Source organism: Cervus canadensis, chromosome 13 (genome assembly GCF_019320065.1).
Source record: "Cervus canadensis isolate Bull #8, Minnesota chromosome 13, ASM1932006v1, whole genome shotgun sequence".
Taxonomy (NCBI): domain Eukaryota; kingdom Metazoa; phylum Chordata; class Mammalia; order Artiodactyla; family Cervidae; genus Cervus; species Cervus canadensis.
In genome coordinates this window covers 1,712,438-1,773,385 of record NC_057398.1, presented here as the reverse complement: position 1 = coordinate 1,773,385, position 60,948 = coordinate 1,712,438, and the positions used below count along the sequence as shown (strand labels likewise).

General features: G+C 50.2%; 1 long non-coding RNA gene and 1 other non-coding gene across 2 annotated transcripts; one reads left to right on the top strand and one right to left on the bottom strand.

Moving 5' to 3' along the window:
* Window positions 1–650: 650 nt before the first annotated feature.
* LOC122452348 lies at window positions 651–42,934 on the bottom strand. Its single transcript, XR_006272659.1, has 3 exons — window positions 42,288–42,934; window positions 8,809–10,078; window positions 651–2,169 (listed from the first exon to the last, which is right to left on the bottom strand). It is a non-coding gene; the product is annotated as an uncharacterized LOC122452348 (long non-coding RNA).
* Window positions 11,034–11,106, top strand: TRNAG-CCC. Its single transcript has one exon. It is a non-coding gene; the product is annotated as a tRNA-Gly (tRNA).
* Window positions 42,935–60,948: the final 18,014 nt, after the last annotated feature.

Below are 60,948 nucleotides of genomic sequence, written 5' to 3'. Positions count from 1 at the left end.
CTATACAGTAGGTCCTTGTTGGTTATCTGTTTCAGCCCATAATATTTAAAACAGTGCTAACTCCAGCTTGATTACCACCGAAAAGATCATCTCCAAAACTCAGTGACATCAAGGGTCTAGTCTGGACTTCTTAAACCAGCAACCAGAGTTAACCCGAATTGGAATAAGAAATTTTGGTTTGCAGAAGGTGAAAAAAAAACAACTTCTAGAACATGTTTCTTCACAAGAGGGGGGTAGGCCTCATCAGGCTCATGAAACCTAAAGGGAAGAAGAGGTTGACATCCTGATTTCAGAGCCCGCAAGAGAGAGGGGAGGCCGTGTGTTCCCAGGGCAGTGGCCAGGGGCCAGCCCCAAGCTGGGCTCTCGGAGGGCACTTACCTCACCCGCTCACGCAGGAGACAGGCGCCGCAGCCTCAGCCCGGCTCCACAGATGAGAGACTCGGGCCCAGGAGACTCTGGTCTGACGCTGAAGGCGCCACAGCGGCCAGCGGAAGGATCAGTACGCTCCCCGGGTGGACGGCACGCGCGCGCGCGCGCTGTTTGTGAAGCAGGACGGGCTTTGTGAAAGCTGTCCCCCCCCACCTGTGGGGAGCCCCTCACCCCGGGAGGGCGCCCACACCCCTCCCCTGCAGCCCCGTTCATACCCGCGCTTTCCTTCTCCCCTGTCTTCTGGAAGGCTGAGGCCGACCTCCCCTGGGTTTGCGTGTCCCAGCCGAGTTCTCTTGGTGACCTCCGCCCGCCGAGGACACGGTGTGACCAGCTGGGACCTGAGCGCACTCGCAGACCCTTCCCGGGGTGCTCAGGGCTCCTCTCGGATTTTGACATTTGACAGAAAACCATGAATAAAACACGCGTGTAAACTTGATCTCCGTCATCAGTGACCATACAGTTATTACTGAAAACCCTCTGCACTCAGGACTCAACGTGATGACAAACGACACCAACGTAATGACCACAGTAATTCACCGTCCTGTTTAAACGTATTATTTAGCAGAGCCAAGGTTAGTGCCATGTCGTCCAATGAATTAAAGGGGTCCGCAAGACTTGGCACCCACCTCAACTCAGCCACATAGCTGTGTCTCATACTCATCTCAAATTAAAAAACACTTTTCTTTGTTGTAACAGCCTCAAAATACCTCAGGAGAGATTGTCAGAGCCCGCTTGAAAACTTTTTTCAGAACTGTTGGCCAATATCATCTTTTTAAAATAATTTTTAAAGTAATTTATGTATCTGCGGCAGCACTGGGTCTTCCGCTGCCCGTAGGCTTTCTCTGGTTGCAGCGAGGGGGCCTACTCTCTCGCTGCAGGGCGCAGGGTTCCCATTGCAACAGCCTCTCTGGTTGCAGACTCTAGGGCGCGGGATCAGTCGCTGTGTGCACAGCTTTAGCTGCCCCGCAACACGTGGGATCCTCCCAGACCAGGGATCAAACTGTGTCCCCTACATTGGCAGGCGGACTCCTATCCACTATACCACCAGGGAAGTGCTAGCCAAAATAGTCTTTTACTTTTTAAACTTACTTTCAAAACTCCGGACTATAGAATATATTGACGATTAGGACAACAGGATTGCTTTTTTCATAACTAACAGCAGAGTCCCAGGAGAGTCTGGCTAGCGTTATTAGCCTGATGCCACCATGTGTGGATAACTCACGTTCATTAGGGGGAAGAGTCACCTTGGATTTTTTTTTTTTTTTTTTTCAAAGAAGCCCTGGTTAGATGGCTTGCAGACACAAGCCTCGCCCTGAAGGAGGGCCTCTGAGCAGAAGAGAAGGCACACGTGTGCCGAGACTCCACATCCTGGTTCATCCCGCGGAGGCGGCGGCGCGGCTTACGCTGCCCCCTCGGCTGTAACCGCCCGCTTGTGGAACGAAGGGCGAGCGGGCACCGCGTGTTTAAGGGCTCCACCGGCTGACTTGGGGTGACACCAGCTGTTTGCAGACCCTGCAGGGGAGGGTCAGTGTCCTCAGCCCACACCCCCTGCTGACCGACCCCTCCACGGACCAGCAGCGATTTCACCTCATTAATGTATAACCACGGGGGTGAAAGGAACCATTTCACAATCTGCAAGTCGCCCCGATTTTCAGATTCCTCCAGGTAGAAAGCAATCACCAGCCAGGCTTTCTCCCCACCCAGACATATTTATTCTTCCTCTTCAGATTCAAACCGTTCCTGAAGGCAAACAAAAATTACAGCAAACCCGGCCCGCTTGTCTACAGTATTTACATGCATTACATACCCTAAAAATATGTAGCTTATTAATGACTGATTTTCCAACCTCTTCAATAAGCCTTTTTATTAGCGTGACACTCCTTCACTTCCAAGTGTCAGACCATCTCTCCCCGTGTGAGCTCCCTTTCTGGTATTTAATGTAAAGACAGAACAGTATTTATATCCCTCACAATAAAAGAACGGATTGTTTTCAGGTTATACAGCCGCGGTGTGATAAAGAAAGAAGGAACCTTACAAAATGATAAATATTTTCATTAAAAAACTTTAAAACTAAAAGTTCAAAGATATGTTCTCCTCTCTTATTTCTTGTCAAAACATGACTTAAGACCCAAAACTAATCTACTTTCAATTTTATTCCATATTTCAGCGCTGTCATAGTACTCAGCAGAGAGTATTGGAATACGATCATTTTTTATTTTGTTGATGTTACCGACAGCTTTATTTCACAAAGCAATCTTATACTATGTCTACCAGTGGCAGGGCACAGAGGTCAAATAGTCTATCCTTACAGGTAGAGAGCTTATTAAATGGCACGTCTATTAAACCCGATGGACAACATAAAGAAACATTCCTGCAAAATACTTTAAGCATAGTTCAATGAAGATATGGCTCCAAAGGGTAGTAAATAATTTAAACGGAGACCAATAAGGAATTTGTTATATTTTTTACTAGCATCTTCAAAATTATATTTCAAACAAAGTGGTTAGAATAGAGAGAAACACAAAAGCTGCAGTTAACAGCCCGGGTTCAATGGCAAATATTCCAGAACGTGGCTACTTCAAGGCAAATCCCAATATTAATGAATCGACAGTACTACTGCCAAGTTCATTTTAAGAAATCCAGGCATAAATATTACATAATCATGAGCTGAGATAACTGCTTTTAAAAAATCATCTTACTGTCATTTTTATTCTCGTTTTGGAAAATGGTTAATTTTTAAATTCAGTGTAGGATAACATTTACTCGTGACAAAACTTCGCTTCTAAGAGAAACAACTGCATCAGAAGAGTAGCGTCAAAATAATGTGAAAAATATTTGCTTAATTGTTACATATTAAAATATTACATAATATTTTACATACACATAAAGTAGTGTATAATGCCTGGTAGGAAAATCTAAGTGTGATTACCAAGAATTAGAAAAAAATTTTTGGTACTGCAGGATTTTTTTTCCCTGGTATCTCTGGTAACTCTTTGAAGATCAAAAAATTGAATCATCCTTTTAATCACAGTGCCTCCCCATGTATTTTATTAACCACATTTACAAAAAAGGAAAAAGGGGACCCATGAAAGAGAACTCAATTTCAAGCTGTGGGTTTTCTGCCAAAATGACAAACTGAATCAGTACCTTTTAATAAGTTTATCGTAAGTAAGAGTATTTATAACATAAATAAGAGACAGAGTCTCTTGCTCTTGATGTTGGCTACCGGTCTCTGACCAGGCAGCTGGGTCCATGGCCTCTTACCAAGAATATAGACACCTTGATCAAGGATCATTAATAGATTGGCCTGGTGGGGTAATTAATTGGATTCAGAAACATGAAGCCTGAGTTGTTAGAGTGGACAGTTACCTTCTCTGCCAGCATTACTCCAAAGACACTGTCCTTACTTCGGCACCCAGTAAATCATCTACCTAAACGTATTTGCACCCAATCATTTTTTAAAGTCACAATCTTTGTAGTGTCAACTTGTCAAGGGTCAAAGGGAAGAGCAGGCAAGATTCCCAAATCAATCTGCTTGTAGAAACTGTCTCATTTCATTTCAAATTACCTGCTGTGGTTGAAGCAGGCGATGGACAAACCGCCTTCCGCCATAAACCATGACAGCCCGGGTCGAACGTGGCCCATCACTCACCAGGGTTTAGTCAGGCCGCTTCTGTCATTAACTACTTTTAAACGGCTGTGTGGGGTTAAGTGATCTTGCGGGGCAGTCGCAGATATAAATACTGTTTGGACAGTTTAATGTCAAGAGACAATTCCTCTGAGATGAAAACTGTGTAACCCAACAGAACAGTTGTCGATACAAGGATTAAGGTGCCTGTGCTGTTCCTCGGAGCCCTGCCTTGACGTGGGTTTTGTGTAAGTCGCCCCAGAGGAGACTGAATGTGGGTCAGCCACCTGACTCAGCTCCTAGACGGTGTTCTGAGAACACCAAAAGCCTTCAGGCATCCAGAGGACCACCCTGCGGTAGGCGGTCTTAGAGTGTTTACGGGTGTCCTTGAGAGGCTGAGCGGAAGATGAGGGCGCCCGGCTGGTGTGGGCAGACCCCCGCCAGCAGCTCCAGAGCCCCAAGGTCAATTGAAATCTCAAAGGTCTACAGCCGATTGTAAAACCAGGGCGGGCGGTACAACACCTTGGGCACGGAACAGTCAGTCACGATGGAAGAAATCAGGCTGAAATGATGACCCCATCGCCCTTACAGAGCTCTCTCCTGAAGCCAAACACTGTAATGTCTAAAGGTGACAACAATTAATATTCACCCAGTACTTAGCATATATGGGGCATGCACTGAGCACTTTGCATGCATGACCTCATTTAAGTCTCACAACCCGATGAGAAATCTATTTTTAGTTCCACTTTACAGGTGAGAACGCTATGGACCAGAACTGGTAATAATTTGACCCGGTCGCACAGCTGGATGATGGAGAAGCGAATAAACATTGTGTCTGGTTCAAGAACTAGTTACAATCCACTACATGCTAGACCACTTCCGCAATACTGATGCCCCTGGTGAGACATTCCACTTGCTGGATTTATAAAGTATAAAACACATTGGCTTACTGCCCTGTAGCATGCTTTAGCATTGTGAAAAAACAGTCTGAGTCATTGAAAGAAGAGAGCTGTTAGGTTACTCAGCTCCTTAAATCCAACCAGTATATAAACAACATGAAGACTCTCCAGGAGGTGCGTGCGTGTGAAAAGCCATTTCAAAATCTTCAGTGTCTGTATGTTTTCTTCCCAAAATTGGTCTAACTGAGTAAACATCATGCCCATTCTGTTTTTTTACCCTATTCTCCACTGTGGTTCTCCAGCCTTACTTCAAGAGGCACCCCCTCCACCCCCAGAGTCTTACCTGGCCCCCAAGGTGAGAATCTCTGTATCAACGAAGACTATCGAGCAGGTCCCTGAAGATCCTCCCTGATTCACCCCATGAAGAGACGCACTTCACCCAAGAGGTTTCTGTGTTTAAAACTCATCTATCGAATGTTGTAATATATTTATGTCATTTGATCGCTTTCTAATGCTACCTCAATACAGAAGGAAAATGTTAACCTTTAGAACCTTATAGTGTAGGAGTTAAAAACAAATTCAGTTTATGTGCAGAGTTTTGTAGCAGAGAATTACATGACCCCTAGTAAGGCTTTGGAAAGTAAAGATCTTTCATCGGGATAAAAATCTGTGGGGATTAAGAATGGAAATACAGTTTCAGGGACAAAAAGAAACAATGTTATAGCCAATTGTGATGTGTTTTTTGAATGGATGCTACTGAGCATAAACTCACCATGATATTCGTATTTCTTGGGGTGCATTCAAATCAGCTTCTCAAACCTCAGCACTGTCGGGATTCTGCCCTGATAACTTTTTCTTACATGTTGCATTGTAGCGTGCTGAGCAGCTTGCCTGGTGTACACACACACACACACACACACACATGCTCTTTCAAACTTGTGTGACATCACAGATGCCTCCAGAAGTTGCCCAGATGCCTCCTGGGGGGCAAAACTCTCTCTGGTTGAGGATCTTTTTTTAGATGACCATTTCTCGTTCTATGTTTTGGTCCCTTGGTCCCAAGGCAAGCCGGATCCTAGCTCCCCGACCAGGGATCCAACTCACACCCCCTGCACTGGAGGGCGACGTCGTCATCACTGAACCACCAGGGAAGTCCTGAGAATCCTTAAACAAGTAACATAACATTTCTTATAGATTTTTTCAACATTCAATATTTAAATTTATAATGAAAATGTTAGATGTCCACTAGACATTATGCAAGAGAGAACACAATTTTTTTTAAGAGGCACATATGGGCAAACACATTTCAAGAACACTGAGTTCTATAAATACGTTGGTGGCCAGTGCGAGGTGAGCAGAAGGAATGTCGGCCGAGCTTGGGACCCCAGGGGACCTCAGGTGGGGCTTGTCCCTCTCAACCTTAACTGCTAGCTGACCCAGACCCAGAGAATTTAAACAGTAGCTGGACCATCAAAGGCAGGAGCGATGTCATATTGGAACATGGCAACTTTGAATACTCAGCAGCTTAAAGAAGCATAAATAATAATGAACACGCACAATTCCTCGACAATTTTAAAGTGATAGTTTTTGAAGAAAATAAACTGAGAAGGTCAAGTTCAGGAGAATATGAAGAATTCCCCAGAAATGTTAGGACCAAAAGGGCATAGATGACATGGGATTTCTTTAGACCCTGTTGTAGTCCGAGTGTCAAATTTAGCCATGCTTACTCTGAACTTGCTGATGCTGGGAAAGACTGAGGGCAGGAGGAGGGGACGACAGATGGTTAGATGTCATCGCTGACTCAACGGACATGAACTTGAACAAGCTCGGGGAAGTGATGAAGGACAGGGAGGCCTGGCGTGCGGCAGTCCATGGGATTGCAAAAAGTCGGACACAACTGAGCAACTGAACAACAACAACAACCAAGAACTTGCAAAATTGTGTCCCTGTGATTATCTACATTCAGACTTGGGGGTCTGGATGGGCAGAGCCCAGAGGTCCTTCAGTCTGAGCCACACACTAGAAGCCAGGCTGGAGAAGGAACCAGACCATCCGTCAGACGTGGCAGGAAAACCACAGCTACTTAAAAAAAAAAAAATTCAATGAAGACCATTCTATTTTTTTATATAATTTTATTTATTTATCCACCCTGTTATTTTATATTAGTTAGGTGGTCACTTAGCTACATCTATTGTACAATACTGGATATTTATAGCAATGATCCTCGAGTATCAACTAAATATCAGAGTGTAAGTACAACCCTCTTCTTGGATATCTTTAAAGATGTTTCTTTAAAAAAAATGACTCAACTAAGTTTAAAAAAAAAAAAAGTGCATAGCAGCACAGCTAGGAAATGCAGATAGGCAAAACAGAGGAGATAAAATGACCCTGTTCTCCTCACTCAGAGATAACAAAAGCAGAATCTCGGGCGTATTCTTTTGAAACTCTGTGTTGAAACTGACAACTTGGGCTCTTTTCCCATCCCTGTTTCTCGCTAAAAAACTCTCCAGATGGCCCCTTTGATTTCCATGGTCCTCTGCGGCTATAATGCCCTTTAGACGGGCCGTCTCTACTGACCTTGGGAAGCGCGTAAGTGAGGAAGCGGAGGCTCAGGGGCTCCAGCCCACACCCAGGACTGTCTTCCGAGCCCCCAGCCTCCAGCACCAAGAGTGGCAGCAGATCTGGAAGCGGCCACACGTCCACTTCTGGGTGAGCTGCCAACATGAGAAGTTTCATGCATGCGATCCTAGGTAAGCAGGATCAGAGCAGAAAGAGATTCACAGACACAGGGAGCAGCCTTGTGGTTGCCAAGGGAGAGGGAAACGGGAGTGTGGGGCCGGCAGACGCAGAGTGCGAATTCCACACAGAAGGGATGGGCAGCGAGGTCCGCCTGCCCATCAGCGCGGGGACCTACGTTCAGTGCCTGGGATAAACCGTGACGGAAAGAACACAGAAAAGAATGCTACATGTGTGAGCCTGAGTCGCTTTGTGTATAGCAGAAATTCACTTCATATTGAAATCAAGTATATTTCAATTTAAGAAAAAAACATCACATGAATCAGCCAGTCAAGGGTGCCTTTGGTACCTGAATCTTTAACACCAAAGAAAGTCAGGACACCCCATCCTTGCATGTTCAGAACAATCTTTCTGGAAAGTGCTGCCTGGGCTCTCTCAGGCTGAAGCTCTGTGGCTGCACCCGTGGACACAAGGCCATCCTGGCCATCAGGCCAGGCACAAACAAAGGCTGAGAGATAAGAGACCAGGTACTGGTGAGAGGGTGTGGCACCGCGGAAGCCAGACCCTGCAGCGCCCAGAAAGCGGAACAAAAGAAGCAGCAGGGGGCTTCCCAGGTGGCCCTGGTGGTGAAGAATCCGCCTGCAGTACAGACAAGAGACACGAGTTTGATCCCTGGGTCGGGAAGATCCCCTGGAGGAGGGAATGGCCACTCGCTCCAGCATTCTCGCCCGGAGAATCCCATGGACAGAGGAGCCCGGTGGGCTACTGTCCACGAGGCCACAAAGAGTTGGACACGACTGAGGCTACTCAGCACGCCTGCAGGATGAGGCAGACACAGGCGTTCATGCCCTCGGCCTGTGTGTCCAGCAGCGTCCTGGGCTCCCGAGACACGACGATGCAATAGCCCAGGCAACCGGCTGCCCTGGGACCAGCCAGGCGCCTGCGAGTGCAAACCCTCCCGCCCCTCCGGCGCCAACAAGGCAGACTCGTCCTCTCTGACCCTCGCTTCCTCAAGGACGAAAGGAAAGGAATGTGAGCCCGTTGTTCGGAATCGGGTAAGATAGCTGCGCTGCCGGGCGCACGGGAGAAGCACACTTGTCCTTCGCAGAAACTCACCTGGACCGAGAGCGACACGCTTCAGGACACTTAACCTTGTAAGCCGGGTTCGTCCTGCAGGGAGGACTTGGAGGCCTGTAAGTGGCCCAGGCACGTCAGTCACCGAGGGTCAGGTCAGAATTCAAGTCCAGGAGGCCTCTCTCCAGAGCTGGGGCTTCAGTTCAGTTCAGTTCAGTCGTTCAGTCGTGTCCGACTCTTTGCGACCCCATGAATCGCAGCACGCTAGGCCTCCCTGTCCATCACCAACTCCTGGGGCTTATGGACCCTCAAAGGACATCCGTTGTGGTGGTTGTCAGTATATTAAATGAACAGCAAATCTCTAGGAATAATGCAATGCAAAGAGCTGGAGGTACCCACGACTCTTCAAATGTGAATGTCATCACTGCAATCTGTGAGACCGATTTGGGACGTCCCTGGTGGTCCAGTGGTTAGAACTCTGCGTTTTCACTGCCAAGGGCATGGACTCAGCCCCTGGTGGGGGATCTAAGATCCCAGGAGCCACAGCACCCCCCCACACACACACCAAAAAAGGAATGAAACCAATTCTATGAAACTTCTACAGAAGCAGGATTTTTTACATAGGGTTAGTACAGGATGTTTTATATAACGGATCAACAAGATAGTAATAATGCTGATTTTATTATTACTATGAGTTCAGTGTCTGCTGGCTAGGGTTAGTACCGGTTAGCACCAGGTTAGCATGTTAGCACGATCTGCAGGGTGCACACGACCTGGGTAAGGCTGGAAGGCCGCACTCTGGCCTCTCGCCCAAGGACCCGGCAGAAGCAGCTTTCAGACGGAGGCTGGAAAGTCAACGCTGGAAACCCAGAGGAGCCCCACCCCTTGCCCCCCGGATTCCTTGCCCGAGCAGCTGAGCCTTCCCAGTTCCCACTTGGCAGCCCTATCGGAGAGGACGCCCCCTTCGCTGCCCCCTCCCCGGATGTGACCTCTGCCCTCGAGGGCCTCCCCTGCTGCAGGCTGCGTCTCCGTCCTCCTCTCCCGCCCCCCTCAGTGGGCCGCCCCGCCCGCCCACACCACCCGCTCCAGTCCCCGCCCCTGCCTCCAACATCTTCAACACACGGTCTCTGAAAAGAGGCGGGAGCCGGAACTCTCCACTCTCCAGGCTCTGCCTTCATCTCCCCGCCTTCCCCCAGGTCCTCGCCCTCTGCGGAGAGGGCATCGCTGCCCTGTGAGGACACACGGAAGACACGCTCCAGCCTTGCAGAAAGTGATAGATCCTCCCAGCCTGGCAGGAGAGCCCCGCTGCTTGCTGAAATATTAAAATACTTGCTTGTCAGTGGGTCCATAGTCACAACCCCAACACTCCCTCCCAGAGCCGCGGCCTCTGCATCCCAACCCAGGACCCTGAGACCAGCCGGCATTCCAGCCACTGCCGCGTGGAGTCTGAGCCCTGGGGGGGCTTCCAGAACCCGCTGCCCCTTCCCCAGCCCACAGCCTAATGCCAACTGGTTGGTGCCTCCGCCTTATTGACTGTTGAGTGCTTTGGATCTTCGCCCTGGGTGACAGCGTACGCCTTTTAGAGAAGCACCTTTGAACTACATCCCCAAACCCAGGGAGGAGCTGGGGGTGGGAGCAGCCCCTGCAGGGACGGGCTGGCCCCTCCAGTGAGCTCGCGCTGTCCAAGGCAAGCGAACGCTCAGGTCTTTGCTCTGTCCACTGGAAGCTGGGACCAGGAACTCCCCAGCCAGTGTGCTGGGGGGTCATCGGTCCCCAGCCATCAGTATTATCTGTAATCATGTCATTTCTCTCCTACCTGCCCTGGGGAACCAGGACATTTAAGCAGAAGCAAACATAAAATGGAAGATGAGCACTAAAACTCGGATCCGCCCTGGGATTACTCTGCATCCAGCCAAATCAGAGACTAGAGAGCTGCCATCTGATGCAGAAAGTAGAAAGCCAAAGTGGACAGTGACCGTGTAATCCATTTATAACCGTCCTCTTAAGAGACGCTGGATTTTGTAAAAGGCTGAATGTTGTAGGAAAAAGCCAACTCTGGCAGGAAGTAAATAAATGTAAGTGGTGCATGTTTGCTTGTTTATTTAACAAACTATTCTGAGTGCTTTTGGGCTCCAAAGAAACTTCTTAGATGTTTAACATTCAGTCTAGAAATATAACCATTCTTTAACACATCCCGTAATTTATTTTAGAATATCAATTGTGTGGTAACTTTTTAAGAGGGGCATTTTAAAGGCAAGAGAGGAACTTCCCTGGTGGTCCAGTGGCTAAGACTCTGCACTCCCAATGCAGGGGGCCTGGGTTCTATCCCTGGCCAGGGAAGTAGATTCCACATGCTGCAACTAAGATCTGGTACAGCCAAATAAGTAAAATGACTACTTCCTTTGAAAGGCAAGAGAAAAGACAGCTTGCTGTATTCTCAATAAGTTAGACACAGGACTACGGTTGTTTTGTTGTTGTTGAGTCGCTCAGTCGTGTCTGACTCTTTGCGACCCCATGGACTGTAGCCTGCCATGCCCCGCTGGCCGTAGGATTTTCCAGGCAAGAACACTGGAGTGCGTTGCCATTTCCTTCTCCAGGGGATCTTCCTGACCCAGGGGTCAGACCCGCATCTCCTGCATTGCAGGCAGATTCTTTGCCAGTAAGCCACCTGGGAAGCTGACACAGAACTACCATATAACCCAGCTATTCCACGTTTAGGTATACACTGGAAAGAATGAAAAACAGGTTTTCAAATAATAACTTGCACACAGATGTTCACAGCAGCATTATTTACAACAGACAAAAGGTGGGAACAACCCCGATGTCCACAGACAGATGAATGCATGAATGAATCGCAGGCCACCCACACAATGGAACTCAGCCATAAAAAGGCATGAAATCCTGACACACTCCACAGCAGAGGTGAGCACCCGAAACACATTCTCCGCGAGGAAAAGCCCCATCAAAAGGCCACACACTGTGGGCTTCTGCTGTGTGAACTGTCCAGGAGAGGGGAGTCCCCACTCAGAAGGCAGGGACCGCGGCGGGGAGAGAAGCGGATGGACTTCTCCATGGGGGCGGGTCTCCTGCTTGGGGCGGGCGATGCTCAGGAATTGGACCATGGTGATGGTCTTGACATTGGGAACGTGCTAAATGCCACTGAACTGGACACATTGGCATGGTTAAAATGGTGAATTTTGTCATATACACTGTATCACAGTTTTTTAAAAGGCGGGGGTTAAGAGAAGACCACGGGAGTGTGGGGTCCTGGATACCTGGTCTGCCGCTCACAGCTCTCGAGAGCCTCCACGTCAGCCTCCCTTCCCCCGCCGTCCCCCAAAGCAGCAGCTTCTTGCTCCCACAAAGAGCAGAGCTTCCTCCCGGCTGGCCTTGTTTGTTTTGCTTTTTTCTTTGAAGAACTCTGGTTGGGTTTTGAATCTTCAATATTTAACTTCTCTAATCACACTGCGAAGACTTTTGTAAAGTATTTATTTTCCTGATGCTTTATGTAAAGAAACTCAGGACAGACTATTTCTTCCTTTGACAAATAAGGCGTGGCTTGGGCACACCAGAAACAGCCGGCTCTGTGTGTGAGTGTGAGCCTGGTCAGGAGGGCCACGCCAGAGAAGCTCCGGGTTGGAAAACCACTTGTCGGCCGCAGATGATAACCTTAAGGCTGGCGGGCTGACCAGCTCTCAGGACGAGGGCTCAAGGAGTAAGAAGGATGGTCTCTGTACCTGGAACCCGTCACCGAAACCAACCCCGAGTTCTCCTTTTAATGTCAGGACGTCTGCACATGTGCGCACAGACAATAAAACATCGTCACATTGTTCACTACTAGGAATAGAAGCAGCTCACTTTTTGTCTGTGGAAAATATGGAAAATTCTTCCACATACACTCAAGTCCACACATTAAAAGAGGGGGGGGAGATACAATTTTAGATTTCCTATATATTTCTGAGTCAAAAACAACATCTAAGGTTGCTATTTTAAAACCAAATTAGAGAAATTTTTATGACAGGAAACCTTCCTAACAATGACACCTTATTTCCTGAAAACGACAAGTAAATTCCACATATTCCCAGGTGGAGCTAGCCAGGGTCCAAGGGCCACAGTTCCATATCAGAATCGCACAAATGTGTGTTTACGTCTATCATTTGAGATGGAACATGGTTGGCATTCCGGGGTCCTGATGTTTGGAACACTTTGTAAAGGATTAGACAGACTAAAATGCAGAAAACACATTAACACTTGAGAAAGGTTTACATGATCGAGTTATTTATTTATTTTTGGCTGGGCTGGGTCTTCCTTGAGGCTCACAGGCTCAGTAGTTGGGACTCCAGGGCTCAGCTACCCCTCTGAATGTGGGATCCTAGTTCCCTGAACAGGGACTGAACCCATGTCCCCTGCGTGGGAGGGCGGATTCTTAACCACTGGACCACCAGGGAAGTCCCTAGTTTACTTTTGCTATAACTAAAAACCCTCAGGAAACTCCAAGCTAATTTTGTGCTATTAATATCATGTCTAATGATTAATTTCTACGAAACTTTCCTAGCAAAGTGTTCACAGATCCAGGAAACCCAGAGTTACCCTCGCCCCCTTCCAGCCTAGACACAGCAATGAATTGACATGAGACGCAGACCTCCCTGTAGTCACTCAGCAGCTTGGGGCTTCTTTTTTGCTTTTCCCTTTTGAAGACTGTAATTTTACTGAAGCTTAAAGAACAAAGTATTTTTTTTTTTAATGTGTAAATGTGTGTAACTGACTCACTTGGCTGTGCCGAGCAATTAACATCGTAAATCAACTCTACTTCAATAAAAAAATAAATTTTAAAAACTCATTTTGCTTTAATAATTCCCCCGACACACACGGCAGCACCAGGGAATGTCCATTCTTCTGAAACTCCCTGGAGCGCGTGCCTGTCACTCTTTGCTTGCTTTTTAGTTGAAGTGGAGTTGATTTGCAATGTTTCAAGTATCAGTCAGTTCAGTCGCTCAGTCGTGGGATCGCTTTGCAGCACGCCAGGCCTCCCTGTCCATCACCAACTCCCGGAGTTTACTTAAACTCATGCCCATTGAGTCTGTGATGCCATCCAGCCATCTCATCCTCTGTCGTCCCCTTCTCCTCCTGCCCCCAATCCCTCCCAGCATCAGGGTCTTTTCCAGTGAGTCAGCTCTTCACATCAGGTGGCCAAAGTATTGGCGTTTCAGCTTTAGCATCAGTCCTTCCAATGAACACCCAGGACTGATCTCCTTTAGGATGGACTGGTTGGATCTCCTTGCAGCCCTAGGGACTCTCAAGAGTCTTCTCCAACACCACAGTTCAAAAGCATCAATTTTTCGGCACTCAGCTTTCTTCACAGTCCAACTCTCGAATCCACACATGACCACTGGAAAAACCATAGCCTTGACTAGATGGACCTTTGTTGGCAAAGTAATGTCTCTGCTTTTTAACATGCTGTCTAGTTGGTCATAACTTTCTTCCAAGGAGTAAGCGTCTTTTAATTTCATGGCTGCTGTCATGATCTGCAGTGATTCTGGAGCCCAAAAAAACAAAGTCTCTCATTGTTTCCACTATTTCCCCGTCTATTTGCCATGAAGTGATGGGACCAGATGCCATGATCTTAGTTTTCTGAATGTTGAATTTTAAGCCAACTTTTTCATTCTTCTGTTCCACTTTCATCAAAAGGCTCTTTAGTTCTTCACTTTCTGCCATAAGGGTGATGTTATCTGCATATCTGAGGTTATTGATATTTTTCCCGGCAATCTTGATTCCAGCTTGTGCTTCACCCAGCCCAGCATTTCTCATGATGTACTCTGCATATAAGTTAAATAAGCAGGGTGACAATATACTTCAGGTATAGTGCAAAGCAATTCAGTTATACATATATAACATGTATATTGGCTTCCCTGGTGGCTCAGTGGTAAAGAATCCGCCTGCCAATGCAGGAGACACAGGTTCCATCCCTGGGTCGGGAAGATTCCCTGGAAGAGGAAATGGCAACCCACTCCAGTTCTCTTGCCTGGAAAACCCCATGAACAGAGGAGCCTGGTGGACTACAGTCATGGGGTCGAAAAGGGGCAGAGACAACTGAGTGACTAAACAACAACAACAATATATGTACACATATATATTCTTTTCAGATTCTTTTAATAAGTTATTTAATAAGATATTACAAGATAGTGAATATAACGTGTGTGTGCTCAGTCAGCCGTGTCCAACTCTTTCGACCCCATGGACTGTAATCCGCCAGGCTCCTCTGTCCATGGGAGTTCCATGGACAAGGATTCTTTCCAGGCAAGAATACTAGAGTGGATTGCCATTTCTTAGCTCCTTGAGCTAAACAGTGGGTCCTTGTTTATCTATTTTTTTATTTAGTGGTGTGGATCTATTAATCCCAAGTTCCCGAGGTGGCCCTCCTCCGTGTCTGGGACTTGAAATGGAGCAATCGTGGGCCCAGGCAGCCTCGCCAAGGGGCACCTGTCCTGTCCTGCAGCGGGCGGGGACGCACTGAGTCAGATCACCAGCGTGCACAGCCTCCCGCTCCAGGCCGAGGGCCCGGGAGGCTCCGTCAAGAATCCTGCCCGGCTTCCCGGCTGCCACATTCCCAGTCCTTATCTGACCGCTCCACCTTTTCTGGGAACCTGATTGACATTCCATGGACGCCTCGGGCACTGCCGAGTGGCCGGTCCTGCTGAAGTCCCGGCCGCTGGTATTCTGAACAACCGGGGTCCAGGGGAGAAGCACCCTGGGCTGGGGGGATGCTTTAACCTTGCCAAGGCATGGCAACCCCAGATGACGAAAGCACATCTCTCCATCCTTCCATCCTTCCGCCAGCGTCTGGCCTGTTAGGACTTTCAAGTCCCTTTGCTGGAAATGGTCAGCCCGAGAGCCCAATTTTCTCCTCAGTATGTATCTGGGGGTGATCCTGATGCTGGGAAAGATTGAGAGCAGGAGGTGAAGGGGGCAGCAGAGGATGAGACGGTTGGATGGCATCACCGACTCGATGGACGTGAGTTTGAGCAAACACTGGGAGTTGGTGAAGGACAGGGAGGCCTGGCGTGCTGCCATTCATGGGGTCGCAAAGAGTTGGACACGACTGAGCGGCTGGCTGAACAACGGCAACAAGGCACCCGAGGACGTGAGCAAAGACGTCTTTACAGAAAAGGGAGCGCGGCTCCGACCGGCATATCCTTCCGGTCACAGAGCGTGCCCGAGTGCTGGGCCTGTCCCCACAGAGGCCTGGCTCGGGGTCAAACTGCCTGTCTTCAGGTTCCAGGCTCCGGGCTCCACAGCCCTGGTCCTCGGGCCAATTCCTTCACCTCCCTGAGCCTCAGTCTTTTCTTCTGCAAAATAGGAGAATAATTAAGCTACCTCCCATTTAATGGGCTTCCCTGGTGGCTTAGATGGCAAAGCATCTGCCCACAATGCAGACCTGGGTTAGATCCCAGGATTGGAAAGATCCCCTGAGAAGGAAATGGCAACCCACCCTCGCCTGGAAAATCCCGTGGACGGAGGAGCCTGGTAGGCTACAGGCCATGGGGTCGCAGAGAGTTGGACATGACTAAGCAACTTAACTTTCTCTTCTTCCCATTTAAAGAAAAGACTTTAACAAAAAGATTGAAGCCGGCCGTGCCTGCAGAGCGCTGAGGGTGCTTGCGCGCGGCTGACAGCTCTCCTTGCTCTGAGCTCCTCCTCCGCTAGTGCAGTTTGAACAGCTGGGACAGGGGCAGGAAGTGGAAACCGTGGCGGAAGAGGAAAGGGGGCCTCTGGGGTGTCTCAGACACGTCTACAGCCCCAGGTGGAGGAGGCAGAGGCAAGGCGGAGATCAGAGCTTCTGAGCCCCCAGGTGCCAGGGGAGCCCAAGCTGGAAAGGAGTGGAAGCCCCTCCTGGAGGGAGCCGACTCGGCCCATGGCGAGGAGTCAACCCCGCGGGTGCACGCGGCTTCTTCCACTGATTTCTTTAGCTTCGTTCATTCATTCCACTTTGGCGACGCTGGGTCCCCGTTGCAGCACACGGCCTCTCTCCAGTCGCTGCTCGGGGGGCTTATCTGACCCGCGGCATGAGGCCTCTCAGTTCCCCACCCAGGGAGGGAACCCCAGTCCCCTGTATTGGAAGGCGGATTCTTACCCACCGGACAACCAGGGAAGTCCTGCACGCGGCTTCTTCCTGTCGACAGCCGCCGCACACCCCTTGCCGGAGAGGAATTAACACAGGTTCAGCCCCTTGCCCCCAGTGCTCCGGACACCCCTCCACCGGCTTGGGGAGACACTCGGGGCTGAGCCCCTCGACCTGTTTGGTGGGAGAAGTAGATGCTCACTAAATATCTCCTGAACACATCAATATTGGGGCAAAGTGGAGTCAAACACACACGTGAAAAACTGAGGATCAGGACGCAGAGACCAGTCTGTATTCAAGCAACTACCCCTCATCCTTGAGGTCGGGGAGGACAAGTGTTTGCTCTAAGAGCCGAAGAGTGAATAGTCAGGACTGGGCCGTCCAGGTGGGCTCTCCCACAACGAGCCAAGGCTGCAGCACCACAGGAAAGCTGCTGCGACAATGTGTACATGTGTGTGTGCCTGTCCTTTGCGTGTGCACATGTGCGCCTGTCCTTCATGTGTACACATGTGTATACCTGTTCTTTGTGTGTACACGTGTGTGGCTGTCCTTCACATGTGCACATGTGTGCCTGTCCTTCATATGTACACATGTGTGCCTTCCCTTTGTGTGTACACATTTGTGTACACCTGTTCTTCACAGGTACACGTGTATGCCTTCCTTCATAAGTACACTTGTGTGCCTTCCTTCACAGGTACACGTGTGTGCCTTCCTTCATATACACTTGTGTGTGCCTGTTCCTCACATTGTACACGTGTGTGGCTGTCCTTCATGTGTACAAGTGTGTGTGCCTGTCCTTCAGTAAAATTGTGTCTGGACACAGACATGGGAAGTCTGTATCATTTGCACATGTCATCAACTCTTCTTTTCATTTTTTCCAACCAATTTTAAAAATATAAACACCACCCCGAGTTCGAAAGCTCCATAAAAGCAGGGGGTGTGGTGGGTCAGCCCTGCTTCAGGAAGCACCTACTCCTGAGTAGGTGGGGGACTAGGGAGGCCATGATGGCCACACTGTCTCCTCCTGTGTGTTCTCCCCTTGCCAAGGACATCTGTCAAGGATTCAGGGCCCACCTGAATAATCTCATCTCAAGATCCTTAATTCTATCAGCAAAGCCTCCTTTTTCCGAATAAAAGATAACAGTCACAGGTGAAGATAACTCCTGAACTATCTTTGCCTGGATGCAGTCACTGGCTGCCAACAAACAAACGTAGATATACTGGAAAACCACCGCTGGAGCAACTGACTTGGGCAAAGATCAGCCTGGACGCTAAAGCTAAGGGGTGAAAGTTTCCTGGAAGAAAGGACCTTCACACAGACTCTACGAATCACCCAACAGACTACTTATTAGTTAAAAAGGAGACGGATGACTTGGCAGGGAAGAAGTCTGGTGAGCGCCTCTGAGCCGGGTGATCAGATCTTATTTATTGTTATTGTTGTTCGGTCGCTAAAGTCCTGTCCAACTCTTTGCAACCCCATGGCGTCCAGCACACCAGGCTCCTCTGTCCTCCACTATCTCCTAGAGATAGTGCTCAGATTCATGTCCATTGAGTCAGTGATGCCATCTTACCATCTCATCCCCTGCCACCCTCTTCTCCTTTTGCCTTCAGTCTTCCCAGCATCAGGGTCTTTTCCTATGAGTCAGCTCTTTGCATCAGGTGGCCAAAGCATTGGAGCTTCAGCTTCAGCATCAGTCCTTCCAATGAATATCAGGACTGATTTCCTTTAGGATGGACTGGTTGGCTCTCCCTGTAGTCCAAGGGACTCTCAAGAGTCTTCTTCAGCACCACAGTTCAGAAGCATCAGCCTTTAGTACTCAGTCTTCTTTATGGTCCAACTCTCACATCCATACGTGACTACTGAAAAAAACACAGCTTCGACTAGTCGGACCTTTGTTGGCAAAGTAATGTCTCTGCTTTTTAATATGCTGTCTAGGTTTGTCACAGTTTTTCTTCCAAGGAGCAAGCATCTTTTAATTTCATGGCTGCAGTAACCATCTGCAGTGATTTCAGAGCCCAAGAAAATAAAACCCGTCACTGCTGCCACTTTTCCCCTTCTATTTGCCATGAAGTGATGGGACTGGATGCCATGGTCTTGGTTTTTTTAATGTTGAGTCTCAAGTCACCTTTTTCACTGTCCTCTTTCACCCTCACCGGGAGGCTCTCTAGCTCCTCTTACCCTGGCATTCATCTGATGGGATGCTCTGAGGGGACCTGCCTCACCTGAGTAAGACACCAGCTATCCCTCCGACTCTGCCCAGGAGGACACGGCCACAGCCAGATCAAGGCATATTCTGCAGAATAACTGATCTGGACTTTTCGAAAATGTCAATAATGCCAAAAATGTTAACAACTGGTCAGTCCAGATAAAAAGAATACAGGCGTTCATTGTATTATTCAGTCAACTTTTCTCTAGGTTTGAAATTCTTCAAAACAACAAGTGAGGTACAACCTGAATGAATACAACGTTATATGTTAATTATAGCTCAACAAAACTGGGTGGAGGATAATGAAGGCTACATTAAAAATGATCCCAGGGCTATGTTTAAAAATCAGAAATGAACTAAAAAGATAATCTTTGAAAACCATTTGAATGATGGAAGCCTTGCTTGCCAAAACTTCACATAATAAAAACTAAAGAAAGGGACTTCCCTGCAGGTCCAGCGGTAAGACTCTGTGATCCCAGTGCAAGAAGCGTGGGTTCAATCCCTGGTCAGGGAACCAGATCCTGCATGCTGCTACTAAGACCCAGCACAACCAAATAAATAATATTAAAAGAGAGAAAGAACACACCTAGGTTCAAATGAAAGAAGGAAGGAAGGAGGGAAGGGATTTTTAAAAACCCGAGGCTCAGCTGCATACCTGCACGGTTTCCTGAGCAGGGGTTTCTGGGAAGGTCGCCTGTCCCTCCGACCCAGCTCTGACTGAGCCCGGGTTTGGGGTGGGGGGAGCTGGGCCCAATCCGTCCATGTGTCACAGCAGCTGCTGTGTCAAACGGAGGGGGGTCCCTGGACCCTGGCGTGCAAGAGCAATAAACACCGTCCACCTGACTCCTTATTTCCACCACTGTTTTGTAACCCAAGTCCAGCTTCCTTATCTGTAAGATCATCATGTTAGGCAGCTTGAACTGTGACCCAACCACTGAAACGTAAACAACTTTAGAAAAATGAAGTTATTCTAATCAGTAGATGTTTTCCTTGGAAATGACAATGAAGCACAGAGATACGGAGAGGCTTCGTGCCTGAGATATTCTTAAAATGCAAACCAAACCTCTGTAGCTTTTTATCCACCCCAGGCACTAGCCCCAAAATATTAGGCTTCGGTTATCATTAATCAATTCAATTCTACACTGAATTCGGTATTCTTCAGTAACTCCCCTTTCCAAAACTGCATCTGAGGTAGTGATGCATTTTACTAAGAGCTCTGCAATAGTTGAGCTCTACATAACACAAATATCAAAGATCCAAAAATAAGATGACCTGGAAAGAGAAGGTCAGTTTTTCCTACAAAAGCTTCAACGCTATCTGCAAAATAAATATAATGCGAGTACACGTGTTTGTGTGGCCAAAAATTTATCCAAAAATCCAGGTTTTTGTTAAGTGCCTATTAGCTCTCAGACACTGTGGAACTCCAATTCCCATGAGGTAGTTTGTAAAAGTGACCAAAATGTCTTTTTCCTGCATCCATTTTCTTACAGTCACAGAGAGGTCCTTCCAGTCAAAAGTGAGCTTCCCCATGCCTTGCATATCCGTCCTGGGGCTTGTGACACAAATGTGATGCAACTCGTGACTTAAACCCCGCCCCCCATGTCTAGGGGTGCTCTCTCACTGCACCTGGGGGCCCAGCACCCCCGAGTGAATGAGCCCGAGTCAGGCAGGTGGAGCAGAGACTCCGGCCACCCGCCAGGCACCGCAGCAGGGCCCTCCTGGGAATGTGGCCACCATCTAGCCCACCGCTGACTCTAGACCCGCCGCCCGCCCAGGAGAAATCCCCGGAGCTGCCACACCTGAACCCTCTGACCACAGAATCGCAAGCTAGAGATTTGGTTGTTTGAAGTCACTAAACCTGGCAAGAGCTGGAGGGACTGTGTTCCTGGCAAGAAGCCATCTGACTCAAACGTTTACACAATTCAGACGTTTCACAATTCAGAACGCCACATCGGGCTTCCCTGTGGCTCAGACGGTAAAGAATCCGCCTGCTGTGCTGGAGACCCAGGTTCGATCCGTGGGTGGGGAAGATCCCCTGGAGAAGGGAATGGCAGCCCACTCCAGTATTCTTGCCTGGAGAATCCCATGGACAGAGGAGCCTGGCGGGCTACAGTCCTTGGGGTCGCAGAGAGTCAGACGGGACTGAGCGACTGACACGTTGAGACACTGTAATTCACGCACTTGACGCGGTTCATTCTTCTAACATCAGAGACGCAGGGTCATGTCCACCTGCTCTGGGTGGCGGCGTGGCGGACAGAATGGCGGTCCTGCTAAGCCCACCAAGGCTCGGGGACAACACTGCGGTGTAGTCGGCGAGCGTTCCCGCAGCATCTGTTGAGTCCACAGGAACCTGGAGATGATCAAAGGAGCCTGGTTCCACCCTCAAATCCTTACTAGGAAATGGGAAAGCACAGTAGGAATCAGACGGGAATAGACTCTGAGCTCCGACGGGGTGGGACGCAGGGGAGGGGAGGAGATGGGACTAAGACCTCCAGGCCCTGCTGCCTGGGAGTCAGCCCGGAAAGTGGGGAGGGGGTTTACAGGGCAGAGAAGCGAAGGAGAGGCCTAGCTGGGACCCTGTTCTCTACAACTTCAAGTCCTTCCTGGGACTGAAACCCAGGACGCGAGTAGAGAAAGCAGCAGGGTGAGCGGAGCTGAGAGGTGGAGGGGAGGCAAGGGTCATCACGGCGCACAGACGTGTCACCCTAAGACCCTGCACTGGGACTTCCCTGGTAGCTCAGCAGCGGAGTGGGCCTGCCAATGCAGGGGACACAGGTTCGATCCCTAGTCCAGGAAGTTCCGCATGCCGAGGGGCGGTTAAGCCCGTGCTCCACCACAGGGGAAGTCACTGCATCCAGCCCACACGCCACAGTGGAGAGTAGCCCCCACAACTAGACAAAGCCTCTGCTCAGCAATGAGGTCCCAGCACAGTCGCAAATAATTTTTCTTTAAAAAATGCTGCATTGCATTCTCAAGGTAAAGGGGAGCCACTGACGGTCGCTGAGGCGGGGGAAGACAGGACAAGTTCCAGGGGGGAGAGCGCTGAGTGGATGCTCAGCGGGAGGCAGGGGACCGACCGCGTGAAGCTGCGGCTGCTCGGACAGACCAGCGCGGAGGCCTTCACCGAGGCGGCCTCCTTGAGGCTGGAGGACGGAAACCAACCTGAAACCCGGGCACGCCGTGGGCGGGGGGAGTCGGGAGGGGAAAGGCGCCGGCAGGGTGGCCCGTGGGCTCAGCGATGTCAGGGGCCAGGCTGGGGGTCGCCGCTGATAGGTGAGGCTGGGATTCGGCCTGAGCTGGGTTCCTCGGAAACCCCGAGAGGAGAGTGATGCGCGGCCGCCCTGGAGCAGGGCGGAGGGAAACCGCAGACCGGGGACACGCGCCCAGGGATGTGCCCTCGGGAGAGCAGCTTCCACCCTGCGCGCCACGTCTGTGCAGCGGAGAGATGAACCCTTATGCAGCGGGGTGTGGTGAAAACTAAGTGTGATTTGTTCAACACGGTGCTGGGTGCACGACAGGCGCTAGACGCCGGCTGCCTTATCATCAGGGGAGATCAGGAAGAGAATAGATCAGTGTGAAAGCCGGGGAGGGGCGGGGATCGGGGGCTCCAGGGTTTGAGACACAGGCTAAGGAGCAGACCCAGGACACCAAGAGGAACCAGCAAGAAAGTCAAATCAGCAGAAGAAAGTCCGACAGCAGGCCGCCAGCGCGCTCTGTTCGATCCCTGGTGGGGGAACTAAGATTCCAGATGCAGTGCATCTTGGCCAGAAGAAAAAAAAATAGAACTGTCAGCTATTAATAGAGATCAAGTTATATTATATAAGAATTGTTTATTTTTGTCACCATCTTTAATTTCCGACAATAAATATGCATTATTCACCTGTATATGTCCCCCAAACCCCACATTAAAAAAATAATAAAATAAAAGCAGTTGCAGAATATTTCACCGGGTGATGGTGGGGAGGAGCGCTCACCTAGGTTTCAGCATCACTCACAATCTGACCCCCTCACGATTCTTCTATGGGGCTTCCCAGGTGGCGCCAACGGTAAAGAAGCCGCCTGCAATGCAGGAGACCCAGGTTGTATCCCTGGGTGGGGAAGATCCCTTGGAGAAGGGAATGGCAACCCACTCCAGTAGTCTAGCCTGGAGAATCCCATGGACAGAGGAGCCTGGCGGGCTGCAGTTCATGAGGTTGAAAGAGTCGGACATCACTGAGTGACCAACACTTCCACTTTCACTTTCCTATGGTCGTTTCTAGCGATTCTGTCGTCTTTCTCCAGCCAAACTGGGTTCCGCTCTCCCTTCTCAGGCTCTTCCCTCTGCCTGGAGCACCGCCTCCCGGAGACTAACACCCACCCTGACCGGGGTACTGGCTGGGGTGGGGTGTTAGTCCTCTTTGATAGATAGGCCTGTCTATCAAGATACCGCCGACCACACCACCCCCAGCCAGCCTCTATCTCTGATCTTTCTCAGCAGTGACTCTGAAGGCACGACTACTTCATTTAGTGCCCGAAACACTCAGCCTGAGGTCATTCTTACGGACCAGCTGCGGGGCAGGGGTGGGGGTGGGGGGTGTCTCTGAACTCTGAAATCATTGCAGAACAGTGTGTGCACATCCGTGCGCTTTCTGGGAAAGAGGACCCACGATTTCACCAGGTGTCAGAACACCACTGAATTCTCATTAGGACCATCTGCCCCACACACTCCAGGGTCACTGCCAGGACTGAGCCAGCCCAGCAACCTGGTGTCTGTGCTCCACATGGCACCGAGCCCGCGTCCCCCCAGTGTCCACACGGCGCTGGGCTGTGAACCCTTGACACAAGCTGGCCCAGACCCAGTGGGAAAGAGGACAGTGTTGAGAAGAAAACCTTAGCTCCTCCAGTTTAAAGATCCTATCACACCCCAGGTAAGAACAAAAGTGAAAATGAAATCTTTGCATTTTCTCCTAAATGGGAGCCAGGCGGGGATGCGGCCGCGGGCAGCCACATCTGTCCCCGACACTTCTGTCTTGAGTAACCATGCTCACAGCTCGCTGCACGCCGTTCCCTCTCTGTGCAAGGCGGGACGCGGTGCTTGTCTGAAGGAGGAGGCCGGGATGACCCAGAGGACGGCGGCGGTGCTCCGTCAGGCAGCGTCCTCCCTAGTCCTCCCTCCAGAGAGCCTGTGGGCGCAGGCGCAGGTGCTTGTATTCGAGCCCTGGGGGGCCGCCGTCCTGCAGGTCTAAAACATTCTAAACGTGTTCACATTTGACAGTGCTGGTAAGAGAAGCCGGGGCTGGAATGCACTCTGACCACACGTCTTAACCCACATTCCCATTTGATAAGCATTAGGAACTTCACTCTCTTTACAAATTGTGTTATGAAAATAAAGGTTTAGGCTTTTCCCCTTTTTAAAGTGCCGACTCGGGACTTCCCTGGTGGTCCAGTGGTTAAGACTCCTCGCTTCCGCTGCAGAGGGCTCAGGTTCCACTCCTGGTTGGGGAACTAAGAATCAAGGTCCCACACGCCTAGTGGCCCAGCCAGTGTAAGTAAGTACGTGATTCTATAGTAAATACAACTCACGGTAAGAAGGGAGGAACTGGTGACTCTAAGAGCCCAGCTGAATCTCAGACGTGCTACCCGGGAAGAAGCCAGACCAGGAGAGGACGTGGCCTGGGGGTCTCCCCGAGGGCCAGGGATGGAGGCTGGAGGGGGTGCAGGACCCTCGGGGGGTGAGATGGAGACACTCCTTACATTGACTGTGATGCTTTCACGGGGGGTGTGTGTGCGTGTGTGCACTCACTCAGTCATGTCCAGCTCTTTGCGACCCCATGGACTGTAGCCCGCCAGGCCCCTCTGTCCATGGGATTCTCCAGGCACAAATACTGGAGTGGGGTGCCACGCCCTCCTCCAGGGGATCTTCCCAACCCAGGGATCGAGCTCCAGTCTCCCACACTGCGGGCAGATTCTTTTCCAGCTGAGCCAGCAGGGTGGCTACAAATGTCAAAACTTGGCACATATGTGCATTGACCGTATGTGAATCACACATCAATGATGCCGCTTTGAAAAATTCTATTATGCCACTGAATTCTTTCAAGAAAAGTGAGCATCGTCCACCCGGTCCGCCTCTAAAGGGGAGCTCACTGGACACCTGGCTGTCTGTGAGTCAGTCTGGAGCCCCAGGGATGCAGCACTTGGCCTCAGCGCTCCCCCCTCCCCAGGGCCCCGCACTGACGCCTCCCCCCGCCCCCCCGCCCCGGGGCCCCCTGCCTTTCTCCTTCTCCTCAGTCCTGCAGATGCAGCTCAGCGGTCTCCAGAGGGGGCCCTCTCCAGGTCCCCAAGGCCCCAGGGTATCTTCCTCACCTCCTCTCACCACTTCTTACTGACTATCTGTTCAGGCTTCTGGTTCAGCTCCCATCCCCCCCACCCCGCCCCAGACTGTACACCTAAAGGGGTTCTGAACCTGTCTGATGCCTCGGTTTCCTTTGGCAGCTGTGTGAAACCTCCCCAGAATCAGGCAAAATACACAGACATATGCAGAAAGCTAATTATGGAATTAGAAATTATGAATTAGAAAGCTAATTAGAGTTGTGGTGCTGGAGAAGACCCTTCAGAATCTCTTGGAGATCCAACCCGTCCATCCTAAAGGAAGTCAGTCCTGCATGCTCATTGGAAGGACTGATGCTGAAGCTGAAGCTTCAACACTTTGGCCACCTGATGCGAAGACCTGACTCATTTGAAGAGACCCTGATGCTGGGAAAGATTGAAGGCGGGAGGAGAAGGGGACAACAGAGGATGGGACAGTTGGATGGCGTCACCAACTCAATGGACGTGAGTTTGAGCAAACTCTGGGAGTTGGTGATGGACAGGGAGGCCTGGCGTACTACAGTCGCAAAGAGTCCGGCATGACTTAGCAACTAAACAACAATTATGAAATAGCTAAATATTAAAATATACATTTGATGTACACAGTAACATGGGTGTCTTTTTATTCAATGACCAGGTTTAGTGGTAGGTCGGGCAACTACCATAATTTCAAAGTAGTGCTACAAATGCACTATATTTCAAGAGCGCTGCCAACAGCTGTGATGCGCCCGAGGGTCACAGGGACAGCTCTACCCCTGGGCTTCCGTCGCCACTCATCTCTGAAGGAAGCGCTGCATTGCAGTTGGAGGTTACTGAAAATGTACCCTTTTTTCCTTCCACATTCACAAAGCCCCTGAATTCCACCCAAGGACAAGGATCCGTGGCCGCCTGGGTAAGAACTGCTATTCACGCTGTGTACAATTTATCTTTGTGTTCTCAACACTCTTAGCACACAAGGGGCACGTACATCCAGATACCAAACGCTGTAAAAACAACAACGACAACACTAAGTATGAATTCAAAAACAAAGATAAATAATTTCTCCTGCTGATAACTGTTATCATCACTACTAGGGTGCTCGCAGCCAAGGGTAGCCTGGGAAACTGTTCACCAACGGCCGAGGGGCTTCAGACACATCTACTTGGGAGCACATTATTCCCTGGCGTCCTTGTAAGAGTCTCCAGTTCTCTCAGCGGTAACATAAAACCATGGGAACAGAACTGAGAAGGTTCAGGGGACATGGGGGTTGGGCGGGGGGAGTCAGTTCCCTTGCCATGACCTTGCCACGTGCAATGTGACCTTCAAGTGACTATGCAGGTCCAGATGCACAACCACAAGAAATTCCCTTTGCTCAGTCTTTTTTTCCACCTGTTGCCATGGAGACTAAAGCAAGATGCTTCCTCCCACCCGCACCTCTCTCTTCCTATGTCTAAACACCTCTTTTCCTCTCTCTTGCTGGTGCCGTTTTTGTTGAGAGCATTTTCTATGAGCATAAGGATGCTGAAATGGGGTCACGTGAACTGGAGGGGCCACAGAGCACCAAGGGGGCAGCCCGGTCCACGGTGAGAGTTCACAGGATCCCTGGTCTCCGGCTGCACACTGGGCTGAGGCTCCTGGCCCCAGAGGGTCAGGGTGACGTAGGGGTGTGGCCAGCCTCGGAGGAGGCGGCTCTACCCTCCGACCCACCCGTTTCCTCTAGCCCTGGAGGTGGACCAGTGTCTAACGTCCAGCATCTTTCAGGTGAACTGACCTAAGTAAACCTGAGCACCCCTTTTCTCCCCCACCCAAGATACTGGGAGTCAGTCTTACCCTCAACCGAGTTCAAGCCTGCTGCCAGGCGAGGCGCCCCACCCCCTCCCCCAACGCCGTCACAGCCTAGACACCCTCGACGTCATCGGTGGGCTGGGGAGAGACGGGAGGACTCCTTAGGGCCACGGCGTCCTGGCTGCTGGAGGTCCTGGGGTCACGGGGGGCTCCTCTCACCCCGGGGCTCATCTGAGGATGTCAGGCACCCTGCAGGGATGGGCATCTGTCCTCCCCTCTTCAGTCTCGCTCACCAGCCTCACCTTCATCCACAAACACGCTCATGTTGATTGCGTCCTCAGAGTATCAGCAACTACCTTTACACCACTTCTGCCCAAAGTTACCACAGTTCCGCTGAGCTATCTGCTCCAGCTTCCGAGGCCAGTGTCTTCACTTCCTCCTCCTTCTCACCCCCTCCTCTGGCTTCCCGGAGCTCTGCTTCCAGCCACCAACTCTGCACTGGGCTGCAACGAGGCTATTAAAATGGATGGGATCAAGTCGAGGACGTCATCAGTGCCAACTGATCCCCAAAGACAGCTCTACGTCCCCGGAGGGCAAAGTTGCAGGTGACGCCAGCTACTCCTGCACCTGGAAGCTGTCCCCCACACCCTCCCTGCCTCGCTCTGAGTCTCTGCTGCTTGCGGGCCTTTGAGATCTTAGTGCCCGACCAGGGACAGAACCCGGGCTCTGGCAGTGAATGCGATGAGTCCGAGCCTCTGAGTCCCAGGCTGCTTCTAAATCTCCTTCCTCAGTCTCTGGTCTCCCTCAACCTAAGACGGCCTTCAGGAGGTCTCGGTCACTGGGCTTCTAACTCTTTTCCTCATGAATATCCTAAAATGAGAACTGCACGCCCCTAGGCAGTGTTCAATTTGACATCCATGTTTTTTAACCCAAGTTTAAATGGCTGCAAAGCAACTCATTAATAGTGTTGTGAGTGCACAAATCTTCTTTAATAAAGCCAGAAATAGCACATCATTCTGTTTTTCTTTCTTTTTCCATTCCACTAACCCCACAGATTTAATTGCTTTATTGACATGTAAGTCACACATCACGCAGTTCATCCATTTGAAGAGTACAAATTTCACGGTTTTTAGGATAGTCACAGATTTGTGCAACTATCAACACAATCAGTTTTCTTTTGTTGCTTATTTTTTGGCCACGCCACACAGCTAGCAAGTAGGATCTTAGCTCCCCAACCAGGGACAGACCCAGGGGGCTGAGTCCTAACCACTGGACCATCAGGGAATCCCCCCCTTTTTTTTTTCTCTTTTCTTTTTCTCCCCCCACAATAAGTTTTCAAACACTTTCATCTCCTTAAAAGAAACCAATCGCTGCTGGCAATCACTCCCCATACCCCACTCTCACACCACAGCCCGGAGCCACTGCCAACCTCTCTATAGGTTCACTTTCTCGGGACATTTCAAACACACACCGTCACGCAGCATGTGGTCTTTTGTGAGGGGCTTCCTGCAGGTAGCATCATTTTTCGATGATCCAGGCTCTCTCCTATCTGTTGGCCGAAGCCGTTCCGCTGGACGGACGGACCACACTTCGTTCAGTCACTCCTCGGCTGGTGGACTGCAGGCTTGCTTCTGCTGTGGGCCGTCTTGAATGATGCTGCTATAGACATTCATAGAGAAGCTCTTACGTTGCCCACCAATTCTAAGCCAAATTTACCTTTATTCTTCAGAGCCTTTTATTGACTACTTTTCCATGTAACTCATCCACAAGCTAGGTACATAATTAAAAATTTTAAAGTTCCTGTGACCATAATTCAAGCACACACAAAAAAACTTCTGGATTGAGAAGCAGGAAATCCCGATTATTAACAGTGCAGAGTTAGTCGGAGCATCAGAAGCATATCATAAACTTTGACGATGATTCAACATAAAAGATAAAATCTTAATGGAAATACATCCCTTAACAAGTTGAACTGGGTTTATATCCCAATGGTTAGCGCATGGGTCTGTGGATGCCTCATTATTACAATGAAACATTTTGGCATAACTTGGCATCACTGCTTTTTTTATTTTTTGGTCATGCTACGATGAGGCATGTGGGATCTGAGTCCAGGGATCAAATCTGTGCCCCCTGCAGTGGAAAGGCTGAGTGCTAATCACCAGACCATCAGGGAAGTCTCTGCTTTTCTTTTTATAGACGCAGTCCCTGAGGAACTCTTCTCACATAAGTAAATGAAGAAATACAAGCTTTCTACTCAGAGCAGCATTACTCAAATCTTTGAAATCTGTGCAAATCACAGTCCCAGGATCCCTTTGGCATCTCTCATCAAAAACCACGTTTCATTCCCCCAACGAGGGGGACGTGAACATCTTGAAACGCCTGACGGTGTGGGGGCGCATCCCTGGGTCCTCGAGCACCACCCCGGCCCCCTGAACCTCTGTCTGTCTGGAGCCCAGGGGTGGGGACACGCTCCCCAGAACACAGCAGAGCAGAGACGCACCTTTCTCCTGCCATGTGGGAGGGGGACGCTCGTTCTCAGAAAGGGGTGTCATCACCCAGACCACAGGCTCCATCTTCTCCCCAGCCTGGCTCCCTGCTCTATGCCTTTCTCTGGCTGCCACACGGCTGGGTCAGCCCGCAGGCCCCCCAAGAGCCCCATGCCCAGCTGAGCTCCCCCAGATCGCCCTCCATCCTCAGCAGCCAAGCACCCTCAACCTCCTGCCCCGCACTGCAGCCAGACCGGTCCATTCGGAAGCACATCCTTCCCTCTGCCTGCAGAGCACCTTCTCTGGGAGACAGAGGGGAGACCGGAGTCTCCAGGGGACGGACTCGAGCCCTCGGCCTCTGACCTCTGACCTCTGACTGCGGCTGAGAAGGACCTGACCAAGGGGAAGGCAGGCTGGTGGTTAAGAGGACCTTGGGACAGGGGCACCTGGGTCGCCGGCTGTTGCAGGAAGATAACCTGGGGTGGCCTCTGACCTCTCTGAGCCAGTGTCCTCACCCGCAGATAAGGACACACCCTTTCCTACAGGGCAGGGATCAGGATGAAGGGATCGAAGGTGTGTCACGTGCTGGGGCCTCCCGGTGGTCCAGCGGTTAAGGCTCCGGGCTCCCAGGGCACGAGGACCCGGGTCGGGGAACTAAGATTCCACAGGCCACAACCAAGACCCAGCACAGCCCAAGAAACAAACAAGCAGAGGGGGCCTGTCACTCTCTCAGCACAGCGCCCGGCACACGGCACACGGGGCGAGGCCTCGGACCCCCAGCCGCCACCGCCATGAAGCAGACCACCCGGTCCCAGCCTCGAGTCTGGGCCCTTTCCCCCTTCCCTAGGTGCTCCCCACCCCCACCCCGGCCTGGGGGACCCCACCTTCAAACCCATCTCCCCGGGGCCCCGTCTCAAGTGTCCTCTGCTGACCGCCTCTTCTTCCAGGACTCTCAGGGCTGACGTGCCCCAGAGCGCAGCCCTTTGACCCCTTCTCTTCTCCATCCACTGCCCCTTTATGGTCTCTTTAAGTCTCCAGGCTTTAAACAGGTATATGCTGATAATTTTTGCCAACAAAGGTCCGCCTAGTCAAGGCTATGGTTTTTCCAGTGGTCATGTATGGATGTGAGAGGTGGACTATAAGGAAAGCTGAGCGCTGAAGAATTGATGCTTTTGAACTGTGGTGTTGGAGAAGACTCTTGAGACTCCCTTGGACTGCAAGGAGATCCAACCAGTCCATCCTAAAGGAGATCAGTCCTGGGTGTTCATTGGAAGGACTGAACCTGAAGCTCCAATCCTTTGGCCACCTGATGCGAAGAACTGACTCATTGGAAAAGACCCTGATGCTGGGAAAGATTGAGGGCAGGAGGAGAAGGGGACGACAGAGGATGAGATGGCTGGATGGCATCACCGACTCGATGGACATGAGTTTGTGTAAACTCCGGGAGTTGGTGATGGACAGGGAGGCCTGGCGAGCTGCAGTCCATGGGGTCGCAAAGAGTTGGACACGACTGAGCAACTGAACTGAGTGATGCCTGAAACACAGCTCCAAGGCCTCCCGGGAGGCTGTGCTGCGGACCAGTCACGCCTGGGCCTCTGAGGACGTGAGCGGAGAAGCTCCCCCTCGCTGCGTGTCTCCGGCCCATGCTGGGACCTGTGAGGAGACCTTCGAACTTCACGGCGATCAAACCAACTGTCCCCGCTCACCAGGCTCGTGACAGCTGAGACAGAGCCGTGCCCACCCGCCGCCCGCCGGCACTGGTCTTCAGGCCCAGCCGACCGCTGGAGCCCCGCGCCCTCGTCCGGCAAACATGTGCCCCGTTCCCACTTCCGGCTCCGCAGAGTTTGTTCTTTTAATGCCAAGTCACTATATTATGGCCATCAACCCAGACTGGGAAAACACACAACTGATGCTGAATACAGTTCACATTTTCACCTGCGGGTCACACAACAGCTCCAAGTACAAAGTGCACCAAGTCAGACTCTTTCTCGGAGCCCGCCTGGCCTCCCAACTTTTCTGCCCTTTCCCCTGAAGCCGCTCCCTGAGGGAAACACATGCTCCAAGCTGCTGACGACGTTCCTGCCATAGTTAACATTTCTGGCCCGTGAGTTGTCACGTTCACGACCTTCCCAGCTCTCTGCAGGGACACCAAGGCGAAGGGTCCTGCCTGAGGCCGACTCAGTCAGCCAGGGCGAGGAGGGCGGTGGGGACGATATAGCCTCAGATTTTTCACACACTCGGCCTGAAGGTATTCAAAATACAAGTCGCAGGACTTCCCTGGTGGTCCAGTGGTTAGGACTCTGCCTGCCGTTGCAGGGGACACAGGTTCCATCCCTGGCCTGGGAACTAGGATCGCACGTGCCTCGGGACGACTAACCCGTGGGCCACAACCGCTGAGCCCGAGCTTCCGAGCCCACGTGCTGGGACGACTGAAGCCCGCGCTCCTAGAGCCTGAGCTGGGCGACAAGAGACGCCACGGCCACGGGCAGCCCGCGCTCCACAACCGGGAGCAGCCCCCGCTCGCCGTGACTGCAGAAAACCTACGCACAGCAGCAAAGCCCAGCCTGGCCACCAGTCAGTCATTAAAACACACAGCTGGTTTCTCTGTAGACGGCCGGCCTGGAGGAGGCGGTGGAGGCTCCTGGCACCGTGGCGGGCGTGGGCAGCACACACGCAGGGCAGCGGCCAGCGCTCTGCCCCACATGGGTCCAGGGATGCTGTGCCCAAGGCTCGGCCACAGAGGGCCCCGAAGCGGCTCCCCACTCGGGACGCGAACCTGCTGGAGGCCAGGGGGACGGTAACTGGCCCCGTGGTAAATTCCCACCTTGTGAAATGACCCCGGATGTTTGTTAACACTGGTAAACAGACATTTCTGACTTCCTGGAGTGTTTGCCTTCTCTCTAGCCCCAGATGCTGACTTTAGAGGAACCACTTTTATAGGATAAAAATAAAGCAGCAGTTCTCAGTACACATTACCCTGACTTTCATCTTCATCTATAGCCCGCATTCCCATCAAGAGTTCTATAAACTTTCTGACTCTAAGGAAACTGTAGCTTCCTGCCACTTCCTCTATTAACAGTCACAGCCATACCTCCTCAGGGTCTATTCAACTCCACAATCAAAATAGGAAAACAGATTTCCAGAAAGTTCAACCGAAGGTGGACATCACCTCTCGAGATCTGATTCATTACTGTATGTGGTTTGTTTGCCAGTTATTAGCTCTTTCCAAGAAAACTAATTCAAGAAACTTAATTATGCAAAACCTCAGAATAATGGTCAAGATTAAGTTTCTCTTTTTTCTAAACCTTGCAAGACAAGGGCTTTTCCATTTATATTCATTTTCACTTTCTAAGAATGGGAAGAAACATTTACAAAATTTCACCAACATATGACCAATCAGAAAAGGGACTTATCAGACTATAAGAAATCTCCAGAGACTTCCTTAGTGGTCCAGTGGCTAAGACTCCAAACTACCAGTGCAAGGGGCCTGGGTTGGATCCCCGGTCAGGGAACTAGACCCCGCATCCTGCCATGAAAGATCCTCCGTGCCACAGCTGAGATCAAAGATCCCGAGTGCAGCAAAGACCCAGCGCAGCCAAACAAATAAATGAAAATAAATCTCCAGAAATAAGTTCTAAAATTAATACTAAGTTACTCTGCATCAACACATGAGCGTCTTCCAGTCTTATTTGTATTTAAATTAACGGCACACCAGCGCACAGCTTGATTTTTCTGCTGCACTTTTCCCGGCGCAGAATGGGTTGGCCCAGCAAAGACCAGGTGACTCAGCACACTGAAACTGCAGACCTCAGGTTTGCGGGGTGGGTGCCTTCCTCTCCTCTAGAAAATACTGCTGAGACGGTATCAGGACGCGTTTTTTTTTTTTTTTTTTTAATTCAAGGTTTAAAAGGTCAACGAATCTAAACATATGCCTCTCTAGCAAAAATAACAACCAAAAGACAAATATAGAACAGAGAAAAGAGGAATAAGATTCTCTTAAAAACAATTCTAATCTGATTGTTAAAAAGACTGCTGGACTTCAGTGCATTAACATTTAAATTGCCCCAGTAGGATGCGGGGGAAATACCCCACTGCTGCTAAAAAGACGGGGAAGCCGGTGAGGTTTGCACCTTTCCTTCTCCTATTGTTTAAGCAGAGCCAGTTTTTTTCCACTGGCAGATAAACAGACCACAGTGAAGATAAAAACGGGCCTGGAGAAAGCGAATCCTTGACAAAACGGCAAATAAACTAGTTTCTTCTTTTATTTACAGAGACTATAAAGCTGAGAATTTTGAGCAGTAGGCTTTTCTGCTGGTGTACGTGCTAGAGGTTCCCAAACCCAGCAGATTACCAAAACCACAAGGGAGGTTTTCATAAATGCAGATTGTGGGTCCCCTTCCTGCCCCTATTCTGGTTCAGCAGGCGTGAGACCTCGGAATCTGAAACACTCCCCCAGTGATCCCCACAGCCACCGGGCCCAGGGTCAGACAGCACTGGTAAAACACACAAGTGGAGGAAATCACGCTGTGCGTACCACGCGCCCCCAGGCCCAATGTGACCTGTATGGGAAAACTCAAAGAGAACTTTAAAATTTAGCTGGATGCATCTTCTTAGGTGAAAGCTGCTACAAACATTAGTGACATCCTTAACTGTCCTAACTTCTAAAACTCCCAGTGAAATTCAAAGTTTATGCAGTTATTTTAGGACGTGACCTTGCCTCCCAGTTCCTGTTTAGAATGATTAGCTACACATATCTTTGTATGCAACAGAGACTTCCCAGCCAGGCCCTGGGCTGGCTAATTTCCTTCCATTCCCTCCTATAATCTCAGCCACCCCTGGAGGTGGTTATAAGCATCCCCATTTCACAGATGAGGAAATGGAGGCTCAGAGAAGCAAATTGTTCTGATGAAAGAGCCAAGATTTCCACTGACAGCTTTTACTGGTCTGCAGGTGGGGAGGTTGGCTGTTTGGAGGAATCTACCCCTGAGGTCCTGGACTCTCCAACGTGGCGTCATTTTCACACGTTCTGGAAACACTGGCTGTGCTGCGGCATCGGGTCAGCCTCTGGGAGGATCCAGAGAAGGCCAAATGCTCCCTGCACGGGAAGGGCCCTCACGGAGGAGAGAGGGACTAAAGGGAAGGGTCTCAGGAGGTCCTCAGCGTCTTGGTCCAATCCTCCATCTCCGGGAGCACAGTCGGGGCTGTGGGAGCTGCCCTTCTGAAATTCAGAAACGGAGGGTGCCTGGGCGGGAGGGGCCACGGGGGCCTCTCTGAAAGGCTTCGCAGAGGATGTGGCTTGTGAGCTGAAGGATGAAAAAGTGTCACTCGGCGAAGAGGAGGAAGGGTGTTCTGGGCCCCGAGCGGCACGTGCCAAGCCCGCCTCGTGCCCTGGTCTAGCCGCCGGCAGGAGGGGGGACAGGGCAGGAGAGAGGGACTTGATGCCCCGTGGGGCGTGGTTGGCACTGAAAGAGCCCACAGTGGTTCCCAGGAGCAGAGTCACACTTCAGCAAGATGCCGATGCTGTCTGCAGGGTGGGTGGGGGCTGCATGGCAGGCGCAGGGTCTGGGGGCAGGCTGCTGCACTCACTGGGGCCGGCCCGGCCCGCTCTGCAGTCATGACCCTGAGGCTGGGGCAGGGTCTGCGGGCAGGGTGGAGCCGGGCGCCCCTGCTGGCTGACGGGCTGAGGCGGGTGGGGAGGGGGCCGAGCCCAGGTCTTCTCCCAGGCCTCTCCACTGGGGGGAGGCCCACGTGGTCGGCCGGAGTGGGGGGCGGGGGGCGCAGAGCAAGGGGCCAGCCTGAACGAGAAGGGGGGGGCCTTCGTTTTGAACAGGGCGAGCTCGGGCTTGGGGTGAGCCGGGGTTTGTTCTATTTGTGGTCAGTTGGGAACACAGACGGAGCAGGGGAGGGCAGGAGAGCAGGTTCACAAGTCACTCGGGGTCGTCGCTGGCGTTTCAGGGATAGGGGGCCCGAGGGCACACAGAAGCAGCAGGAGAGGAAGGCAGAGCCTCTTGCAGGACGCCCCTGGCGGCCCAGTGCCTAGGGCTCTGTCTTCCAGTGCGGGTGGCCCAGGTTTGACTCCTGGTCGGGACGCTAAGACCCCACATGCTTTGAGGCCAAAAACCCAAAACAAAATAGACACAATGTTGTAACCAACTCAATAAAGACTTTTTAAAAAATAGTCAACATCAAAACAAAAAAATCTTAAAAAAGAGAGAGAGAGAGAAAGCCACTCAGCAAACACGCACGAGGGGCCAGCTACAGGAGACAGTCTGCCCCGGAGCGCCGGGAGCGAGGGCAGAGACAAGTCCCAGGTGCGGCCCGGGGTGAGGAACACTCCAAGAAGAGTCTGGTGCCCGGGGGCGGCTCCTGCCCCAGGTGGGGTCTGGCCGGGCCAGCTGAGACCTGAGGTACAGAAACATCACCTGAGCGCTCCCCAAATGCAGGCTCCTTCCAAGCCTTCTAAGGAAGGAATGTATCATCCCATTCAATCCTTAGAACCACCCAAGAAACATCGAAACCATAGTATCCCTGCCTCAAAAACAAGGAAACCGAACTCCGTCTCCAGACGTGGTGAGGAGCCTGCCCACACAGGCAGTGGGCTGGTCCGGGAGGAACACGCTGACCCCGGCAGGGCGCCCCAGCCCGAGTCCCTGCTCAGCGCCACTCACCGCATGACAAAGCTCGGTGGAGAGGGGCCTTAGAGAAGGAAGAGTGACCAAGACTGTAGCTCAGTGCTTACGAGCGCAGAGGCTGTGTCTAGAAATAGCAGTGGTTGGTGTTTGCTCTATTATTATTTAAAGCAGGCGGCTTCACAGAGGTGTGGTCAGCAGCCCCAAATGTAAACGCTCTAGCTCATCCACTTGACTTCTGCAACCTGGGGACAAAGAAGGACCTCTATGAAACTCAGGTTCTTCATCTGTAAAAGAACACACAACTCAAAGATGATCCTGAAGCTAGTGACCTGTGACCTGACTCACAGCAAAATACGTTTCACTTTCCCTACGCGGTGCTACCGTCACAGCCGACAATGCCAGAGGAAGTTCCCCACTGCAGATAACACAGCATCCCTTCAGGAGAACAAGCCGAAGCTCACAGTGGGTGCAGCGTTAACAAGATGGTTTACAACTATTATGAATTAATAACTGATTGCTATTCTGAGAAAAAAAAAAAGTTGAGTGGGGTGAAAAACGTCCCGTTGAGATCTACAACTGTTATTAACAAGCACTAAGGAAAATGAGATTTCTTTTATTTGGAAGTTAGCTTGGACACACTAAAGGCAAGTTGGTTTCACAGAGATGTGGCTTATTCCAAAGCGACGCGGTGAGAAAGGCCAGGTTCCCTCTGCCCTGGGCCTTTTCTCCCACTCCTCTCCTCTTTCCAGAAGCAGAAGATGGTCTCTTAGGAGGAAAAAAATGGAACAGCAAAAGGAAAGCAAATTAGTTCTTGGGACGAATGGACACCAAGATCCCAAAGCGCTTGGCAACGTGCCATGAGGGGGGCCACCCTGGGCTGACCCTCTGAGCAATTAGGCTTGGGGACAGCTGTGCAGAGAAGGCGCGATCTCAGCTCTAAGGGGCACTGCCTCCCTCACATCTGCCAGCCTCCTGGCCCTCGGGCCACGGAGCCCTGAGAGCAGCCTGGGGCTTGGGGGCACCCGGGCGGGCTTGGCAGCACCCGGGCCTATGAGTGAGCCTCATGCACCTCTGAGGAGGAACAGTCTCCCTGGGCAGCTGGATGGACATGCCCAAGGCCCCGGACATGCCCCATGCAGAGCGTGTGCACACGCACACACACACACACACACACATACAGAGTCACACTGACTTTCTTCCATTGTACTTGCTTCACGGCACTGACATCTGTGAAAGGTCATCTTGTTCATGTTTTCACTCGTTTCTTTTCTGCCCCCTCCTCCTCCACCCTCTACACCATCAGAGCCTAGATATTGTCTTTCGTGTTCGCCCTTATACCCCCCGGCACCTGGCAGGAAACAAGGAACTCAATAAATATTTATTGAATCAGTAAAGCAAGGCAGACGAGCAGGGTCAAGTTGCAGAGGCAGGAAGGAAAGGCTGGGATTGGAAGGCGGTGACTCGCCTGGCGTGGCTGCCCACGGACCTGCAGGACAGCAGATGGGCGTGAAGCTGGAAACCCAAGCGGAGACGGCGTCCCCCGCGGCCGGCAACGAGGGAGAAACCCGCTAAGGAGGTAACGTGACAACACGGTCCTCTGTTTGCAGGGCTTCCCGGGCAACTCGGCGGTAAGGGCTCCGCCTGCAATGCAGGAGACGTGGGTTCATCCCTGGGTCAGGAAGATGCCCTGGAGAAGGAAATGGTACCCACTCCAGTTTGCTTGCCTGGGAAATCCCATGGACAGAGAGGCCTCGCGGCCCGTGGGGTCGCAAAGAGTCGGACGCGAGTGAGCAACTAAACAGCAACAAGAGAGCAGAGATTGAAAGCTCTCATCACACAGAAGAAAAAAGCTTTTTTTGTTAATAAACAGAAGTTGACCAGGGTTGGAGGATATTCAGGGAAACAGTTGAAAATCCATTTGGTAGTATCTCTTAAAAGTGAAACTGGGCATGTTCACCATGTAGCCATTCTGCTTCTAGACATCTGCCTTAGAAACCATCCCCTATGTCCGACTTAGGGAAAAGTAATCCAAGCATTATCTCTGTTAGTGAAAATTTTTTATTCATCTGCATAGCCACTAGTGGACTAATTAATAAAATATGGTATTATTCATACCATGACATGATGGGATGAATGGCAATATTAATAAAAATAGGTGTGTATGTGTATTTATATATCATATATACCTTGTGGCCTGCAATGCAGGAGACCTGGGTTCAATCCCTGGGTTGGGAAGATCCCCTGGAGGAGGGAACGGCTACTCACTCCAGTATCCTGGTCCGGAGAATCCCATGGACAGAGGAGCCTGACAGGCTACAGTCCACGGGGTCGCAAAGAGTCAGACATGACCGAGCGACTTTCACTTCATTTTATATTATATAGGGATGGATTTCAAAACCCCTGTTCAGTGAACATAAGCAAATCACAGAACAAGGGGCATGTATGGATCCACATATGCATATACATATGTACACTCATAAAACAATACATACATACATAAAACAATACTGCATACTAATTACGAGCACATGTAAATGTACGTAAAATGTTTTAAAGGCACATATCAAACTGAACATGGACTCTGCAAGATAGATGAAGGTAGAAGGAAGGAATGGAATTCATATTCAAAGGGAACTTGACCTTGTCTCCAATAGCTCGTTCATTTCAAGAACTGAAACAGATGTGATGAAAATGACAGTGCTAGTGTTGGGAGTTCAGCCGTGTCTGACTCTGACCCCATGGACCGTAGGCTCTTTGGTCCATGGGCTTCTCCGGGCAAGAGTGCTGGAGCGGGCTGCCATTTCCTTCTCCAGGGGATCTTCCCGACCCAGGGACTGAACCCCGGTCTCCTGCGTCTCCTGCAGGGGCAGGTGGGTCCTTTACCACTGAGCCGCCAGGGAAGCCGCACAGAAAGTTACAACATTCATATAGTGGTTATACCGATATCAGCTCTTAGTTACGGATGATGGGAACTGTGACAGTACTTTCTCCTGGGAGTCAGAAGAGAGCCGCTGGACACAGATGGACCTACTAAGAGGGTTTCAGGACAGGCCGGGCTGGGAGAAAGCAGGCTGCGAGGACGGGAGCCAACAGTCACACTCCTCGCCGAGCCCCGAGCTGAGCTCCCTGGGCTGCACGGCTTCCCACGAGCCGTCTGTTTTACCCGTGGTCATACACACACGCCAATGCTCCCTTCTCGACGGATCCCAGCTTATCCTCCCCCCGACGTGTCCACAGGTTCGTGCTCTACATCTCTGTCCCTACTCCTGGTGCTCTGTGATGGCCTAGAGGGGTGGCGTTGGCTGGGGGGGCGGGGGAAGGCTCAAGAGAGAGGGGATATGTGGTACTTAGAGCTGATTCATGTTAAACAGCAGAAACTAACACAACATTGTAAAGCAATTATCCTCTAATTTAAAAATAAATTAAAAAATAAAAAAATTTAATTATACCTTTTTTTTAATTAACGAGAGGCTGGCTGCACCATTAAAAGAACTAAAAAACATTCAGTTCCATATTAGAAAGGCCTGCCATATAAATGAGACATCCAGGTGACGTCCAACAAGAAGTCAGAATTCAAAAATCCAACCTTCACTGAACAGGGGTCCTGGGAAAGTGAGGGATAAAATGGGTGCCTCAGTTTCCTTAACACACACACACACACACATACATACACACACACACACACACACACACACACACACACTTTTGTAAGGTCCCTAGAGCAACCTAAGGACAGTGCCCAGTAGACCACCAGTGTTAGTCTCCCTCTTGTAAAGTCAGGTTCCTACATCTTAATGTACTTTTCTAAGACGCCCGAGGGTCTGATCTCTGATAACCAATTAACCACTCTTAGGAAGGCAACTTGGTCACAGTTCCCTTTCGGTAAACAACACAATTAATAGAACAGTGACCCAAGTTCCCACTGTCCAAATAAAAAATTTCAAGCATAAAAACTATTTTGAAACCAAACTCCCTATTCTTCCGTGAAGATAAACTCCCAACTATGCAAAGAACGCGTTTATCTTGATTCAGGAGCGCCCTCCCAGCCTCTGCTGTTTACGTGTTTGCACAGTGACTTTCCACCCTTCAGCTGTGTGTTTTGCAACCCCTGCAAAAGTCAACAGTCTCAGCTCCTCTGTAAAGAGGGAAATGCACAAGACAGCGGTGACTGGTCAGGGTGACTCACGGGCAGGGTCAACCGGGGAACACACCAGCCAGGGGCCCGGCCTTCCCAGTTCCTTGAGCCGCTGGCTTCTGGTAAGCCCAAACAATCCACTCCTTCACGGCACCAGGCTTCCTGGAGGCCTCGGGGACGGGAATGTGAGTTTCCAAAGCCTTCTCCTTGAAAAGGAGGCAGCAGTCAGAAATAAGAGCTGGCCTGCAGGTGGGGTCCCCGCTCATTTAAGAACATCTCAGTGGAAGGGATTCCACTCTTGAACCTCTGCTTCTTACTAAGGTGTAACTGAACTCCACAAGGGCTTCCCTGGTGGTTCAGTGGTAAGACTCCGCCTGCCCCTGCAGGAGACACGGGTCCCATCCCTGGATCAGGAAGATCCCCTGGAGAAGGAAATGGCACCCTGCTCCAGGATTCTGGCCTGGAGAAATCTCATGGACAGGAGCCTAGAGGGCTACGGTCCACAGGGTCACAAAAGAGTCGGGCACCATTGAGCGACTGTGGTATGTTAGTCGCTCAGTTGTGTCCGACTCTTTGCGACCCCGTGGACTGCAGCCCACCAGGCTCTTCTGTCCATGAGACTTTCCAGGCAAGGATACTGGAGTGGGTTGCCATTAATGTAACAGTCCCCATAACTCATATAACCTTGCCAGTGAGTTTCTTTTTTTGAGTCATCTGTTCAGACTGGGTTACTTTGGAATCCCTGAGAACCATTTAAACTCTTCTGTGCTCTGTGTGTGTGTGTGTTGGAGTTGCTGCTACCTTGGACTTGAGCTCCTGACAGCCACGGGGTCAGTCTGCTAGGACAGACCTTATAAAGCCCAACACTTAGGGGCTGTGTATATAAAGACTTAAGGGGTTATTTTACCAGAATAAAGTTGCTCTGTAGCCATCCTGTGTAAATGGCATTTCTTTCTGCTAACAAATTGAAGAGTTCATAAAGCACCTGAAATTAAATGACAGCTTAAAAAAATAAACTAATTGATACTCAAATTGAGGTTTACTGACAAGATCAGATATTTTCAGTTTAAAAAAACCAACCCAGCAGTGGTTTCTGATTGTGCTTTTCTCAGGGGAACTTAAAACATTTTTACAAATTTTTTTTCCCTATCATGTTTCTCATTCCAATTTTATTTAAAAAAAAAAAAAAAGCTAAATAACTTACCCAAAGTTACCCACAGCTAGATGACAGCAGAAATCAAATAAGAGCCCAATTAATTTAGCCATTAAGAATCTGATGTATTCTTTTTTGCTAGGCTGTATTGCTTCCTTATTTTATTTCCTTTAAAAAATAATTGTCACATATCAGTGAGTAGCAACATTAAAATAGAAAAGGGAGCCACCATTAATTATCAGCAGGTCCTTTCTTGAGGCAACAAAAACAATAAAAAAAAAATCAGCTATAAAAATAACACTTTGTCATAATTTTACCTACAAGTTCAAGCCCTCATCATCGTCATTAATTAAAATGCCATAAACCTTCCTTTCCTTTTGCTAAGATATTCTCAAACCGGCGTACAAAGCACCAAAACGCACGTCAGCCACAACACACACAAATCCATCACTCAGCCTCAGTCCATTAGTCTTGCCAAGGTCAGTATCCAGTATTCCTGAAATTTTCACTTGTAGAATGAATAGATGTTTTGTAAGGATTATCTATTCAGGCAGGGAAAAAAGGGGGGGAGGGGGAGGGAATGAAAACAAGAAACAATTAGCCATTCAGCTGGCACTGCGCAGATTTCAAGTATGAACTCCTTTGTTTGTTTTTATTTTGTTTTTGTTTTTCTTACCTACCTTGGGGCTCCAGTGCGTGAAAAGAAATATATCTTGTGAGATTTTTCTGGAGCCCTTCTCCAGACCTCTGTGGGGACAGTGCAGTCAGCTTTGACTCTATTTTGCAGCCTTGCCGCCGGGACTGGAACCAGAGCAGTCTATTTGCATTTCAACACCCTGCTTTTGTTTTCTGTCCCTCCAGAGGCGCGCCCCCTTTAAAAGCAGGTGAGGCAGTTAGATCATTCCAATGACCCTAGAAAACTCCAAGGGAGAAACTTGTGCAAACAGTGCGGTTATTTTAGCGAAAAGCCACCTCTTACTTCAGTCCAGCCTACAAAGCCCAAGATAGACCATCTTGTTAAAGATTTACCTTGGATTGTTCTCAATTCTCTCTCTGCCCCAGAGCAGGAAGAGCGATGGAGGGGTGGGGGTGGGGGGAACCTCCTGGAATCGCTCCTCAATAAATATCAATGAAACGCTATCAATGCAAGGCTCAGACGTTCACAGGGATTCACGGGTCACCGTATCGCATCTGCTTCTGAGAGGGACAGCCTCTACCATTACTGCTGCAGGAGCTCCCCTATAGAGCTCTAACAAGAGTGAAAGAAAAAAAGGTGAGGGAGTTATATATAGAGAAAATCTGGGAAAGGGGCCCACCATCTAGGACCCGAAGGACACTAAGTCCAGATGCTGGTGGCCGAGAGTTCCCCCACACCCTCTCACATGGCCACACGGTCACAAGATCCGAAGGCAGCTTTCCAAAAGTTCACTGATCCAGGAGGTGGTGGCGGCAGATAAATATTTCCCAAATTGCACACTTTAACAGGCAAATGCCTCAGAGTCCACGTGGAAGGTCAGTGTTTGGGGAAAGACTGTAATTATAATGAGGTCACAGAGTCCCAGCTTAGTGTTGGAAGGGCCAGCAGAGTCCGTTCCTCGAGGCCTGCGGTGACAGGCCAGCTGATGATGGGCCTGGGAGCGGGGGGCGGGTCTCTGGGCTCTAGTAGCAGGCTCTCTGGAGGCTGGGTACCAAACCTGCTGAGGCAGGATCCAAAGACTTAGCAACAGAGCACGCGGATCCCAGGACTTGGCAAGTCAGCCTAGGATGGGGACGTATCTGCCTGCATCTCAGAGGCCTGACCCGCCACCAGCACCTGTGAGTGGACAGGCCATTGGCTCCTGGACAAGCACCCGCTTCTCCCACCTGCCTGCTCTCCAGCCCCGCCCGTTCTCAGGAACCCTGCCCCCCTGCCACCCCCGCCCCCCGCCTGCTTCCTCCTCTTCATCACCCCTCTGCTTTTGGGATCAGTTATCACCTCCTTCTGGCCAATCCCTTTGTATTTCCTATGAATCTGAGCTGGAAGCCATCAGCCCTGGAGGAACGTGGGCACCTCCTTTCCCCTCAGCCTGCGGGCGAGCGGTTCAAATCCTGCGGGAGAACCTCAAAAGGGAGATGGGGGGGGGGGGTGCTTGCCTGGTGGCTCCTTAGATAAGAGTCTGCCTGCCTGTGCAGGGGACACAGGTTTGAGCCCTGGTCCGGGAAGATGAAATATGCTGTGGAGCAACTGAGCCCGTGTGCCCCAAGTACTGCAGCCCGTGCTCCCCAGAGCCCCGCTCCACGACGAGAGAAGCCTCCCAGTGAGAAGCCACAACCAGAGATGAGCCCTGCCGGCCACAACTAGAGAAAGCCCGCACTCAGCACTGCAGACCCAGCACAGCCAAAAAAGCAAAACAATTTTTTTTAAAGGGAGATGCGCTCCTGAGCACCAGGATCAACAGGCCCCAACGCTGCCAGCACCTCTGTTCTCTTTGTCCCTGCAGCTCGCTCTGCACCACCCCGTCTCCACGCTCACCTCTCCCGAGGGGAGGGCTCTTAGGCCTCCTTCCAGCCACCGTCCTGCCTTCCCTCTGGGCCCAGGAGGCCTGCAACCCTCCCCTGCCTGCCCCCTCCACCGCCACCACATCTGCAATCTCTCCTCACCATCACCCGAGGCACTTCGACCACCTTCACCTCCAATCATACGAAACTGCACCAGAAGAGACTACCCGCCCTGCCTTTCGGATACCTCTGAACCAACCGTGTCTCCCCACCACGCCAGGACGTTCCATCCAAGACGCAGTCATTGCTTGTCCGGACGGTTAACGGCCCCCTGCCCGCCCCACTGCCCGGTTCCGGTCTGTTCTCCACACGGCGGCTGGTGATCACAACCTGCAGTGAAATCCTCCTCTGCCTGAAACCTTCGGGTGGGCCCCACAGAGGCCGACAGGTCGGCGCTGTCCGGGAGAAACGTCTGTGGTCGTTGAAGTGATCCAGGCTCTCTTTTTGGCCTAGCCTCGTGGGGTCTTCGTCCGCCCACGAGTGATGGAACCAGAGCCCCCGGCAGTGCATGGAGTCTTAACCCCTGGGCTGCCGGGGAGGCCCCCATGGAAGCGATCCCACTGTTAGCACAGGAGGCGCTACGTGTGGGAAGCAAGCGCTGAAAACTAGGGTATGACAATTCTACTTTTTTTTTTTTTGGTTGCACAGCTTACGGGATCTTAGCTCCCCAACCAACGATTGAACCCGGGCCCTTAAGAGTGGAAGCCCCGAGTCCTAACCGCAGGACCAGCAGGGAATTGCTGAGGATATAAACTTTTAATGGAAAGAGAAAACACTTCAGTTCCCTCACAGTAAGGCAGCCCCTGCGGCTAGAGGCCGCCACACTGGAAAGCCACACTCTGAGCGCCTCACCCCAGCCCCGCGCCCGGTGCCCCCTTCCAGGGTCTGCCCGAGTCCGCCCGCCACCAACACTGCCCTGCAGGCAGGCACAGCCGTGCCTCTGCTCAGAGTCCCGATGGCTTCCCTTCTGACTCAAAACAAAAGCCAAAGAATGTCCTTATCGTCACCTGCAGGGCTCTCCGAGGCCTGGCCGCCCCACCCACCGCGCCGGCCAGTCCCCACCGCTCTCCCTGTCCACGCTAGCCATGAGCAACTCTGGCCTCTGCAGGGGCCAGTACCAAGGACACTGTTGCCAAGGGCCTTTGTTGTTGTTGTTGAGTTGTGTCGTGTCCGAGTCTTTGAGATCCCATGGACGGCAGCACGCCAGCCTTCCCTGTCCTTCACCACCTTCCGGAGCTTACGCAAATTCACGCCCATCGCACCGGTGATGCCATCGGACCATGTCGTCCTGCCAAGGGCCTTTAACTCACGCTCTGCTGTCACGGTGCTTCTGTCGCAAGCTCAGAGCCCCTGCACTTCCTGCACGACACGCCCCAGTGTCTTCCCAGGAGGGCGGGCGGATCCACCCTTATTTGCCCGGAAAGTCCTGTCCCAAACCCGCTCTCCATTCTTGGCTCTGTCTCCAGCCTTTCCTTCAGAGCACTTATCTCCATCTGATAAACCCTGTTTGTTGCTTGTTTATAGTCTCTCACCCCCAGCAGGGCAGGGCCTTGTCTGTTTTGCTCACACCACTATTCCTAATGCCTGAAACAGTGCCTGGCACTCAGGGTAAAAAAAAAAAGAGCTGAATTGGAGGAAAGAATGTGGATGGCAGTATGGTGCTAAAAACTATTTCCAACCATCTCAACCCTTCTGCAGATATTCCCCGGGGAGAGCTGAGAGCTGGTGTCAGTCACTCAGTCGCATCCAACTCTTTGCAACCCCGTGGACTGTAGCCCACCAGGCTCCTCTGTCCATAGGATTCCCCAGGCAGGAATACTGGAGTGCACTGCCATTCCCCTCTCCAGGGATCTTCCCCACCCAGGGATCGAACCCAGCTCTCCTGCATGGCAGGCGGATTCTTTTCCTCTCTAAACACAGCCTCCTCACTTGGAGAGGCGTGTGCTCTGCCTGCACTGGTGCCGACGACACAACACACCGTCCGGTGCGGACGCACCAGGATCAGCTGGAGTGAACCTCATCCTGCCTCTCAAGGGGGGTTTCCGTCACCAACAGAAAATCTTTCGTATAGAGCATGGTAACAACACAGCCTCCTGATTAAATCTCTTCTGACTCGATGCCTTCTTAGGAGGAAATGAGAATCATTACTTTGATGACAGAACAAATGAAAAATAATTCAGTCCTGCTCACAGGAAGTGAGTCCTACCCCCGACTTTCACCCTTTATCTTCTCCCCTAAATGGCCCGTCTCTCAAATTGCTTTTAGATTCTCCAAATGCTATGCTCCAATACTTCGGCTACCTGATGCAAAGAGCCGACTCATTGGAAAAGACCCTGAGGCTGGCAAAGATTGAAGGCGGGAGGAGAAGGGGACGACGGAGGATGAGATGGTTGGATGGCATCACCGAATCCATGGACATGAGCTTGAGCAAACTCCGAGAGTTGCTGATGGACAGGGAGGCCTGGCGTGCTGCAGTCCACGGGGTCACAAAGAGTCGGACACGACTGAGTGACTGAACAACATGCTAAATAAAATAGAGGTGGCCTTCGTGTCTGAAGGTGTTGCTGCTGAGAGTGCTAGTTTTATGCTAAATTTTTTGCCATCAGCAAACAGTCATGGCCAGCAAACTCCAGGCCAGTCCCTAAGACTAGGTCAACTTCCTCTTAACCCGCTGGACAGGAGTGAAGGCTCTTTTTCCTTTTCCCCTTGGTTTTGCATTTACCATATTAATGAGGAGCGGGGATGGCCTAAGTAAAATGCAAGCCACAGGTAGCTAATAGTTTTAATTCTGTAGGCCAAAACTAGTTTTCTCCCTGAGTCCTAAGTCCACGGGCTGTGAAGCCTCTCCGTGGAAGTGGAAGGCTGTGCACGGCGCTTTCTGTCTCACATCCTGTTTGCTGTTGCCGGACAGCGCCATCAGTGAAGGGGAAATGTGTATCTTTGGCTACAAAAATGCAGATGTGACTGCTGTCACCCGGCGGACAGAAAACCTGAAAACTCCCAGGGACCCTGGGACTCCTGTTTCCAACATCCCTGCTCGTCAGAGGGGGAGCCCCGGTCAAGCAGTCTGCTGCAAAGCCCAGGTGCTGTGATGCATGCAAGCATCTTGACGTCCCTGCCATCCTGACGCTTTCACGGAAACCTAATGATTATCCTCTGAATGGTGCAGGGGGCAGGGAGGGAGGGAGACAGAGAGAGAAAGAATTTCCACGGAAGTCCTGCATATGACTCTTCTGATGCTATTCACAGTTATGATTTGCAAATTACTTTTCAAAATTACTTCTCTCAAAATACCCAGACACCTGGCCACAGGCTGGCAACCTAATGCTAAAATAGGCACCTTGACCAGCTAACCCTGGGGCTTCACCACTCAGCTGCCTTTGACCACAGATGATCTCTGCCAAAAGAAATACAAACAGCTCTGGGAAATGATTACAAAAGTTGGGATGGGTCCAAGCTTTTCAAAAGTGATGGTCGGTTGTTTGGAATATCCCATGGCCAGGACGTTTTTCTCAACAAGTCAGCTCTGTGTAATGAAAGCAATTAGGAGAAATTCAGATGGGCCCACAACTCTCTCTCTGCCTAATATGGGAATAATAATTAACTGCTCAGAATCGGAGTGATGATTCACCTTTCAAGTTGTGCAAAGAAAAGGTCAGACCTTTTGTAAAGCAATTTAATGGTGTGTATCAAGAGTCATAAAAATGTCTGTTCGCTTTGACACAGGAAGCTTACAGCTGGAAACCGATCTGCAGAGATGAGCCAAAAGAAAAAGATGTTCCCTACAAAATCTGAAACAACCTAAATGTCCAATAACAGGAAATCTGTTAATTATGGTACCTTTTTCTTATGAAACATTACAGAGCCATTCATGGGAATTAAGAAGAGTGTCATGATATGGGGATGATGCTGGGTCAACATAACAGTCGGACACTGTCAGATCATACGGGCACCCGGCTCGATGGAGGAAGCACAGACTCTTGGATGGGGAATCCGTATGCAGGCCCCTCCCTCTTCCAAAGAGGACCGGTCTGTGAAAGTCTCTGGGTCCGCCCCCTACAGCCATCGCACGCTCTGGGAGGCAAATAAGCCCTTCCTAGTCTAGACTTTGGATCCTGGACCCAAAGGGAGGAAAGTCCACAGCTGTGAGACCTGTTTTGACGTTTGTTTCTCAAAAGCAGACTTTTCACCCCTGGGAAGAGCAGCTCCCTCAGGGGCCCACCTACAGCTCTCCTCGGGGAGGTGCAGAAGAGGGGATGCTCCCAGAGCGGGTTCATCGTCTGTTCGGACAGGGCAGGGAGGGGTCCTGACACTACACTGGTGTCCACGCACACGCTGGCCACCAATGTTTCCACGCAAAGCGTGCCCATGTGCATCTGCTACAAAAAGCACTAAGGATGGGGGATCTACTGAATTCTGTAGCTTTGTCTCAGTGTCTTGAGCTCTTTGAACTCAGGTATCTTAGAAGAACACCTACCGCTCAGCTAAGGCTTAGGAAACCCAGACAGTCATCCTGGTGTGTCAGTAAATAAGAAATTAAGAGTCCTTATTGACATTATTGATGGATGTGACTTACACAGTTTCCAGTGAGTGTTTCTCCACTAGCTCTTCGAAGGGAAAACCTGAGATTCTCCGGGATCTCTTCCTATCCTTGGAGCTCTTCCCGAGCCGTCCCGCCTCTGTTGCTCAAACTGCTGTGACCTTGGGTCAAGGAGACACTGGTGCTGGCGCTCCACAGAAAATGTGCTTCTCACACTAAAATGGCCACTTAAGCAAGAATGTGGGAATGATTTATCTTGCAATGTTTAGAGCTGATCTTCCTGCCAGCTATGTCAGGACCGCACAATCCGTCAGGGACAAGTGGTTATATGCTCCCAAACAAAGAAGAATGCTCTAACGGCCCAAGTATTGAGTATCTAACACACCCAAATCACCTTAATAAAAGTTAAATTACCCACACCCCAAAGAACACAACCACCAACAATAAAAATACAAAAAAAAAAAATTTTTTTTTTTTATCCACACGGCATGTGGGATCTTGGTGGCGCTAGTGGTAAAGAACCCACCTGCCAATGCAGGAGATGTAAGAGACGTGGGTTCGATCCCTGGGTCGGGAAGATCCCCTGCAGAAGGGAATGGCTACCCACTCCGTATTCTTGCCTGGAGAATCCCACAGACAGAGGAGCCTGGCGGGCCATGGTCCCTGGGGTCGCAGAGAGTCAGACACGACTGAAGCGACTCAGCGCACACACAGGCGTGACCTGAGTTCCCAGACCAGGGACGGAACCTGAGCCCTGCAGCAGAAGCTCCAAGTCCTAACCACTGGACTGCCAGGGAGTCCCTAAAAACGTTTAAGCGCTAAGAGCAACAGAAAGTAAAATACATCCATTTGTGTCACATAAAGACTGCCTTCCACATATGATGTTAAGCAGCCACATCGCAGGATATGAGGGTAAAATGAGAAAGGAAAAGAAAAGGAATCAAGTGTCATAATCAGAGACCGCTTATTTTGTTCACCGTGGTATTTCCAGGAGCTAGCAGGTTTACTGTAAATGTGTGGAATAATGAATGAATAAATGCACAGATAAGCAGAGCTCATAAAACAGAAACACGGTTTGCAATGCGAGGCTGTGAAAGCAGGCAGACCTGCCTTCACAAGTCAGAAGACAAGCCCCGCCCCAGAGAGGATGCTGCATACACACTGCATTCAAAAGCCGGGTGTTAAATTTCAGGTACAGACGCTGCCTTTGAAAGACAGAGACAATATTAATAAAACCAGACTGGGGCTAAAGAGGCTGTCTCTGTAGACGAGGTCATGTCCGAGTTTCACAAGGCTCTTGGTCAAAGTGACGCACAGGCTTTGAGCACACTCCCAGCCCCCAGTCCATCCCACCTAAATCTCCTGCGCCCCTAATTCACCATCTCAGCTCTGAGCACCAGTGGGCTCCAAGGCTGCTTGGGGACACCCACTGCCCAAGAAGCATCGCCACTCTTGCTAGGATCCCGTGTAAAGCGCCCCCCACCCCTGCCTGGCTCAGGGTCCCGGGTCCCTCCTCCCAGCACTTATCACAGTCCAGTTATCTCGTTTGCTCTTCTCCATCTGTTACTCCCCCTGGATCGTCACTCCCAGGAGAGCAGACCCTTGCTATCCTAGTTTATCAGCGTCTTCCAGCACCTGACACAGTGCCTGGTAGCTGGCAGATATCCAAACTCTTAAGAATGAATGAATGACTAAAAGAAAACTGGATCCAAGGGTGAGGTAAACAGCTTATCAGGAGCTCCAGGAAGAGCTATGTAAACATGCTCTCAGACTGCTCACTCTCTGCTGCTATCTGGTTTTAAGTGAGATTTAGAAAGAGGTTTTCTAAGTAATTGACTTTATTCTCCATGGAGGAACCATCCAAGTCTTCCCGATTCTAAGAAAGATCTGAACAGCTCAAAGTGCTCTCAAATTTAAGGTATGGCCTACATTCCTCAAAGTGTATGTATTTTTTAAAATTAATGTATTAAAACCTGCAAGATTCCAGCTATAGCATAGCCTGCAACTCTATTCAACTTACCAAGTAAGTATAAAGGTCCTGTCCCGCTTCTCATTATCACGGGTATAGTGAGACTACTCAATCCACTAACTCAACAGTGAATCTGTAGAAACCCAAAGTTTCTTCTTTTTGACCTAACCGAGTGACGTTAGGGTATTCTAGTTTTTCACTATGTGTGGATTCTCAGGAAAGGATGTTAGCTAATGGGACCTTTTCTTATCAGACATGTGAGATTCGATGTAGGCCTCTCTAACCTCACTGCTGGTTCAGTTATACCGCCACTACGCACATTGCACTCACCCTGTATTCCCTGAATTACGGATTGAAAGAAGGAAAAAAAGTATTTATGGCACAATACTGGCATTGCACCAAACTAAGTACATCATCCAACTAAAAAAAAAAATTTATTTTTCTTTGCCACACAGCTTGTGGGATCTTACTTAGTTCCCTGACCAAGGACTGAAGCTGGGCCACCCCAGTGAGAACCCCAAGTCCTAACCACTGGACTGTATAGATGTAGGGATGTGAGAGCTGCACCATAAAGAAAGTTGAGCACAGAATTGATGCTTCTGAACTGTGGTGCTAGAGAAGACTCGTGAGAGTCCCTCGGACTGCAAGGAGACCAACCAGTCCATCCTCAAGGAGATCAGTCCTGAATATTCATTGGAAAGACTGATGCTAAAGCTGAAACTCCAATACTGTGGCCACCTGGTGTGAAGAGCTGACTCATTTGGAAAGACCCTGATGCTGGGAAAGATTGAGGGCAGGAGGAGAAGGGGACGACAGAGGATGAGATGGCTGGATGGCATCACCGACTCGATGGGCATGGGTTTGGGTGGACTCTGGGAGTTGGTGATGGACAGGGAGGCCTGGCGTGCTGCAGTTCATGGGGTCGCAGAGTTGGACATGACTGAGCGACTGAACTGACCTGAACCACTGGACTGAGGGAATTCCCAAACATAATTTTAAATTGCATTCATAGTATACATTCTATTGGAGGTTTTGTCCTTTATACTTATCTCTTCCGTGTTGCCAGACACTTCACATTTACACTTTTCACTGGTGAATATTTCATCTGATAAATCCCATAATTTTTTTTTTTTTAATGTTCCTTCTGTGAGACAGGAGGCATGACTCGTGTGTAGGGAGACCATCAAAAGGAACACCACACATATCTGACTATCAGATTCTAAAGCAAATTCTTGGACTGAGGGATCCAAGCAGAGAACACGAACATTTTCACATCTAGGTCATTTCAACATTTCAACCCAGACTTCGGCTTGTTCTCAGAAGCATGAGGAACCTGGGTGTTAATGGAAATGCAGAATGAATATGAAAAGACTATGGCTTTTGTTTACCTCAAGAAAAGCAGTAGAGAAACAGGAAAGGGGTCAGTTGTATCCAGTGTCTGGCCCACCCAGCTGGGAGTTTACGGGGAGTCGTGGCGCTCTGAGGCAGCTTACGAGGTATGCCCTCGGGACACCTTCACTTTCCTTAGCGCCATTCTGGAGTAATTATTCATAAAACTATCCAGTGCAGCTTCTCTTCAGAAACCGGCTTCAGCGGTGCTGGCTGTACCCCCTGAGGCCGGGATATTACCGGCGTCGTCCCTGCGGCCCGGGCCCTGCCGAACACGTGCTGACCCGCTCGCTTCCTGAATGCCAACAACGCTGAAGGACGTCTGAACTCACCACACGCGTGTAAGTCAGGCCCAGTCCTTGCTTTTGCGAATCTTTCCTTTCCTACTGCTCCCTTCTTGGACAGCTCTCCCGGTCAGAACGCATGTCACAGAAGGCAGGTAACAGAAGCGCGTCCAGAGGTGAGCCCTCGGGAAGGTCAGGTTCGGGTCCTTGCCCTCCCTGGGCTCTAGCCCGCCCCGCCCCGCCCAGTACCCTGGCAAGCGGCCACACTCCTTGCTGAATGTTTTGTATTTTTCTGTTCCCTAAGGGACCCATCTCTACACAAGAATATTACATAAATTTAACTGGAAGAAATAAAGTAAGAAACAGCCGTGGTGCGCATCACAAACAGCTCCCTTTGAAGGAGGAGGAGCAAGGGAGTCACGGAAGGAGACGACCGGACTCCACATCGCGGAGGAAGCCAGCGGGGCGGTGAGCGCCTCGCCCGGAGAGATGGCTCATCGCGGAGCCTCACCGTGGCCCGGGGCCACCGGGGCGCCAGCGCGCGGGGAGTGCGGGAAAGGAAGCCCGACGGCAGGGACAACACGACAAACAAGCTCTGTCCAGGTGCCTTCCGGCTTGCCTGCGGCTTCCAGTTACTACAGGCTCGTCGGTGGTGGATTCAGCGTAAACCATCTCTAAAAGAGCGCACGGAGATTCCCCAGGAAGGTGGCTAACACAGGAGCTCCTGGGGATTCAAGCAACTTGACACCTTTCTCCAGTCCGCGGACGACTCCACCCAGTTACCCATCACCAAGTTCGGGGTGACCTGTCTCCAGCCTCGCGGCGTGTTCCGCGTACGCGATACTCCCGCGTACGCGATACTCCCGCGTACGCGATACTCCCGCGTGGCGCTGGGTAACTAGTGGATGCTAACAGCAGTGTGAAGAGTAAGTGCAGGTGACGCTGCCTCGGGGGACCGAGACTAGAGCAGAGCTCCAGCTGTGTTGCACAAGAGCGTTAAAGACGGTAACGATCACCTCTACTACAGACGCGGGCTGTACACAAGTACCAGTTTCCATCACATTCTTCAGTGTTCACGAGGTGAGAGAGAAAACCCGTTCAGTATCACCCAACAACCCTAAATTGGGAAAAGAATTTGAAAAAGAATAGATATGAGTATATGGAGAACTGGATCACGCGGCTCCAAACCTGAAGTAACACAACATTGTTAATCAAATGTGCTCCATACAAATAAAACGTTTAAAAAAGACAAACTTGAAAAAAGACAAAACCAGGTTGGTTCATTCTCTTTAGTAATTTTTTTTTCCTTCAAAAAGGTACAGGATTCACTGCCATACACAGAACCATCCTACAACTATTCTAGAATTTAGAAAAACTCTGAGGATAGCCTAAGCACCCTGGACTAACGTGCTGTCTCTGTGCGTCTCAGAGGAACGAGGACACAGTCAGACAAAGACCAGAAGTTGCTGGATTAGCACATTAACAAAGATCTACCAACAATCACGAAGGTGAATTTATTTTCCACACTAGCTCCGGATGGAGCAAACAGTATTCCAATTAAATCGTGAGGGTTAAGTTTAAAGACACTTTGCATTAGCTTATTTTTAAACAGATAGTAATATTCCAACTAGAGCGACCATGGACCAGTTTCTCTGTAACTTAAAGTCGAAGCTGCTTTTGTTTCTGACAACACTAACACTTTAGGAAGTTTTGGCCACTTCATTTCTGTTGTCTTTTGCAGAGCTTTAATCTCTACATATACATGTACCAATGTAGACATATTAGAATGCACAACTACACAAAGACTTGGGGAGAAAACCACCCACAATCCCATCACCCAGACATAACACAGTTAGCCCTTCTGGACTTTTCTCTATGTGCTCGTTCTTATAAAAAGAAAAAAGGAATGATCCTATACTTTATTTTATAGCTCCTTGCTTCTTCTTTTTTTTTTTTTTTTAAAGAAACTGAATCAATACCAAGCATTCTCCCATTTCTATGAAATCACTTTTTTAAACACTGTGCGGCTTACAGGATCTCAGTTCCTTGACCAGGGATTGAACCCAGGTCATGGCACTGAAAGTGCAGAATCCCAACCACTAGGCCACCAGGAACTCCTCACAAAATCACTTTTAATGATCACACTCTAGAAACAGAGCGGGCTAGTCAGCTTGTCTGCACATCTAGAATGCTCCCATCTCCCAGGTATAAACAGTGCTGGGATGAACATCGCAGTCACATCCACAGCACTCCCACAGAACTCACCCCAGGACTGTAACTGGTAGCTCAAATGCTCTATGAATATTTTAAGACTTTTGACATAATTGATCTCCAGCAAAATTGTACTAATTTAAACAACTGGCTACATGGGAAAGTTTAGTCCATTTCAAAGGGATGGGACATTAACAGTGTGTTTAACTTGCATGATGTCTTAAATCAAAAGGTAGGAAAAACCCATTAACCAAAAAATGCCAATAAACATTCAAAATAATCACAAAAATGCAGAGTAAAAGGACTGAATTTCCCCTTAATCAAAATGGAAACATTTCTCAGAAAGAACCGTCTGGAGTTGGTGAGACTGGGCATAATCTGGGCACTCTCCGACGGTAGAGCTGAGAGCGCACACGCACGTTTCTGGAGGCAAACGCAGCAGTCTCGGAACCTTGAGAATTTTCAAACTCTAACCTACACGTACAGACTCGGTGCAGTAAAGTCATCAGAGACAGGCACAAAGAACTAGACAGGACGGCGTTCACAGCTTTACATATTTCATCATCACAGCGGTGGGAAACTGCCAACAACCAGCAACAGGGAAGCAACAAACCAGACTTTTAAAAATACACAGAAAAATCATAAAAAGAACAAAGCCTACACAGGCATAGGGAAAGCTGAAAGGAAATACGACAAAATGTTCATTAAAAAGTTTTCTAAATGTTGAATGCTTTTTTTTTCTGTGTCTTCCAACTTCTTAGCAATGAACATTTGTTATCTTGATAACCAGAAAAAGCAAAAGAAACATATATATGAACTTTTTTCTTTTGGTAAAGTAAAAAATGCTACCAAGTCCTCTTTCTGTTCTAGAGTTTTATCTTCTGCATCTTGGCTCACACTGTTAATGGACTCTGTGCACCTAAAGGGTTATAACTTAAAAGATGTTTGCTTCTAAATGCTGTCCCATGATCTCTGCAGAGTTCATGAGAGTATTTAAAATTTGCTTTTCTTTAGGATGAGATGATTTATATGAGCTTTTAACAGCATAGTAACTTTGCAATTAAGGCCCACCTATGGCACGTGTGGCAATAAAAGATGTTTTCCTTGCATAAAGACAATGAAGTGTGACAGAAGGTTGGACACGAGGAAGAGAATTAGTCACTTATTCTCCAGCTCACCGCCCTGTGCAGCAGACATCTGGAAACAGAGCAGGAAAGACGGCTGGGACAAAGCCTCCGGGGTTATTCGTTTATTCGTTAGAAACACTCAGGAGCGGCCCTGAGATGTTGACGTAAAACCTAGTCAGAAACGCCCATTTCTCTCCCTTTCTGTCTCTCTCCCTCACTCCCACTAAGGGATAAGACCCAGGCAGACACATAAGACACTCCATCATTCAGGGAAGGTATGCTCTTCACTTTCCAGAACACATTTCTCAAGTCACCAATTGGGTTTTAGTGGGTCCCCTCCAGCACCTTTTTAAAGATGAAATAAAATATATCAGAGGGCAATAAGAAAGATGAATGTATGTGTGTGTGTGTGTGTGTGTGTGTGCGCACACTCAGTCGTGCCCAACTCTTTGTGACCCTGTGGACTGTAGCCCGCCAGCCTCCTCTGTCCATGAGATTCACCAGGCAAGAATACTGGAGTGGGTGCCATTTCCTCCTCCAGGGCATCTTCCTGACCCAGGGATCGAAGCCAGGTCTCCCGCATTGCAGGCAGCTTCTTTACCACTGAGCCACCTGGGAAGCCCAATACTGAAGATATGTTGTGTGAAAACTGTACCTGCTCCCTGATTTGTATTAAAGGTGATGGACGGTGCCTTCACGGGGAGCATTTGAAGGCTTCTAATGTAGTGGAGAAACAGTGAAACTAACATTCTCCCCCACACCTGATCAGACTGAAACCCCAAATCAAGTATTCCTGGAAAGTATGAAAAAGTAACGTGGGGCAGAAGGATCCCGTAGTTACGCCCTAACCTAACCTGAACCCCAAACCACAGGAAGCGTTGGCAGCCGGGCCACACGGAGCCCTGGTCTGTTGTTGACGCTTGGTTCCCCTGCGACACCGTAATTACACAGCCTGTGGCACCACAAACCCCAGGCTCTCTGCGCCCCACTCCTGGCCAGACTGCTCCCTTCAAAGCCTCCCTTTGTGAACTCCGGACGCACAGCCCAAGTGAAACTCTCCAGCCCCAACCTCCTGCGCTCACCGCAGCCTCTCTCCCCACGGCCTTTCAAGAGGAGGCTTTTCTCCACTCACTTAACACTCGCGGGGCACCTGCCATGCGTCCGGCCCCGAGGCGGGGACAGAGTGACCGCGCTGGGCTCCCGCAGAGACAGACGCCTGCCTGTCAGGGGGCAGGGACAGACTCTGAGAGAGGCGACCACCGCGGGCCGGAGGGCCCTGCAGGACGTTTGGGGTTACCTTAGCCAGGGAGCAACACTCTGAGTCCTTCTAGAGGAGACAGATTGGACGGTGGCAAAAAGGAGGCTGGGAGGAGAGGAAGGCAGTTAGTGGAGAGACCAAGGGACTCTTCTCAAGGTGACTGAGAACCCGGCCGCCTGCTGAAACAGGGAGAATTGGGAAGGATTGGGTCTGGGGGCTGGGTGAGGTCCCACTCTCCTCCTTTCTAAAGACTTCCTGAAAGCTCCCCTCCTGAAAGACTGTTCTGGGCCTCAGGGCATCTGGCTCCGGCCCTGCCCACCTGTCTCCCGGTGGACGCCTACCACTACAGGCCCCAAGGGGAATGCTCTGGAAGGAGCTCCTCTCCTCGCCAAGTCTGCCGTGCTCCTGGAAACCCTCCGGATCGGAGGGGGCGCCACCCAAGCCCTCGCCCCCCGAGCTCCTGCCACCCCGCTTGGCACCATCCAGCCGGCCCCCATGGTGAGGTCGGCCTCTGGACTAAACCCCGCTCCCCCGGCCTCCACCTCCCGTTCCACCCCACCAACACCCGCCGCTCTCCCGCCCCAGAGCTCCTCCTCTCCCCGCCCGTCTGACACCCTTCCCCACGGCGGTTCCGTCCTGCCGCCTGGCCAGGGGGTGCCACCTTCCCCGCAGTCGCGGCTGTGCCCAGGCCTGGCCTCCTTTCCTCGAGGCCGCGCTGCCTGCCGGACTCCTCAGCTTCCTGTCCTGACGTCCCCGCCTCCCCTTCCCCCCGGAAACTCCCAATCCCCCCCATCACTCTGGGCTGCTGCCCTCTGTCACTTACTTGACTTTAACTAAGGTCAAGTGGAAGGACCACATCTGATTCTTAGCTTCTCCATCAGCTAGTGGTGCCTAGCATGCAGTCCGACTGTTACGGGTGATACCCTATCTTGAACACTGACATACCAGAAGTGAAGTGATTCTTGAGTGGAAGAGTGAAGTCATCATGTTAGGTCTTTCACCAAATTCACCTAGGCTGTTGGCGTTTGACTGGAAAGGAAACACCACCGCCCACCAGGAAAGGGATGTAAAACTGGCTGCTCACCTGCGGGGACTGGTTTCACGTGGACCCACTCTTTTGCTCTCTCCTGCGACCCATGGCATAAATCTGCAACACCCCTGGCTGGTTAGGATCTCCTTGGCAACACAGAATATCTGAATCATCAGCTTGTTAGAAACGTTAAGGTATTTTTTCCTTTTTTGGGCAATTTTAAAATAAAAAGCTAATACTGAAAATCATTAAAAGTTTGTGGCATTAAGCCTGCTAGAAAAGACTGATTTCTGTGTTATCGGCATGCTAAAATGGGAAGTCTCAACAGTGAGGCGAACCTGTTACACATAACTATGATATTGCTATTCATCTTACACAGGTATCTTAAGCAATTTGTTTTGCTAAAAATTCTGAAGTGTCCTAGTCGAATTAAATCCTTAAGCAATAAAAAGTATGAGCTGCCTCTTAATGAGATAATGATAACAAGATACTGGTTTGCATTGAGAAGCATCTATATCCTCCAAGATGAGGTGTTTTATGCCTGACATCCACTCACTTAGAATACTGAAGTCAGATCCCAAATACTAGCAACAACTTTTATTTTCCTTTATACCTATTTTGGGGGAAAGATTAAGTGGGATAGCTGACTATATAATGAGGAGTCCCAGAAAAACCAGTCATCAGATTATAATCACAAGCAGTAGAAAACCCTGTGACATTTTTGTTTTTAAAGATATTCTCTAATTATCTTCAATTTCCCAGTTCATCCTCTAAGCAAGTCCTAAATTAAACAGCTTCAGAAAAGATTCCTCAGTAGACGATAAATAAAAAAATACAGTTAATGTATAATAAACACTAGTTTTTACTCTTGACTATGTCATTTTCCATTTTCTCTCTAAATTAGTTGCTCTGAAAACAAACTGCATGGTATTATGAACAACCCTGATACCATTATACAACTCCCATTTCTAAGAAAATTGTATTTCTTCTTATCTACTTATTAGTATTTACTAAAGTAAGAATGCTATGATGAATAACAAGAAGAGTCAAGTTTTTCTATAAATTGCTATATTTTGGGAAAACAAAATACGGAAGGTGCTAATAATTATACTAAATTTACTTTCTCTTCATCATGCCAATGGAAACTACAAAAATAATCCGAACATTGTAGAGATAGTAAACAATTTACTTTTTCATGTTCTAAAATGTCCTTTCCTCAAAAAACCTTTTCCAGTGCACAAATTGCAAATATTAGCATTATCCACTATACAGACTGCAAACTGCCAACACAGCTGAGGACAGCGGCATCACCACCCCCTTGGTGTGGAATCACAAACAGGACATGGGCAGAGTCTGTGAGAGAGAAAGAGTAAAAATAGAAACCTTCACTCCTATACATCCACTCAGCCTACTTCTGCCAAGTCAACCTCTTTCAAGGGAGGCCACAGGCCTTACCTGTCACAGAGCAACTTCCTGTCCCCACTCTGACAGTCACGGCAGTCCCGAGACCCAGGCAGGCACCCATCTTATACGTATGGGGAGAAGTCGCCTAGAACAGCTTAGCAGAGGCTCACAGCCCCGCCGCCAGGAGCTGCTCAAAGAACTCTCGCCTCTGGGACCTGGGGCTCGCGCGCTGTCTGTCCGTTTCCTGGAAGCCGGGCGCCAGGCTGGGCAGGGAGCCCCTGGAAGGTGGAGAGGTCTGGGCTGAGCTACACTTGCATTGCCGCTCTGCCCTTTCCACCTCTCTCTGATGGAAGGGTTCTAACCCAATCTGTTCACCGGTAAGATGAGGTGATTATGATCCTGCCTTCCAGGCTTGTAGGGAGAATTAAATGAGGCAAAGTGTGCGGGCTCTTGCACAAAGTAGGTGTTCAGTAAATGGTAATGCACCCCCACCACAAAAGCCAGTGGAGCCTCGGGAACCGGGTTCTTCAGGACACATGCTTAGGGTGACAGGGCATGCATTAATCGGGCTCCTCTGGGTTTACGCAGCTACAAAATCAGACATTCGGGCCGACGGAGCAGAGTCCCAGGTCACCTATAATAAGCTGCTTCTCCCAAGATGACAGGCCCCCTCCCTGCTCCATGCATGTCCAGAACTGCTGCTGATCCGAAGCGGTGATTTGCACGCCACGTGAAGGGGTTATCAGATAACACACACAGCTGAAGACTGGTCTTTAAGGGACATTTCCTTTTTAAAGAGAAGAGAGTCTTGGAACAAAAGGGAGATTAGTTATCTCTTCCTTCACTAGTTTTGTGTTTTGATGCTTTCAATATAAACATGAAATTAATATAAAAGGAATCTGAGCTAACTACAAATAGATTTATTCTCATTGAAGAAACTAGGCTGATCCCAAACTCTGAATATCACATAATAATCCTAAATCCATCACCATGGTGAGCCAGAAATTGTCCAGCATGCACCAGAATCATTATAGTGCTGAGTCAAATCTCCAGATGCCTCTAATACTCCATCAGCGATTTTAATTTAAAATTTAAGGAGCAGGAAGTTCCTTCAATTAACTAGTATCACTGTCAGATAAAACAGTGAGAGTAACTGGCTTTAAAACAAGCTTAAAAATGAAATTACTGAATCAGGTAGGCCCAAGGAGGCTTTTGAGTGAAGCTTCTGGGTAAAAATCACCCCATCTCTGAGCACACAGAGCCCTGTAGGCATCTCCTACACAGCGACTGGTCAGGTCATCCACGTGCTCCAGGAGCTCCCCCGGCCTGCTCCCTCGGTCACCTCGATAGAGGCAGCCTGGGCGACACCGGCTGTGCTGGGAAACCTTTGCTGTGGGGGCTGTCCGGCGACATCCCGGGTCTCTTTCCACGAGACGCCAGGAGCAGACAGCCTGGCTCCAAGCTGTGACAACCGCACCTGTCTCCAGAAACCCCCTGTTGTCCCCCGGAACCATCGCCGTTCCTGTCTCTCCTTGGGCGTCGCGGTGCGCGGGGGCGGCCTGGTAGATAAGGAAGGTCATCAGCTCCAGCC